Source organism: Oncorhynchus masou, chromosome 28 (genome assembly GCF_036934945.1).
Source record: "Oncorhynchus masou masou isolate Uvic2021 chromosome 28, UVic_Omas_1.1, whole genome shotgun sequence".
Taxonomy (NCBI): domain Eukaryota; kingdom Metazoa; phylum Chordata; class Actinopteri; order Salmoniformes; family Salmonidae; genus Oncorhynchus; species Oncorhynchus masou.
This window is the reverse complement of record NC_088239.1, coordinates 36,385,939-36,458,027: the sequence shown is the minus strand read 5'-3', so window position 1 is coordinate 36,458,027 and position 72,089 is coordinate 36,385,939. Positions and strand designations below refer to the sequence as shown.

Below are 72,089 nucleotides of genomic sequence, written 5' to 3'. Positions count from 1 at the left end.
AAAGAGAGAAAAAGAAAAGTGGGTCCACTCACAGTGAAGGCCTGGTGCAGGGAGACGAACCTCAGGGCGATGTCCTCCACTCTCTTGGTGGTAAGGTAGAGGCTGTGAAAGGGAGGGAATAGAGCATGTCAACCATTAGAGTCAATGGGGGATAACAGCATTATGACCACAATCCTTCAGCATCTGACAAGCCCAGACTACACAGACATTTAGAGGAACTCACTTTAGCAGAGGAACCTCCCTCTCCTCAGGCAGCAGGTTCTCCTCCCAGCCCTACGACAACAAAACAAGCATTCAAAATCAGTGACCAGTGCAATGACATATACAATCGGTCAATGGAAGGATCTTAATGCTCCTAGTCAATTGTATGTGTGTGTAACGTCTGACCTCATAGCAGTTGTGGCCTTCAGGCTCTGGGTCAGTGAACTGCTGAGTGGTGGGTGTTGAGGAGGAGGCAGCCTCCGACCACGCTGAAGAGGAGAGAAGCCCATCCAGCCCCATGTGGAGAGTGGCGTACACCACTGAGACATCAGTCTGCTGCTCAAAACACACACAACACACCTGTTTAACACACACACATGTTATTAGAAAACACACCAAATCTAATGCAAAAATGCCCAGTAATGTCTAGTCTATATACATTGGAAATCGTTTATTTACCTGGTAACAGCCAAGCATCACGTACACAGACGTCTCGTGGCGAAGGTGAGACGCATAGTGGGTCACCCTGCCAGCCACACGTTGACAGAGAGAGAATACATGTTAAGGCCAAATGGAATAAGTGAAGAAAAGCCTAATCTACTACTATTTCAGTAGTATTTACGTCTTACCTGGATCCAAGTGATGGACTGCACTTTGGTGGCACAGTAGAGGATGCCCTCTGGACTAAGCCTGGCTGTCTCCTTGGAGATGGCCCACACCAGTTGAGTCTCCAGGCCTCTCACCTTACTCAGGTGGTGCATCCTCACCACCACCTGCTGTTGAGATAAACAACAAGACAACATCAACAAAACCACTTCAGAAATTGCTGTGACACATTTCCATCAATATCAAATGACTGACCATGTAGATTAGGATTAGCTAGTTACAATGACACATACCTGGGATCCCCCACGCATGTAGGTGATGATGGGGCTGATGAACTGGAAAGTTCTCCAAGCTTTAACCACCGGACCGGCATTGTTCTGCACATTACAATGTGATGTGACTGTGTGCGGGGGACTCTTACCCTGATCACAACAGGCCCACAGTACAGGGGGCTGAACCTAATCGGAATCAACTGCCAATTGCCAGTGGCCTCCTAAAGCAGAAAGCAGACAAGAGATTTGTTTCATGTCAAAGAGACACAACTTGAATATCTGGGATATTTTTCAAACATAAAACCCCAAACTTTCAGAAAATTGTACCTCAAGGATATTCTGCACATCTGGCACATCCTCAAGGATGATGGCATTCTGGACATCAAGGAGGACTGGCAGCTGTGGAACATCTGGCACATCATCCAATGGCACATCCAACTGGACCTCATCCAGGATAGTTGTTTCTAAAAATGAGGAACATTGGAATATAAAATTAAACTATTGTTTGGACATAATACGTAGCAAGATTGCTAATACTAGCTAGCTAGTTAGCAAAAGTCGATTGCTTAGCAACAGTTACTAAAGTTCATGTTAGCTAGCAAGCTAGCTAGTTACAACATCTCTAGCACAAGCATTTTTGCCAAGTCTGAATGATAGAAATATATAACATTTCGCAAATTATATAATGACATTGTTAAATAAGAGTTTTAAACTCCACATACCCTCTTCGAAGTCGCTGTCGCTGTTCACGTGTCGACGATCACAAACCCTGCAAAACAGAAAAAGACAAGAAAAACAAGCCACAAATGAATTTGAACAACCTGTCGACACAGTAGGCCGCCGACGTCAGTCAACTTTCCGGCAGTCAACTTTCTGTGGAGAAACCGTACCCATTTACATTAGGAAAACTGTTGTGATGAACACTTATGAGAATGGCGGACTGAATTTTCTGGACTTTACTACTTTAAATAATACTTTTAAGATCAATTGGATAAAACAATTCCTAAGAAGACCCACTTCTATCTGGAATTGTATTCCTCATCATGTCTTCTCTACTTTTGGTGGCCTTAACTTCATGTTGTTTTGCCATTATAATATTGACAAAGTTCCAGTGAAACTTTCTGCTTTTCATCGGCAGGTTTTCTTGTCACGGTCCATAATTTATAAACACAATTTTTCTCCACACAGATATTATATATGGAATAAATCGGGATATATTGTATAAAAATACGTCTTTGTTTTTAGAATATTGGTTCCGAAATAATATCCTATTGGTGAGCGGACTGGTAAATGCAGAGGGTCTTTTACTCAGTTATAAAGAATTCTTATCACTTTACAAGGTCCCTGTAACACCTAAAGATTTGTTTTAGATGCCATTCCCTCAGGTGTTGCTTTATTATTCAGGAACATGTCAAGACCTGACCCTCAGAGCCTACCTTCTCTTGACCCTGTTGACTCATCAGTAGGAAAGATTTGTTTATCTTTTGGTCCATTCAACAACAGAGCATTTACGAACCTTGTTTCAGCAGGATGTTGTATCTATACCTTATGTCATGCCTTATTGGAATGGATTTATTGATAATATCTGTTGGAAAAAAGTTTGGATGTTTACAAACAGAAAACCACATTTTCGTACCCTACAAAAAGAAATTGAACTGTATTTTAAGATGGTTAAATGCTCTACTAACAAAAAAGCTGTTAGAATTGTAAGTATATGCATGTCCCAGCCCCGCCCCTAGCTCGATTGTCCATTGTTTGTAATCTATGTATGCTTGTGTTCCCTCATGTGCTTTATGTATTGATTTGTTGTTAATTTAAAAAAAATGTTTTAAAGGGTTCCAAGTAGCTCTAGGTAGCTAGCAGGCCTAGCTGGTTAGCATAATGGGCCTTCAGCGGGCGTCGAGCCTGAGGGGCCTGTTGGGCAGATTATGTCGGTATTCCAGTCGTAGGGGATCTGTGGGGTTCCATGCACCGTACCGGCTGTAGAAGGGGTCCGGATATTGTAGCCCAGGAGTATGCTTCGGTGGTAGCACAGGAGCTCTGGCCGGGCTAGCTTCAATCTAAGTGGATGGAAACGCTAGCCAGGAGTAGTCATCCGGGGTTGCGTTTAGCTAGTTGTGCAGCTCCAGATGAAAATGTTCAGTTTGCTGTGGGAATGCAGGGATAAAAATAATAGGTCCGTTATGCTCTGGTTAGAGTTAGCTCTTTGGTCTTGGCCATAGTGGAGTTTGGAGTGTGACTGTTTGAGGTTGTGGACAGGTGTCTTTTATACTGATAACAAGTTCAAACAGGTGCCATTAATACAGGTAACGAGTGGAGGACAGAGGAGCCTCTTAAAGAAGAAGTTACAGGTCTGTGAGAGCCAGAAATCTTGCTTGTTTGTAGGTGACCAAATACTTATTTTCCACCATAATTTGCAAAGAAATAAATTAAAAATCCTACAATGGATTTTTTTTCTCATTTTGTCTGTCATAGTTAAAGTGTAAAAATTACAGGCCTCTCATCTTTTTAAGTGGGAGAACTTGCACAATTGGTGGCTGACTAAATACTTTTTTGCCCCACTGTATTCACTCCTATGGCCTATTTATTACCTACCTCCTCATGCCTTTTGCACACATTGTATATAGATTATTTTTTTTCTACTATGTTATTGACTTGTTTATTGTTTATTCCATGTGTAACTCTGTGTTGTTGTCTGTTCACACTGCTATGCTTTATCTTGGCCAGGCCGCAGTTGCAAATGAGAACTTGTTCTCAACTAGCCCACCTGGTTAAATAAAGGTGAAATAAATTTAAACATTTAAAAAAATCATGTTTCAGTGGGATTATAGCATAGTTGAATTCCATTTAATTTCCAATGAGTATAAGAAATTAATGGAAAGCCATGTACTGATTGTATTTGTATGTTATGAATAGCTACTTGAATATGTACAAAAACAGTTTGTTCATTTAGTGTGTCAGTTTTGTGGAGGTCCAATATGAATGTAAAATCCAGACAGTTGAGGAATGACACGCAGTATGACATGAGCGATACCAAAAACATAGCTACTGCAGTCAGTTTACAACCAGAGTTCTTTTTTTAAATTGTTTATTGCTTAAACACAAATTTTAACACAGCATAAACCAATACTGATCAAATTAGAAATCAAAGCAGTGGTTTTATGGGAAAAACATTCAATCAAATCACATGGTTAGCAGATGTTAATGCGAGTGTAGCAAAATGCTTGAGCTTCTAGTTCCGACCGTGCGGTAATTTCTAACGAGTAATCTAAAAATTTCACAACTACCTTATACACACAAGTGTAAAGGAATGAATAAGAATATGCACATATAAATATATGGATGAGGGATAGCCAAATGGCATAGGCAAGATGCAGTAGATGGTATAGAGTACAGTATATACATATGAGATGAGTAATGTAGGGTATGTAAACATTATATAAAGTGGCATTGTTTAAAGTGACTAGTGATGCATTTAGTACATCCTATTTTTAATTATTAAAGTGGCTAGAGATGAGTCAGTATGTTGGCAACAGCCACTCAATGTTAGTGATGGCTGACCAACAGTCTGATGGCCTTGACAGAAGCTGTTTTTCAGTCTCTCGGTCCCAGCTTTGATGCACCTGTACTGACCTCGCCTTCTGGGTGATAGCAGGGTGAACAGGCAGTGGCTCGGGTGGTTGTTGTCCTTGATGATATTTTTTTCCTTCCTGTGACATCGGGTGGTGTAAGTGGCCTGGAGGGCAGGTAGTTTTCCCCCGGTGATGTGTTGTGCAGTTGCTGTATACAGCCTGACAGGATGCTCTCGATTGTGCATCTGTAAAAGTTTGTCACCCTTTTTGGTGACAAGCCCAATTTCTTCAGAACCTGAGGTTGAAGAGGCGCTGTTGTGCCTTCTACACCATGCGGTCTGTGTGGGTGGACCATTTCAATATGTCCGTGATGTGTACGTCAAGGAACTTAAAACTTTCAACTTCTCCACTACTGTCCTGTTGATGTGAATAGGGAGGATGCTCCCTCTGCTGTTTCCTGAAGTCCACGATCATCTCCTTTGTTTTGTTGACGTTGAGAGTGAGGTTATTTTCCTGACACCACACTCCCGAGAGTGTAGCATAAGAACAGCTTCATTGGCACGATGGACAATAACCTTGCACAATGTTCTAATCTAACATTCTAATCTATATCTGCTTAATTTGTAAATGATGTCAGTGTTGGAGCCCCTGGCTATCCATAAATGAAAAAAAACAAGAATATGATGCCGCCTGGTTTGCTTATTAATATAAGAAATTGGAAATGATTTATAGGTTTATAAATATATTTTATTCAATTACATTTTTGATACTTAAGTATATTTAAAACCAAATATTTTTAAACTATTACTCTAGTATTTTACTGGGTGACTCATTTGCTAAATTGTGATTGCTTCGCTACTATGGCCTATTTATTGCCTTTTTGAAAACATTTTCCCTTCTATTTTGTTATTGACTGTGCGCTTGTTTGTTCCATGTGTAACTCTGTGTTGTTGTTTGTGTTGCACTGCTTTGCTTTATTTTGGCCAGGTCGCAGTTGTGTATGAGAACTCGTTCTTAACTGGCTTACCTGGTTAAATAAAATTGCAAATTAAAAAAAATAAGAAACATTTTGTACTTTCCCAGAAGGGGGGTGTAGCTCAGTGGTAGAGTGCATGCTTTGCATGTATGAGAGCCTGGTTTCAATCCCCAGCTTCTCCATGTTTTTTTTGCAAAGACCCAACTTCTACTTTCCAGATGAAATTCTAAGCAGGAAACAGAGATGTGCTAAATCATTTGGTCTTGTAATCTGAAGAACATGCGTTCAATCCCTGTTAGTACATTTATAGAACAGAAGTGGCATGGTTGACAGCTTTTATGGCATCATTTTCAAAAACTGAAGTTCATGTTTTCGATCCCTCTCCGTACTTAGATAAGGCCTCAACAAGGCCCAACATGGTTGAAAATAACTAATTTCAGTGCCAATGAGTTACACTGAGTGTATAAAACATTAAGAACACCTGCTCTTTCCATATACTGACCAGGTGAATCCAGGTTAACGCTATAATCCCTTATGGATGTCACTGGTTAAATCAATAAAGATAAAGAGGAGGAGAAAGGTTTTAAAAATATATTGTAAGGCTTGAGACAATTGAGACATGGATTGTGTACGTTTGCCATTCAGAGGGTGAATGGGCAAGACAAAATATGTACGTGCCTATAATTTAAGGGTTAATGCCACACGGTCAAGGTTAGACTTACACGGATCGGAAGGACCTTAGGAACGTACCTGAGGTCGAATTGTGCTTCTCACCCTAACGGTTCTATCACTGTCACCCAAAAGCAAATGACGTTGTGGGGCAGGCTTCATTTTGGGCCTAATTTTCTAATGGTCGCTGCGCTTAGACCAAGCAAGCTCCGGTCAAGCGGGATATCTCGTTGAACTCTGCACGGCCTAGGGATTATGGTAATGCCATTGCCTGCTCTCTGTGTCTTTAAGCACCGCACTTTGTCACTCCATCCTTGCTGTGTGTGTGTGAGAGAGCTTTTCTTTGACATCTGTTGGGAGAAATGACTGACTTACAGTTCATGGGGGTTGCCTAATCACACATATGAAGTTTTGAAAAGATCTGACCTTTTTAACCCTTGGAAACAGCCACTGTGACACCATTTAAGGCACTTCCGGTTGGTACAGGAAGCTATAAATGAACTCATATCCTGATTGGGTCATGCCTTTACAGAATCCTGAGTTTTAAGTCTTTACGTTAAGAACTGAGTTATTTACGGTGGGTTTAGTGAGTGTGTGTTATTTCAGAAAATCACAGAAATCTCGCAGAGCTCCGCAGCACACTTTAAAAAGATTTGTATGAACACCCTGCAACTGGATCTGTAACATAAAAGAACCCACCTATCTTTGAACATCACCAATTTGTCATTGTACAATTTCTCTTAAATGACGATAGATAAATGGCTGGTTCTTTTTTTATTGACACCGGAGGCTCCTTGACTTTGACGTGAAGTGGAAAAATTATTTCTCTATTTTCATTTTGGACCTTTAATCCCAGAGAAATGGCCATAACTCAAAAACCGTTGAGGCTAGACGCCATCTTGTTCGGGGCCAACTGCCCATTATGCCAAACCTACGCTCACAAAGTTACGGCTTCAAAATATTTTCCGTTTTGGAGATAAGGCCCCGTCGTTTTGTACAATTGCAATATGATTGCTTATGCCCTCTGGTGGGATTTTCCGGGACAGCGTAAAAATGACGTAGGCCCGACGCCGACCGTGAATTTTAGAAACGTTTTCGGGCGTCTAGTAAGGGACCGTACATTTGCAATATGGACTTTCTCACTAATCATACAGCAAATGTCAAAATGTTCCCTTAAGGTATGTTAGACCATTTTGGGAAGTCCCGGTTCATCGGACACCCCCAGTCCCCTTCGGTAGCGGCCTCTCCACCCGCCCATAGGTGAGTCATGCAACCGTGGCTAATGGGGAAAGGGGATGGAGCCAGTCGGGCACATCCCAGGCAAAGGGGAAGCGGGCTAGGACCGATGACACCCGTGCCGGGAGAGGCAGGAGGCGTGGGCCCCCTACCCGATCCAACCCGCAGCAGAGCTGGATTTTCGGAGCTCAGCCCCATGCCGGTGGCTGGCAACCCGTTAATGATCCTTCCACAGGTTCACCTACGGAAACCTTGTTACGACTTTTACTTCCTCTAGATAGTCAAGTTTGATCGTCTTCTCGGCGCTCCGCTAGGGCCGTGACCGACCTCAGCGGGGCCGATCCGAGGACCTCACTAAACCATCCAATCGGTAGTAGCAACGGGCGGTGTGTACAAAGGGCAGGGACTTAATCAACGCAGGCTTATGACCCGCGCTTACTGGGAATTCCTCGTTCATGGGAAATAATTGCAATCCCCAATCCCAATCACGAGTGGGGTTCATCAGGTTACCCACACCTCTCGGCGAAGGGTAGACACACGCTGATCCGCTCAGTGTGGCGCGCGTGCAGCCCCGGACATCTAAGGGCATCACAGACCTGTTATTGCTCAATATTATATTGATGACCGGCTCCCTCCTAGTCAGGTTATATTAAGGACCGGCTCCCTCCTAGTCAGGTTATATTAAAGACCGGCTCCCTCCTAGTCAGGTTATTTCGATGACCAGCTCCCTCCGAGTCAAGTTATATTGATGAATGGCTCCCTCTAGTCATTTGTGTGTCTTATTCTTTTATTCAAACAGAACGCTTAAAGCATTGGATTTAGCAAACTCTGAAATTATTTTGTCAGGTTATGTCGATGACCGGCTCCCTCCTAGACAGGTTATGTCAATGACCGGCTCCCTCCTAGTCAGGTTGTGTCGATGACAGGCTCCCTACTCGTCAGGTTGTGTCGATGACCGGCTCACTCCTAATCAGTTTGTGTCGATGACCGGCTCCCTCCTAGTCAGGTTGTGTCGATGACCGGCTCCCTCCTAGTCAGGTTATATTGATGACCGGCTCACTCCTAGTCAGGTTAAATTGATGACCGGCTCCCTCCTAGTCAGGTTATATTGATGACTGGCTCCCTCCTAGTCATGTTATATTGATGACTGGCTCCCTCCTAGTCAGGTTAAATTGATGGCCGGCTCCCTCCTAGTGAGGCGATATTGACGACCGGCTCCCTCCTAGTCAGGTTATATTGATGACTGGCTCCCTCCTAGTCAGGTTATATTGATGACCGGCTCCCTCCTAGTCAGGTTATATTGATGACCGGCTCCCTCCTCGTCAGGTTGTGTCGATGACCGGCTCCCTCTAGTCAGGTTATATTGATGACTGGCTCCCTCAAGTCAGGTTATATTGATGACTGGCTTCCTCCTAGTCAGGTTATATTGATGACTGGCTCCCTCCGAGTCAGGTTATATTGATGACCGGCTATGAATACAACACACAGGTAGTTTGCTCCCGGTGATGCGTTGTGCAGACCTCACTATCCTCTGGAGAGCCTTACGGTTGTGGGCGGAGCAGTTGCCGTACCAGGCGGTGATACAGCCCGACAGGATGCTCTCGATTGTGCATTTGTAGAAGTTTGTGAGTGCTTTTGGTGACAAGCCGAATTTCTTCAGCCTCCTGAGGTTGAAGAGGCGCTGCTGCGCCTTCTTCACAATGCTGTCTGTGTGGGTAGACCAATTCAGTTTGTCTGTGATGCGTACGCCGAGGAACTTAAAACTTACTACCCTCTCCACTACTGTTCCATCGATGTGGATAGGGGGGTGTTCCCTCTGCTGTTTCCTGAAGTCCACAATCATCTCCTTAGTTTTGTTGACATTGAGTGTGAGGTTATTTTCCTGACACCACACTCCGAGGGCCCTCACCTCCTCCCTGTAGGCCGTCTCGTCGTTGTTGGTAATCAAGCCTACCACTGATGTGTCGTCCGCAAACTTGATGATTGAGTTGGAGGCGTGCGTGGCCACGCAGTCGTGGGGGAACAGAGAGAGGGCTCAGAACGCACCCTTGTGGGGCCACTAGTGTTGTGGATCTGTGGGGTGGAGAAGTTGTTGCCTACCCTCACCACCTGGGGGCGGCCCGTCAAGTAGTCCAGTACCCAGTTGCACAGGGCGGGGTCGAGATCCAGGGTCTCGAGCTTGATGACGAGCTTGGAGGGCACTATGGTGTTAAATGCCGAGCTGTAGTCGATGAACAGCATTCTCACATAGGTATTCCTCTTGTCCAGATGGGTTAGGGCATTGTGCAGTGTGGTTGAGATTGCATCGTCTGTGGACCTATTTGGGCGGTAAGCAAATTGGAGTGGGTCTAGGGTGTCAAGTAGGGTGGAGGTGACATGGTCCTTGACTAGTCTCTCAAAGCACTTCATGATGACGGAAGTGAGTGCTAAGTGTAGTCGTTTAGCTCAGTTCCCTTAGCTTTCTTGGGAACAGGAACAATGGTGGCCCTCTTGAAGCATGTGGGAACAACAGACTGGGATAAGGATTGATTGAATATGTCCGTAAACACACCAGCCAGCTGGTCTGCGCATGCTCTGAGGGCGCGGCTGGGGATTCCGTCTGGGCCTGCAGCCTTGCGAGGGTTAACACATTTAAATGTTTTCCTCACGTCGGCTGCAGTGAAGGAGAGTCCGCATGTTTTGGTTGCGGACCGTGTCAGTGGCACTGTATTGTCCTCAAAGCGGGCAAAAAAGTTATTTAGTCTGCCTGGGAGCAAGACATCCTGGTCCGTGACGGGGCTGGTTTTCTTTTTGTAATCCGTGATTGACTGTAGACCCTGCCACATACCTCTTGTGTCTGAGCCGTTGAATTGAGATTCTACTTTGTCTCTATACTGACGCTTTTCTTGTTTGATTGCCTTGTGGAGGGAATAGCTGCACTGTTTGTATTCGGTCATGTTTCCGGTCACCTTGCCCTGATTAAAAACAGTGGTTCGTGCTTTCAGTTTCACGCGAATGCTGGCATCAATCCACGGTTTCTGGTTTGGGAATGTTTTAATCGTTGCTATGGGAACGACATCTTCAACGCACGTTCTAATGAACTCGCTCACCGAATCAGCGTATTCGTCAATGTTGTTGTTTGATGCAATACGAAACATATCCCAGTCCACGTGATGGAAGCAGTCTTGGAGTGTGGAATCAGATTGGTCGGACCAGTGTTGAAAAGACCTCAGTGCGGGAGCTTCTTGTTTTAGTTTCTGTCTGTAGGCAGGGATCAACAAAATGGAGTCGTGGTCAGCTTTTCCGAAAGGAGAGCGGGGCAGGGCCTTATATGTGTCACGGAAGATAGAATAGCAATGATCCAAGGTTTTTCCAGCCCTGGTTGCGCAATCAATATGCTGATACAATTTAGGGAGTCTTGTTTTCAGATTAGCCTTGTTAAAATCCCCAGCTACAATGAATGCAGCCTCAGGATATATGGATTCCAGTTTGCAAAAAAAACAAAAAACTGCAAAGTTTCCTGGGAACGCGAAGCGGTCATCTCTGTCGGCGCCGGAGGTGTGTGCCTGTTTTTAAACAGTACTAACTAGTGTTCATCAGGGAACGGTTTCTCAAAACCATCTTATGGCTAAATTCATCGTTAGAACCATCGGATGCCTTAAGATGCGTTTGGGAAACCGGGCCCAGATATCCAGGTTCCTGCTCTTCTTCCTCCTCCTCTTTTTTCGATGTAACAGTCATCTCTCCCTCCTCTTTCAATCCATAAACTGCATCCTCCTCACCTTTTACTGTAACATCCTCCTCCTCTTTCACTCTGAACGTGTCTTTTTCTTCTTTCACAGTAACGGCCTCACCGTCTACTTCTTGTTTTACTGTGATATCCTGCTCTTCTTTAGCAGGGGAGTAGATTAGTGACCGCATGGTCGGAGATGTTAGCTTGCTAGGATAATGCTAACTTAACCAGCCCGCTAACTGACTAATAACAACAACACCCTAAATATGAAATTAAAGCGGATAACTAACTACGACAGAAGTGGGTGTAAAACACAGTGGCTAATATGCACTAAAGCGTCTAAAGAGCTATATTGGTTCGGCTATTTTGTCTAGCAAGCTACCGAGGTGGCTGACTAACTGTTGTTGCTGCTGTTGAAAAAAGAGTTCCGTCCACTAGATTAAATGTCACACCAGCAGCATCGCCTTAAAGTCCCAGACCGCCATCTGCTGACTGGAGTGGGTAATGCAGTTGAGTAAAAAGTATATTTAATTTTCAGACAACAAGTTAAAGTGTAGGAAGCATGACTTTTGAAAATCATACCTGCTTGCTCCTTTTTGTTTTGTCAACTTTTCGGTAGGTATGTTACGTTTGATACCGGAGCTAAGAGGCATGCGTCCAAATCACTAAACAGTAAACTTCAAAGCCGTGCCGATGCCTGTATCACTTGATCAGCAGCACGTCATCAATGACGTCTGAAGATTAATTTCATCGAACAACCAACTGATTGGTTTGGTATTGGGCTGGTTCGACACTGCAGGCGACTGATTGATCTACAAATCACCTTGCATCATAAATAACTACTCATTATCATTTATAAATCAGTCAGCCAGTCACCATTTACCCACAATGCAGCATGGATTTGATGCTCTCGAACACGGCCAGTGGTTTAGTAAATTACATAAAGGCCATGCTGCTACGGTGTGTGATGTCATCTATAATAATGACATAAAGGCTATGCTCCTACGGTGTGTGATGTCATCTATAATAATGACATAAAGGCTATGCTGCTACAGTGTGTGATGTCATGTATAATAATGACATAAAGGCTATGCTGCTACGGTGTGGGATGTCATCTATAATAATGCTATTAAGGCTATGCTGCTACGGTGTGGGATGTCATCTATAGTAATGACATTAAGGCTATGCTGCTATGGTGTGTGATGTCATCTATAATAATGCTATTAAGGCTATGCTGCTACGTGCTACAGTGTGGGATGTCATCTATAATAATGACATAAAGGCTATGCTGCTACGGTGTGTGATGTCATGTATAATAATGACATAAAGGCTATGCTGCTACGGTGTGTGATGTCATGTATAATAATGACATTAAGGCTATGCTGCTACGTGCTACGGTGTGTGATGTCATGTATAATAATGACATTAAGGCTATGCTGCTACGGTGTGGGATGTCATCTATAATAATCACATTAAGGCTATGCTGCTACGGTGTGGGATGTCATCTATAATAATCACATTAAGGCTATGCTGCTACGGTGTGGGATGTCATCTATAATAATCACATTAAGGCTATGCTGCTACGGTGTGGGATGTCATCTATAATAATGTGGCTGTTCTAAATTCTGTGTTGTTCAAAGCCTTGAGTAATGAACCTATTTTTGAGACAATTGGCTGGAAAGCGTCAATAATTCAGGAAGCTTTGTTTCCCCATCATGGAATCTATCTATTTTTGATGTTGGGGATTTTCCCTGCCATCATTCTGTATGTCTCTGCTCTTCTGATCTGCAGTCATGTTTTAGTTGGGTTTTGTTAGTTGGGTTCTAACTGGTCTCCATTAGTTGGGCTCCAGCTTGCTAACCATAGTGTCACGAACCGGCTCGAAGACCGTGACAAAAAGTGAGACAACGTGGAGATAAAGAATAACAAAATATATTTATTAACTGAAGTAAAGTAAATACAATTTACACGGGTGTGTATTTAGTCAGTAGTGTAAGTGATTGGTCGTGTGTATACATGTGATAATGAGGGGTGTTGAACACTGCCAACGCAAACAACCAAAATTGCCACAAAAAATGGCACAACCAAAATCTGTCTGTGTCTGCATGGAGAGAGTCTCCTCAATGAATAGGGAAGAGGTGCATTTATCCTGGGACACAGTTAGGTTTGTATGCCGTCTGATGATATACCAGGGACTGGGGATGCAGTTAGGTTTGTATGCAGTCTGATGATATACCAGGGACTGGGGATGCAGTTAGGTTTGTATGCAGTCTGATGATATACCAGGGACTGGGGATGCAGTTAGGTTTGTATGCAGTCTGGTGATATACCAGGGCCTGGGGATGCACAGTTAGCTTTGACAGATAATTTGCTCCCAGCTGCTTTCATAGAACATAGATCACTGTTAAACTAGGCTGCAGAGCGTTCCTAGTTTGACAGATAATTCAACCAGTGTGACCAGTGGGTTTCTTTTAAATGAATGAATATGAAACTGCCTTAAATACAGATGTGAAGGACAATATGTTTTAAATTCTCACTCAAAATATGCACTGCTCTATTTGAACGTCTCAATATAATTTTATTATTTAATGAAAGAAATAAAAAATAAACAAACGTATCTTAACTGTGTTTCCCCTCCAGTCAGCAGACGGCGATGTACGTCTTTCAGGTGATGCTGCCAACGTGACGCATAATCTAGTGGACGGAACACTGCGACATCAACAACGAGTCTGCCACCTTGGTAGCCAACAGCCGAAACATTTAGACTGTTTCTGTGCATATTTGCCTCTGTGTTTTAAAATATATTATATTTATATATTTGCCTATTTACCTCTGTGTTTTAGAATTTGGCAGACAGAGTGTATGCAGTCTGGTGATAGACCAGGGACTGGGGATGCAAAGTTAGGTTTGTATGCAGTCTGGTGATATACCAGGGACTGGGGATGCAGTTATGTTTGTATGCAGTCTGGTGATAGACCAGGGACTGGGGATGCACAGTTATCTTTGTTTTCCTCTAGCTACTTTCCAGTTTGCTCCCAGCAGCTTTCATAGAATGTAGATCACTGTTAAATTAGGCTGCAGAGCGTTCCTTGTTTGACAGATAATTCAACCAGTGTGACCAGTGGGTTTCTTTCAATGAATTAATATGAAACTGCCTTAAATACAGACGTGAAGGACAGTATGTTTTAAATTCTCACTCAAAATATGCACTGCTCTATTTAAACGTCTCAATATAATATTATTATTTAATGAAAGAAATGAAAAATAAACAAACGTGTTTTAACTGTGTTTCCCCTCCAGTCAGCAGACGGCGATGTGCGTCTTTCAGGTGATGCTGCCAGCGTGACGTATAATCTAGTGGACGGAACACTGCAACATCAACAACAATGAGTCTGTAACCTTGGTAGCCAACAGCCGAAACATTTAGACTGCATCTGTGCATATTTTCCTCTTTGTTTTAAATATAGTTCTGACATCTAGTTAATTGTCCCCATTTAAATGTTATACGTACATTGTTAGTCAACTAGCTGGTTTTATAAGTTAGCCTAGCGCTAAACGAGTCGCTCATGCTAACAACTAGCTAGCTAACATCTCCGACCATGAGCTCACTAAGCTACTCTCCTGCTAAAGAAGAGGGGGACTGCTGGACGGAGAAAGAAGCTCTGGGCTGAACGTTGTTGTGAAAGAGGAGAATGAAGAGGGGGATGTTACAGTAAAACAAGAAGGAGAGGGTGAGGCTGTTACAGTGAAAGAAGAAGAGGAAGGGAAAGAGGAGGATGCCGTTTTTTAAGTGAATGAGGTGAAAGAGGGAGAGGGAACTGGTTTTGACAGGAGTCAGGAGATCTGTTTACCACCGGTAAGTACTGTCTTAAAAAAGGGCACTAACTCTCCAAAGTTTTTGAACGAATGTAGCAGCATGCTACTGAAATTCTATATTTAAATGTTCTGTACTATAGGAATTTATGTTATAATATAATGTTAAAGCTACGTTTTAAAATGGGTGGTTAAAACCCTGAATGCTGTTTGGCTGGCAGCCGTGGTATGAGGCTGTATACCATAGGTATGACAAAACATGTATTTTTACTGTTCTGATTACGTTGGCAACCAGTTTATGATTGCAATAAGCCACCTCGGGTTTGTGATATATGGCCAATATACCACGGCTAAGGGCTGTATCCAGGCACTCTGCGTTGCGTTGTGCATAAGGACAGTATTTAACCATGCTATATTTGTCACTATCGTCGTAAGGAGTAGACAAAAGCGCAGCGTGGTGTGAATCCATTATTTTATTGAATGATGAAAAACACGAAGAACACTTAAACAAAACGAACGTGACGCTATGACAACGAGTGCAGACACAGGCAACTACACATAGAAAATAACTCACGAAATACCCAAAGAAGATGGCTGCCTAAATGTGGTTCCCAATCAGAGACAACGATAAACAGCTGTCTCTAATTGAGAACCAATCTAGGCAACCATAGACATACATAAACACCTAGAATGTAAACAACCCCATAAACCTACAAAAAATCCTAGACAGTACAAAAAACACATACATCACCCATGTCACACCCTGATCCAACCAAAATATATAAAGAAAACAAAGAATACTCAGGTAAGGGCATGACAATATTGGCCATATACCACACTTCCTCGGGTCTTATTGCTTAACTGTAACATGGGTATACCATCAGAGTCCCCCCCCACCACCACAAAATCACAACTTAATTGTCTCACAGAATGGCAAAGTTATGAATGAAACGTTTGACGCATGTCTATTGTAGACCTTGCATGGAGTGTGTATACACGCAAAAAGCAGATTTCTAAATAATGTTGGAGAAATACAGAAAATAACAAACATTATTGACCTGAAAAGGACACATGTTTTGGGGACACTAAACATATTAGCAAAAGGACAAGCGTTTTGGACAAACTGAACATATTAGCAAACGGACAAGCGTTTTGGGGAGACTGAACATATTAGCAAAAGGACAAGCGTTTTGGGGAGACTGAACATATTAGAAAACGGACAAGCGTTTTGGGGAGACTGAACATATTAGAAAACGGACAAGCGTTTTGGGGAGACTGAACATATTAGAAAACGGACAAGCGTTTTGGGGAGACTGAACATATTAGAAAACAGACAAGCGTTTTGGAGAGACTGAACATATTAGCAAAAGGACAAGCGTTTTGGGGAGACTGAACATATTAGCAAACGGACAAGCCTTTTGGGGAGACTGAACATATTAGCAAAAGGACAAGCGTTTTGGACAGACTGAACATATTAGCAAAAGGATAAGCGTTTTGGACAGACTGAACATATTAGCAAAAGGACAAGCGTTTTGGGGAGACTTAACATATTAGCAAAAGGACACACGTTTTGGGGAGACTGAACATTTACATTTAAGTCATTTAGCAGACGCTCTTATCCAGAGCGACTTACAAATTGGTGAATTCACCTTCTGACATCAGTGGAACAGCCACTTTACAATAGTGCATCTAAATCATTTAAGGGGGGGTGAGAAGGATTACTTTATCCTATCCTAGGTATTCCTTGAAGAGGTGGGGTTTCAGGTGTCTCCGGAAGGTGGTGATTGACTCCGCTGTCCTGGCGTCGTGAGGGAGATTGTTCCACCATTGGGGGCCAGAGCAGCGAACAGTTTTGACTGGGCTGAGCGGGAACTGTACTTCCTCAGTGGTAGGGAGGCGAGCAGGCCAGAGGTGGATGAACGCAGTGCCCTTGTTTGGGTGTAGGGCCTGATCAGAGCCTGGAGGTACTGCGGTGCCGTTCCCCTCACAGCTCCGTAGGCAAGCACCATGGTCTTGTAGCGGATGCGAGCTTCAACTGGAAGCCAGTGGAGAGAGCGGAGGAGCGGGGTGACGTGAGAGAACTTGGGAAGGTTGAACACCAGACGGGCTGCGGCGTTCTGGATGAGTTGTAGGGGTTTAATGGCACAGGCAGGGAGCCCAGCCAACAGCGAGTTGCAGTAATCCAGACGGGAGATGACAAGTGCCTGGATTAGGACCTGCGCCGCTTCCTGTGTGAGGCAGGGTCGTACTCTGCGGATGTTGTAGAGCATGAACCTACAGGAACGGGCCACCGCCTTGATGTTAGTTGAGAACAACAGGGTGTTGTCCAGGATCACGCCAAGGTTCTTAGCGCTCTGGGAGGAGGACACAATGGAGTTGTCAACCGTGATGGCGAGATCATGGAACGGGCAGTCCTTCCCCGGGAGGAAGAGCAGCTCCGTCTTGCCGAGGTTCAGCTTGAGGTGGTGATCCGTCATCCACACTGATATGTCTGCCAGACATGCAGAGATGCGATTCGCCACCTGGTCATCAGAAGGGGGAAAGGAGAAGATTAATTGTGTGTCGTCTGCATAGCAATGATAGGAGAGACCATGTGAGGTTATGACAGAGCCAAGTGACTTGGTGTATAGCGAGAATAGGAGAGGGCCTAGAACAGAGCCCTGGGGGACACCAGTGGTGAGAGCGCGTGGCGAGGAGACAGATTCTCGCCACGCCACCTGGTAGGAGCGACCTGTCAGGTAGGACGCAATCCAAGCGTGGGCCGCACCGGAGATGCCCAACTCGGAGAGGGTGGAGAGGAGGATCTGATGGTTCACAGTGTCGAAGGCAGCCGATAGGTCTAGAAGGATGAGAGCAGAGGAGAGAGAGTTAGCTTTAGCAGTGCGGAGCGCCTCCGTGATACAGAGAAGAGCAGTCTCAGTTGAATGACTAGTCTTGAAACCTGACTGATTTGGATCAAGAAGGTCATTCTGAGAGAGATAGCGGGAGAGCTGGCCAAGGACGGCACGTTCAAGAGTTTTGGAGAGAAAAGAAAGAAGGGATACTGGTCTGTAGTTGTTGACATCGGAGGGATCGAGTGTAGGTTTTTTCAGAAGGGGTGCAACTCTCGCTCTCTTGAAGACGGAAGGGACGTAGCCAGCGGTCAGGGATGAGTTGATGAGCGAGGTGAGGTAAGGGAGAAGGTCTCCGGAAATGGTCTGGAGAAGAGAGGAGGGGATAGGGTCAAGCGGGCAGGTTGTTGGGCGGCCGGCCGTCACAAGAAGCGAGATTTCATCTGGAGAGAGAGGGGAGAAAGAGGTCAGAGCACAGGGTAGGGCAGTGTGAGCAGAACCAGCGGTGTCGTTTGACTTAGCAAACGAGGATCGGATGTCGTCGACCTTCTTTTCAAAATGGTTGACGAAGTCATCTGCAGAGAGGGAGGAGGGGGGAGGGGGAGGAGGATTCAGGAGGGAGGAGAAGGTGGCAAAGAGCTTCCTAGGGTTAGAGGCAGATGCTTGGAATTTAGAGTGGAAGAAAGTGGCTTTAGCAGCAGAGACAGAGGAGGAAAATGTAGAGAGGAGGGAGTGAAAGGATGCCAGGTCCGCAGGGAGGCGAGTTTTCCTCCATTTCCGCTCGGCTGCCCGGAGCACTGTTCTGTGAGCTCGCAATGAGTCGTCGAGCCACGGAGCGGGAGGGGAGGACCGAGCCGGCCTGGAGGATAGGGGACATAGAGAGTCAAAGGATGCAGAAAGGGAAGAGAGGAGGGTTGAGGAGGCAGAATCAGGAGATAGGTTGGAGAAGGTATGAGCAGAGGGAAGAGATGATAGGATGGAAGAGGAGAGGGTAGCGGGGGAGAGAGAGCGAAGGTTGGGACGGCGCGATACCATCCGAGTAGGGGCAGTGTGGGAAGTGTTGGATGAGAGCGAGAGGGAAAAGAATACAAGTTAGTGGTCGGAGACTTGGAGGGGAGTTGCAATGAGGTTAGTGGAAGAACAGCATCTAGTAAAGATGAGGTCGAGCGTATTGCCTGCCTTGTGAGTAGGGGGGGAAGGTGAGAGGGTGAGGTCAAAAGAGGAGAGGAGTGGAAAGAAGGAGGCAGAGAGGAATGAGTCAAAGGTAGACGTGGGGAGGTTAAAGTCGCCCAGGACTGTGAGAGGTGAGCCGTCCTCAGGAAAGGAGCTTATCAAGGCATCAAGCTCATTGATGAACTCTCCGAGGGAACCTGGAGGGCGATAAATGATAAGGATGTTAAGCTTGAAAGGGCTGGTAACTGTGACAGCATGGAATTCAAAGGAGGCGATAGACAGATGGGTAAGGGGAGAAAGAGAGAATGACCACTTGGGAGAGATGAGGATCCCGGTGCCACCACCCCGCTGACCAGAAGCTCTCGGGTGTGCGAGAACACGTGGGCGGACGAAGAGAGAGCAGTAGGAGTAGCAGTGTTGTCTGTGGTGATCCATGTTTCCGTCAGTGCCAAGAAGTCGAGGGACTGGAGGGAGGCATAGGCTGAGATGAACTCTGCCTTGTTGGCCGCAGAACGGCAGTTCCAGAGGCTACCGGAGACCTGGAACTCCACGTGGGTCGTGCGCGCTGGGACCACCAGATTAGGGTGGCCGCGGCCACGCGGTGTGGAGCGTTTGTATGGTCTGTGCAGAGAGGAGAGAACAGGGATAGATAGACACATAGTTGACAGGCTACAGAAGAGGCTACGCTAATGCAAAGGAGATTGGAATGACAAGTGGACTACACTTATCGAATGTTCAGAAAGTTAAGCTTACGTAGCAAGAATCTTATTGACTAAAATGATTGAAATGATACAGTACTGCTGGAGTAGGCTAGCTGGCAGTGGCTACGTTGTTGACTTTGTAGGCTAGCTGGCAGTGGCTGCGTTGTTGACACTACACTAATCAAGTCGTTCCGTCGAGTGTAATAGTTTCTACAGTGCTGCTATTCGGGGGCTAGCTGGCTAGCTAGCAGTGTTGATTACGTAACGTTACGTTAAAAGAACGACAATAGCTGGCTAGCTAACCTAGAAAATCGCTCCAGACTACACAATTGTCTTAGATACAAAGACGGCTATGTAGCTAGCTAGCTACGATCAAACAAATCAAACCGTTGTACTGTAATGAAGTGAAATGAAAATGTGATACTACCTGTGGAGCGAGGCGGAATGTTGACCGGGTTGTTGAAGTTCAATTCGGAAGACGTTGGCTAGCTGTTGGCTAGCTAGCTAGCAGTATCTCCTACGTTAAGGACGACAAATAGCTGGCTAGCTAACCTCGGTAAATTAAGATAATCACTCTAAGTCTACACACTCTAAACTACACAATTACCTTGGATACGAAGACAGCAAAGACAACTATGTAGCTAGCTAACACTACACTAATCGAGTCGTTGAGTGTAATAGTTTCTACAGTGCTAGTGGACGTTAGCTAGCTGCTGTGCTAGTGGACGTTAGCTAGCTGCTGGGCAGATAGCAGTGTAGACTACGTTAGGACGACGAAATACGATAATTACGCAATTATCTTTGATACAAAGACGGCTATGTAGCTAGCTAAGAAGAAATTGCTAAGATTAGACAAATCAAACCGTTGTACTATAATGAAATGTAATGAAAAGTTATACTACCTGCGGACCGAAGTGTAGATGCGACCGCTCGCTCCAACCCGGAACCGGGTTGGGGAGACTGAACATATTAGCAAAAGGACAGGCGTTTTGGGGAGACTGAACATATTAGTAAACGTTTGTTAGTTGACAAAAAAACATGGGCAAAATAGCCATTTGAAGGAAAGGCTGAACTACAGAATGATCATTTAGAAAAGATAGTCATTATTACTTTAGAGATGAAGTGGGACACCAATAAAATGTTATTGACATTGGATCAAATGCAGCCTGAAATAGTACTATATATTATTATAGAGCTCTGATCAGCCTATAAACATGCCATTATCTATTATTATAGAGCTGTTCGGCCTATAAACATGACAATATACATTATAGAGCTCTGCTCAGCTTAAACATGACATTATCTATTATTATAGAGCTCTGCTCAGCCTAAAGACATTACATTATCTATTATTATAGAGCTCTGCTCAGCTTAAACATGACATTATCTATTATTATAGAGCTCTGCTCAGCCTAAAATATCACATTCCCTGAGAAATTAGATTTGGAGCTCTAAATCATTTGTTTTTAAATTTCACCGTCACCAAGTTGATTTTTAATGATGTAATGTTGTGAAAACTAACCTCGGGTTATTGAGGGATCTAGTCTAGATTAAACCTCATAGGAAGACAATTTTATTTAATGCATGTTTCATTCAGGTCTCTCTGTTTTACTAAATAATCTGTTTGTCTTTTGGCAGGAGAGAGACCAGACTCTGACAGAGGGAAGAGTTCCTCAGAGGAAACAGACCTGGAGACGCCTAACCAACACCACTGCTCCCACTGTGGAAAGAGTTTTAGGTGGTTAGGAAGCCTGAAAATGCATGAGAGAATACAAACAGGAGAAAAGCCCTACCACTGTTCCCACTGTGGAAAGAATTTTACTCAGTTAGGGGCCCTGGTTGGGCATGAGAGAACACACACGGGAGAGAAGCCTTACCACTGTTCTCACTGTGGAAACAGTTTAGGTGGTTAGTGAGCCTGAAAACGCATGAGAGAATACACACACAGGAGAAAAGCCTTTCCAATGTTCCCAGTGTATAAAGGGTTTTAGGTGGTCAGGGAGTCTGAAAAAGCAGGTGAGAAAACACAGGAGAAAAGCCTTTCCAACATACTAATACACAGGAGGAGAAGACATACCTCTGCCCTCATTGTGAAAATACATTTACCCAGTCAGAGGACCTGAAATCACATGAGAGAATCGTTCTGACTTGTGTTTTTGACTGAGAATTTGTGGTTTTGTTTGGACTGTCAGACTTGAGTTTACTTTTTGTAAAGTTAATTAATCGATTAATCGATTGTTTGAAAGGGTTAAAAATACACTGAAAACATCCAAAATACGTTCTGTATTCCACTACAATCTACAATGCCATGTAAAACAAGATGACATGGAGGTTAAATAAAGTGTGCTTTATCAATGTAACATATTGTGACCTGTCCACTGTGGGGCTCTGTAGAGTTATAATATCCATAACAACTACAGGTCAAACAGGGAAATGGTTCACATCGTTGTCTGTATACCGCTGCAATCTACAACGCCATGTAATGGTGAATGTGCACTAGATAAATAGCGATAAATTGCTGTGTGCCGCTTAGGCCGCCCGTTGTGACTCCGTCAAGAATTCAGCAGAGCAAGTTTGTATGAAGGTCTGGTTATTAAATGGGTACATAGTTCAATAGTAATATCCTCTAAAACACTCTGGTGACAAACTTTTCTGCCCTGTTTCCAATTGCCCACATGGCTGGAAGAACCTATTCAAGTAAGTAAGTAAATAGATTTTGAAAATGTAAAAAAAAAGCGATGTATTATTAGTTAACTAGCTACAGTCCCTGCTAACTCAAATGAGCTGCTAAATGAGCTATCTAACCAACTTCAAATACTGTATAGATAGATAGCTGTCATGCCCTGACCTTAGTATTCTTTGTTTTATTTATTGTTTTGGTTAGGTCAGGGTGTGACATGGGTGATGTATGTGTTTTTGTACTGTCTAGTGGTTTTGTAGGTTTATGGGGTTGTTTACTATCTAGGCGTTTATCTATGTCTATGGTTGCCTAGATTGGTTCTCAGTTAGAGGCAGCTGTTTATCGTTGTCTCTGATTGGGAACCATATTTAGGCAGCCATCTTTGGGTATTTCGTGGGTTATTGTCTATGTGCCTGTACTAGTTTTATATAGCTCCACTTTCGGTTTGTTGTTTTTGTATAGTTTGTTAAGTGTTCTTCGTCTTCATTGAAAAGTATTTAATCACACTGCGCTTTGGTCTCCTCTTTACATCGAGCGTGACAGAATAACCCACCATAAAAGGACCAAGCAGCGTGATAAGGAGGAACAGCGCTTTGTGGAATAGAGGACTAGGGACGAAATACTGGACGGTAAAACATCCTGAACCTGGGAGGAGGTAATGGCAGGGGACAAGACCCTGCCATGGAAGCAGGTGGAGAGAGCACAGGAGGAACTGCGACGGTATATGGGTACAAGGCTAGCACGGAAGCCTGAGAGGCAGCCCCAATAAAAAAAATTGGGGGGGGGCACACGAGGAGTCTGGCTAAGTCAGGTAGGAGACCTGAGCCAACTCCTCATGCTTACCGTGGCGGGCGTCGTACTGGTCAGACACCGTGTTATGCGGTGGAGCGCACGGTGTCCACAGTACGCATGCTTAGCCCGGTGCGCTACATCCCAGCTCCCCGCATCTGCTGGGCTAGGCTGAGGATCCAGCCAGGGCAGATGGTGCCAGCCCTGCTCTCCAGACAGCCAGTGTGTCTCCTCGGGCCAGGATATCCTACGCCGGCATTGCGCACGGTGTCTCCCCTATGTCTGCACAGCCCAGTGTGGCCTGCGCCCCGCACGTATCGGGCTAGAGTCACCATCCAGCAAGGACGGGTTGTGCATGCCATTAGCTTGAGACCTCCAGTGCGTCTTCACGGTCCGGTCTATCTAGTACCACCAGTGCCAACACCATGCACCAGGCCTCCACAGCCCAGTACATCCTGTTCCTCCTCCCTGCACTCGCCCTGAGGTGCGTGTCTCCAGCCCGGTACCACCAGTGCCGGCACCACGCACCAGGCCTATAGTGCGCCATGATCCGCCAGAGTCTCCCTCCAGTCCGGATCCGCCAGAGTCTCCCTCCAGTCCGGATCCGCCAGAGTCTCCCTCCAGTCCGGATCCGCCAGAGTCTCCCAGTCCGGATCCGTCTCCCTCCAGTCCGGATCCGCCAGAGTCTCCCTCCAGTCCGGATCCGCCAGAGTCTCCCTCCAGTCCGGATCCGCCAGAGTCTCCCTCCAGTCCGGATCCGCCAGAGTCTCCCTCCAGTCCGGAGGCGCCACTCACTCCAGACTCCACCATCAGTCCAGTGGCGTCCTCTAGTCCGTGGTTGGCGGTGAGGGTTCCTGCTCCAGAGACATTAAGTAAGAGTGAAGTGGAGTGGGGTCCGTTTAGGTGTGCGGCCGGGGAGTCCACATCTTTGGGGGGGAGTACTGTCACGCCGTGACCTTAGTAGTCTTTGTTTTCTTTATTGTTTTGGTTAGGTCAGGGTGTGACATGGGTGACGTATGTGTTTTTGTACTGTCTAGGGATTTTGTAGGTTTATGGGGTTGTGTACTATCTAGGTGTTTATGTATGTCTATGGTTGCCTAGCTTGGTTTTCAATTAGAGGCAGCTATTTATCGTTGTCTCTGATTGGGAACCATGTTTAGGCAGCCATCTTCTTTGGGTATTTCGTGGTTATTTATGTCTCGTTGCCTGTGTCTGCAGTAGTTTTATATAGCTTCACGTTTGGTTTGTTGTATAGTTTAAGTGTTCATCGTCTTCATTTAAAAAGTATGTATTCTAATCACGCTGCGCTTTGGTCTCCTCTTTACGACGAGCATGACAGATAGCTATCTAAGTGAATTAAATATCACCAGCTACTTAACTTCATTTTAGTTAGCTATCTATTTATCACTGTAAAAAACTAACTCTAAATGAATTTGATGGTAGCTAGCTAACAGCCATGGAGGAGGGAGAAATGATAGCAGCCTCAACTGTCAGTGAGAGAGAGGAGGCTATTCTGGATAGGGCAGGTACTTTTGTGTTGTTCCTGTCCCTAGAAGTAAGGACGGAGATAATAGTAACATAATATTCAGTGTGGTGTAATTTGACTATAATGAAGTCTGTTTCCTGTGAGGTTCTCTCCCCTTCTCCCTATATCCTCTAGGTTATATCAGCTGTTTAGGTCAACCCCTCCTGCATCTGAACTGGCTACATAGAGGGCACAGCATGATCAGATGTGAGAGGTCACTTGGTCAGGTCAACAGGAAGTATTATTAAAGAGATGCCTTACATTGAAATACAGATAGATGCAGTAGTCCCAGTTAATGATCCAAGGTCAGTTTTGTATTTCACCTCCTGATTGATGACTAACAATGTTAGAATAAAAAATAAAAACACAAGGCTTTAACGTGCTCTCTCTCTATCTGTCTCTCGTCTGCAGATATGTTTTGATGTGAGAGGATGCCAACCACCAGTCCCATCATCGCCACCTCACCTGCTTTTAAGATAACCTTTGGGCCAACTAGAGACACTATTATGTAATTGTGATGAACTGAGAGAATATTTAGCTGCCTTCCCTGCTCCTATGCACATTTATTTGCCAAGGTAGAGTACATTATCAGTGAATATATTAAATGTACAGGCTACAATGTGGGGCTCTCAAGAATGGTAATAACTACATGTATATATGACTTGCATCCTTGGCACAACATTATATTCTACTCAATCCATAGGCTTCATAAATGTCATTCAGGCTGTTTTGAAGTTGATACAACTGGCTATGATAGCTGAGGTTCAGAGCTCGGTTCTGAACTAATATGTATACCAAACGTTTGGGTCCATACACAGATGGGCTAGATAGCTAGCTACACATCCATGGGCATAGAGGGATTTTAATCATCCACTGCACAATAAGCAATAACATAGCATTGGGACTTTTTCTGTACATATGTGGCAATTATTTATTTCAGAAGGAGCCAGCAAAACTAGTGCTCTCTGTGCTCTAGGTCATTGGACACCATTAGATGTGGTTATTCCTGTTGAGTGCAATGGTTTGTTGCTATGGTCCTACATGCATGAAACTATGTGTGAGACGACAGGTTCCATGTCCTAATATGAAGGCAATATGATGACGGTGGCTAAATGCCAGAGGTGATGACCCAATAAGAGGAGTTACTGTGAGTGTGACGTAAGAATGACAAATGTATAAAACGTGTGTGCTGGAAGGCAGTTGTCCGGCTCGGCTTTTATTATGAAGTAATAAAAAGTCAATTGGAACTCACATGCTCCGGTATTTGTGATTTGTGAATGAACTTTATGATTAAAAAAATGCATAATCGTTTGTCTCTACATTAACTAAGATGCGGTGGAACGGTTGACGAAAAATGAAACCACAGAAAAAATATATTGACTGAGCGTTACCCTCTCGTCAGAATATGACGATGTGCGACTTTAAGGAAATGCTGCTTATGTGACGTATAATCTAGTGGACGGAACGCTTCTTTCAGAAGCAGCAACAGTTAATCAGCCACCTCCGTAGCTTGCTTGACAAAATAGGCGAACCAATAAAGCTCTTTAGACGCGTTCGTGTGTATTAGACACTGTGTTTTAAACCCACCTCTGTCGTCTAGTTAGTTATCCGGTTTAATTTCATATTTACGTTGTTATTATTCAGCTAGCGGGCTGGTTAAGTTAACATTAGCCTAGCTAGCTAATATCCCCGACCATGTGGTCACTAAGCTACTCTCCACCTACTAAAGAAGAGGTGGGTATCACAGTAAAACAAGAAGTAGAGGGTGGGGCCGTTGATGTGAAAGAAGAAAAAGACGCGTTCAGAGTGAAAGAGGAGGAGGATGTTACAGTAAAAAGAGAGGAGGATGCAGTTTATGGATTGAAAGAGGAAGAGGGGGAGATGACTGTTACATCGAAGGAGGAGGAGGAGGAAACTGGATATCTGGGCCCGGTTTCCCAAACGCATCTTAAGGCGTCCGACCGTTCTAACGCTGAATTTAGCCATAAGATGGTTTTGAGAAACCGTTCCCTGATTAACACGAGTAAGTACTGTCTTAAAAACAGAGGCACAAACTCTGCAGTTGTTGAACTGATGTTTGGTGTTAAAGCGAAAATGTGCAATGGCTACATCCATATTGTGACTTTAATTATTTATTTATAGCCATTGATTCTTGAAGAATATAACACATGCCTCATGAGCTTAGTTCAACTGTTGTACCTCATCAGATCCCCAAATATTTATTTTTTTACTCTTAATGTTTAGAAACAATGTAAATCAACACTGTATAGCCTCAACATGATTAAAACTATAATGTTGATATCATGGATGATAGAAACAATGTAACAACTGCAGTTTGCCTGGTTGTGTGGGTTTTTTAAACAACAACAAAATGGCTGCCCAGAGGCTTGGTTTGGTAAACAGCTGAGGAAGGAGAAGTGTAACCACTCTCACATTCATAGAGAAAGCAGCTATTGGAGCAACTGTAACCCAACACCTAGCGACCTCGTCAAGAAGTCCCGACATCTTGGCATAACAGTTATACAGTGTTGGCTTGACAGTCACCGGACCCAGGTTTGAGTTCAGCTCAGGGCTACCTCCTGAATTCACTACACTATGAATACAAAGACTGGCCATCCATGACGTCAAAATTATTGTTTTAAACAGATTGAGGCTATATACTGTAGTATATTCTATAATTGCCAGTGAAGATTTCCTGTGGGGGGAAATTATTAGAGCTGTTGATAAGTCACTATAATATTCAGCCAATTTTTGTTCATGCCATTACATTAAAGGCAAGACATACCTAGATTCAATTACATTCATGAATTTGTTTGAAACCTTTGTTTTAAACCCTCCTCAAAGTTGGTGCCTTGGCGGATTTGTAAGAAATGGTTTGTCATGAAACACACTTATTTAAATTTACTTAAATGTAACCTTTATTTAACTAGGCAAGTCAGTTAAGAACAAAATCTTATTTACAATGACTGCCTACCCCGGACGACGCTGGGCCAATTGTGCGCCACCCTATGGGACTCCCAATCACAATCGGTTGTGATACAGCCTCGATTTGATCCAGGGTGTCTGTAGTGACACCTCAAGCCCTGAGATGCAGTGTCCGCTGTGCCACTCGGGAGCCCCAAAATCATGTTCTAGTGTTGTCCCCAACTAAATACATCTTGGTTAACCAAGAGTCATCTGTAATTTCTACCAATCACCCCATGTGTTTTTATAAAATCTATATGTACTGAACGTAATGATGCTTTTAAGCACGCTGTTTGATTAAATAAATAAGACACAAATGACTAGAGGGAGCCGGTTATCAATGTAACCTGACTAGGTGGAGCCGGTCATCAATATAACCTGACTAGGTGGAGCCGGTCGTCAATATAACCTGACTAGGTGGAGCCGGTCCTCAATATAACCTGACTAGGTGGAGCCGGTCATCAATATAACCTGACTAGGTGGGGCCGGTCATCAATATAACCTGACTAGGTGGGGCCGGTCATCAATATAACCTGACTAGGTGGGGCCGGTCATCAATATAACCTGACTAGGTGGGGCCGGTCATCAATATAACCTGACTAAGAGGGAGCCGGTCATCAATATAACCTGACTAGGAGGGAGCCGGTCATCGACATAACCTTTTTTATTTTTTTATTTTTATTTTACTCAGCTAGTCAGTTAAGAACACATTCTTATTTTCAATGACGGCTTAGGAACAGTCGGTTAACTGCCATGTTCAGGGGCAGAATGACAGATTTGTACCTTGTCAGCTCTGGGATCCGATCTTTCGGTTGCAAGAAGCCTCCTCCTTCACTCACGCTGCCAAACATACCCTCGTAAAACTGACTATCCTACCGATCCTTGACTTCGGTGATGTCATTTTCAAAATAGCCTTCAACACTCTACACAGCAAACTGGATGAAGTCTATCACAGTGCCATCCGTTTTGTCACCAAAGCCCCATATACCACCCACCACTGCGACCTGTATGCTCTCGTCGGCTGGCCCTCGCTACATATTCGTCTCAAAGTCCTCTATAAGTCTTTGCTAGGCCGCCTTAACTCAGCTCACTTGTCACCATAGCAACACCCACCCATATCACGTGCTCCAGGAAGTATATCTCACTGGTCATCCCCAAAGCCAACACCCACTTTGGCCGCCTTTCCTTCCAGTTCTCTGCTGCCAATGACTGGAACAAATTGCAAAAATCACTGAAGCTGGAGACTCTCCCTCACTAACTTTAAGCATCAGCTATCTGAGCAGTTTACCGATCGCTGCAGCTGTACACAGCCCATCTGTAAATAGCCCATCCAACTGCCTACCTCATCCCCGTGTTTTTATTTACTTTTTTTGCTCTTTTGCACACCAGTATTTCTACTTGCACATCATCTGCACATCCATCACTCCAGTGTTAATTTGTAATTACTTTGCTACTATGGCCTATTTATTGCCTTACCTCCTTACTCTATTTGCACACACTGTATATAGACTTTCTATTGTGTTATTGACTGTACCTTTGTTTATCTCAAGTGTATGTAACTGTTGTTTTGTCTCACTGCACTGCTTTATCTTGGCCAAGTCGCAGTTGTAAATGAGAACTTGTTCTCGACTGGCCTACCTGGTTATATAAAGATGAAATACAAAAAGAAACGTAACTTTGTTACTAGCAACACCCAAATGGATACTGTCTAACACGGTTCTTCAATAATTACACAATTCTTAATACTGTAGCAAACATTATATTAAGCAGGGCATTCAAATGAGCCTTACAATTATAATCCAAAGTAGTGTGAAATGTACTCATAAGCATTCTGGAAATGGAGGTTCCTCCCCTGAGTTTTCCCCCATTCACATTCAGAATACATTGTGAAAAACAAAAAATTCTGCTCACCATTTTTTGCTCCAGGCAGATATACTACATCCATAACTAGCGGTTTCTTCATTAGCAGGGAGGTGTTTCTGCAATCAAATTGTTTGTGCATCGCCCTTGTGCCGCAATTTTATTAAACACATAAAGGGGCCTATATTGGAGACCAAAAGTCGTCTGGCACACTGCTTAGAGTTTCAACAACATGAGTAACTTATTTCTAGTCTACAATCATCAATTTTTAAAAAAAATGTTGTTTTTTTAAATTTTACCTTTATTTAAACAGGCAAGTCAGTTAAGAACAAATTCTTATTTTCAGTGACGGCCTAGGAACAGTGGTTTAACTGCCTGTTCAGGGGCAGAACGACAGATTTGTACCTTGTCAGCTCGGGGGTTTGAACTCGCAACCTTCCGGTTACTAGTCCAACGCTCTAACCACTAGGCTACCCTGCCACCCCAATGTTACTACTAATGTGAAAACAAGGCAAAATATGACTCTTCTTGCTCATTTTAAGACAATTAATTTTAGCATTCATTACAGATGTCAATTGTTGTACAACATCATGGCTACTCTGTTGGCCTCACCTTTCTTTTACAGTGGTTTTCCGCTGTTGTGGGCCTTTAATCATCTGACTTTGTTGCTCACACAGGAGAGAGATGGTACTATCGTGGATCCTCTGGGGAGCCTCAACAACATCATGATGCTGAAGAGGCAGAGAAGAGTCTCTCCAGATCTCTTCCCACAGGGAAGAGAACTCACTGCTGCTCTGACATTGGGAAGAGATTCACCTCATCAGGCATTAAAATTAATCAGAGAATCCACACAAGAGAGAAACCTTATAGCTGTGGTCAATGTGGGAAGAGTTGTGGTCAATCTGGAGAGCTGACAGTGCACCAGAGAATACACACAGGAGAGAAATCGTATAGCTGTGGTCAATGTGGGAAGAGATTTGCTACATCTAACCATCTGACAGTGCACCAGAGAATACACACAGGAGAGAAACCTTTTAGCTGTGATCAATGTGGGAAGAGATTTGCTACATGTGGCTCTCTGACAGTGCACCAGAGAATCCACACAGGAGAGAAACCTTATAGCTGTGATCAATGTGGGAAGAGATTTGCTTCATGTGGCTCTCTGACAGTGCACCAGAGAATCCACACAGGAGAGAAACCTTATAGCTGTGATCAATGTGGGAAGAGTTTTGGTCAATCTAGAGAGCTGACAGTGCACCAGAGAATCCACACAGGAGAGAAACCTTATAGCTGTGATCAATGTGGGAAGGGTTTTCCTAGATCTGACCATCTGACAGTGCACCAGAGAACACACACAGGAGAGAAACCTTATAGCTGTGGTCAATGTGGGAAGGGTTTTCCTAGATCTGACCATCTGACAGTGCACCAGAGAACACACACAGGAGAGAAACCTTATAGCTGTGATCAATGTGGGAAGAGTTTTGCTACATCTAACCATCTGACAGTGCACCAGAGAACACACACAGGAGAGAAACCTTATAGCTGTGATCAATGTAGGAAGAGTTTTGGTCAATCTGGAGAGCTGACAGTGCACCAGAGAACCCACACAGGAGAGAAACCTTATAGCTGTGGTCAATGTGGGAAGAGTTTTGCTACATCTAACTATCTGACAGTGCACCAGAGAACACACACAGGAGAGAAACCTTATAGCTGTGGTCAATGTGGGAAGAGTTTTGCTACATCTAACCGTCTGACAGTACACCAGAGAATACACACAGGAGAGAAACCTTATAGCTGTGGTCAATGTGGGAAGAGTTTTGCTACATCTAACCATCTGACAGTGCACCAGAGAATACACACAGGCGAGAAACCTTAGCTGTGATCAATGTGGGAAGAGTTTTAGTCAATCTGGATATCTGACACTACACCAGAGAAATCTCATAGCTGTGACCAGAGATCATCTGATAAAGGATCTCTGATTGAATATTAGAAAATATATACATGAAGGAGTTGTTTCATGATTTCAATTAATTAATGTCACAATGTAGAATGTTTTAACATTGTAGTAAGAGTATTTTAATGATGTCACAATGTAGAAGCCTAAACGTTTGCCCCCTTATGAATTGATTTCAACATGATATGGATATTAGCCTTGGAGGAAATCCTCTGTTTGTTGTACTAAATATTTTTGTTTATTTTCATTTTGTTTTTTTCCTGTGAAGCCATTGTGTTGCATCCATGTCTGAAATGTGCTGTATAAATAAAGCTTGATTTGATTTCAACAAATGAACCCAACGACTGACCAATCAAGACTCTTGGTCCCTCTTAGTATGAAAAACAGTATCAATCCCACTTTTCCAGCCTGCTGAAGGTGTGGTGGAGTGGTAAACACCACCCCCAGCTCTACCAGGGGATTGAGGTGGTCTCCCACAGCTCTGCTTATGTCATGCTCTGTGGCCTTGCCGTTCCATTTCTTGACTGCAACACAGAAATAAACATATTTAGTCATATTATATAAAACATAAGTAATGGATATGGAGCGTCTATGGCCTCAGTTACACCTGGCACCTAAATGTGACTTCTGTCATCTGATCACTCCAAACTGCATTAGGTTCAGATCTACCAGGATGGGCCTTTGACAGTCTGGACGCAGTCAGGCCACTGAATATAAATAAGCAATGTAAAGAGGTGGGGTGAATGAGTGGGGAAAAGTACATTCTACACAAATGACCTTCATAATAGCAAAGAACAAATGTGTGTGCCTGAGGGGAAATTAATTTTCATACAGCCAAAAGGGGAGAGAAATTACACCAATATCAGTGGACAATTTGCACTAATGTAAATAAACATAGATCATGGAACATACTCCCTTATGTTGACGTGATGAACCACTAAGGGGACATAAATATTTACCATCTAAACCATGTGTGACCTCTCACCTCTCTGGCTATAGAAGTGTTCTTCCTAACCAGTCCCTCAACAGCTCTCTGACTGAGCTCCACCCTCACTGGGTCTTCAGAGGAGAGGAGGGATGGAAGGATGAATGGATCAGTTAGTCAATAAAGTGTCAAGCTGCTGTCTGACGAAATCACTATTTAGTAGTTCATTAAAGTAAATAAGGCTTTATGACTGCTGAATATGAACTCTCAATCACTTAGATTGTGTATTTTCAGGTAGCTATACATCCCTGGGACTTCCCTAGCCCATTGAAGTTGACATTTAAAATGGTTACGTTAGGGGTTAGGGTTTAGGTAGGGATGTCCCAAGAATCCCAGATAGCATTGACCATTGTGCATTTCTATCGAATGTGAAATGGCTAGCTAGTTAGCGGGTTGTGCGCTAATAGCGATGGTAATGATGTTTCGTGGGAGGCAGTTGTTGATGTGTGCGTGAGTCCCTGGTTTGAGCCCAGGTAGGGGCGAGGAGAGGGACGGAAGCTATGCTGTTACACATGTAACAGGGTTATATTGGTGATTCCCCTTGCCACTTTATTGTTAAGTGTTATTGTCTGCCTCGATCAGAGAGTCTTCAAGAATCTGACCGAGACTGTAACAGTGTAGTGAGTGAGCTAATTGACCAATCTGCTTACGATATCCGTACTGACCTACCAAACGCGGACCATTCCTTACCTGATCAGTTACGTACTGACTGTGTTGACGGACACACTATTGCTACAGTACACAACACTGTTACCCCTTATGCAGTTGAAGGTAGTCGGGGTCATATTAGGTCAAGGGCAGGAAGGCTATTTAAACCAGTGTCAAGACTGATTTAGATTATGAATCAGCAGAAAGTTAGCTCTTGAAGGTTAAATATGTGAATAGAGGGTCAATGGTATTGACATCTTTTATTTGTTTTGCTTTTACATTATTGTGACCATGATTAGAGGTTGCAGGATGGTAATGTGACATATGATAAAGTCTCTTATGGTGGTTTATTTTATTACTTGGATGTTTTAAAGTCACAGAGTGTACTTAACATGTGACAGGCATGTTTACCAATGAGGGCTAAGGGGATTGATCAACCGCTTTTCACTCTAATTCTCAAGGAGAATAGTCTAATGACTGGAATATTTAGTGACTGATTTAAAGCAGGGTCTGCATCCTTGATATACACAGCTTTACCTTTTAGGTTTCTCTTTTAGGTAGTATATATTTTTTTTTCTCTGGATTATTCTGTACATATGTTGAGTGTCTTCTGTATCTGGTATGTTTGCACAGTGCCGTTTTGTATTTTGTTATTTTTCTTGGCAAGTGGAATTCAGTAGGGGGGAGTGTAACAGGGTTATATTGGTGATTCCCCTTGCCACTTTATTGTTAAGCCAATGGGTTTTTGGTTTGAGTTTGTCATGCCTTCACCTACTCAACATGGCATCTTATTGGCTGGTTTGCGTGGCTTGCTTACGAGGGGGGATGTTCCAGTTAGAATCGCCCCAGTGAATAAGCACCAAACCAGCGTGCGTGAGTGAAGAGTTGGATGGTGAGATGTGCATTGCATGACGTGCAATTTTGTGCCGTTCCTATCAGAATAAATCTACATGACTGGTGCTACATGTTGGAGTTCCGTGTTGATGACTGATTGTACACAACGCAAGAAGAGTACTGTTACACACATTCTTCGGTCTCTTTTACGTAGCAGGTGTAAAAGAAACACAGACAAGACAAGTAGGCGCTCAGATTATTACGGTCATTGTAGTTAAAATAAATGGCATCTAATTATGCGTAACTGTATGTGGGGTTGTTAGAGAAGAATGTGATTGTCAGCCCTAACAATCTATTCTAGCACCTCATCAGGTTCTGAAAAAGTCTTCATTGATGACGTGTTCCTTCTATTCCAGGGCACAGCAGAGGAACTTCATCGATTCTACTGCTTCATCAATACAAGCAGTGAACATCTGAAATTCACCCTCACCTTTCATACGCATGAAACAAGTTACCCGATGGTTGGATGCTACTTTTCTCGTCAATCATTTTAAATACTATACTTAAAAACTGGAAATCACCCAATCCTCCATTGTTAACGCAATAGAAAGGTCAAATGCTTTATTATCTAAACATGTAAAGTGCTGGGCGACGGTGAGAAATAAAATGGTGCAGTTTGAGGCCATGTGGCGGACAGTGATGCAGGTGCTGGAGATGGAGGTGTGTTCTAGTGGGTCTGGGCAGGTGTGGTGTAGTTAATGGAGAAGGAGGTGTGTTCTAGTGGGTCTGGGCTGGTGTGATGTAGTTAATGGAGAAGGAGGTGTGTTCTAGTGGGTCTTGGTAGGTGTGATGTAGTTAATGGAGATGGAGGTGTGTTCTAGTGGGTCTGGGCAGGTGTGATGTAGTTAATGGAGATGGAGGTGTGTTCTAGTGGGTCTGTGCAGGGGTGATGTGTTAACATTTACATTACATTTAAGTCATTTGGCAGACGCTCTTATCCAGAGCGACTTACAAATTGGTGAATTCACCTTATGACATCCAGTGGAACAGCCACTTTACAATAGTGCATCTAAATCATTTAAGGGGGGGTGAGAAGGATTACTTTATCCTATCCTAGGTATTCCTTAAAGAGGTGGGGTTTCAGGTGTCTCCGGAAGGTGGTGATTGACTCCGCTGTCCTGGCATCGTGAGGGAGTTTGTTCCACCATTGGGGGCCAGAGCAGCGAACAGTTTTGACTGGGCTGAGCGGGAACTGTACTTCCTCAGTGGTAGGGAGGCGAGCAGGCCAGAGGTGGATGAACGCAGTGCCCTTGTTTGGGTGTAGGGCCTGATCAGAGCCTGGAGGTACTGCGGTGCTGTTCCCCTCACAGCACCGTAGGCAAGCACCATGGTCTTGTAGCGGATGCGAGCTTCAACTGGAAGCCAGTGGAGAGAGCGGAGGAGCGGGGTGACGTGAGAGAACTTGGGAAGGTTGAACACCAGACGGGCTGCGGCGTTCTGGATGAGTTGTAGGGGTTTAATGGCACAGGCAGGGAGCCCAGCCAACAGCGAGTTGCAGTAATCCAGACGGGAGATGACAAGTGCCTGGATTAGGACCTGCGCCGCTTCCTGTGTGAGGCAGGGTCGTACTCTGCGGATGTTGTAGAGCATGAACCTACAGGAACGGGCCACCGCCTTGATGTTAGTTGAGAACAACAGGGTGTTGTCCAGGATCACGCCAAGGTTCTTAGCGCTCTGGGAGGAGGACACAATGGAGTTGTCAACCGTGATGGCGAGATCATGGAACGGGCAGTCCTTCCCCGGGAGGAAGAGCAGCTCCGTCTTGCCGAGGTTCAGCTTGAGGTGGTGATCCGTCATCCACACTGATATGTCTGCCAGACATGCAGAGATGCGATTCGCCACCTGGTCATCAGAAGGGGGAAAGGAGAAGATTAATTGTGTGTCGTCTGCATAGCAATGATAGGAGAGACCATGTGAGGTTATGACAGAGCCAAGTGACTTGGTGTATAGCGAGAATAGGAGAGGGCCTAGAACAGAGCCCTGGGGGACACCAGTGGTGAGAGCGTGGTGAGGAGACAGATTCTCGCCACGCCACCTGGTAGGAGCGACCTGTCAGGTAGGACGCAATCCAAGCGTGGGCCGCGCCGGAGATGCCCAACTCGGAGAGGGTGGAGAGGAGGATCTGATGGTTCACAGTATCGAAGGCAGCCGATAGGTCTAGAAGGATGAGAGCAGAGGAGAGAGAGTTAGCTTTAGCAGTGCAGAGCGCCTCCGTGATACAGAGAAGAGCAGCTTCAGTTGAATGACTAGTCTTGAAACCTGACTGATTTGGATCAAGAAGGTCATTCTGAGAGAGATAGTGGGAGAGCTGAACAAGGACGGCACGTTCAAGAGTTTTGGAGAGAAAAGAAAGAAGGGATACTGGTCTGTAGTTGTTGACATCGGAGGGATCGAGTGTAGGTTTTTTCAGAAGGGGTGCAACTCTCGCTCTCTTGAAGATGGAAGGGACGTAGCCAGCGGTCAGGGATGAGTTGATGAGCGAGGTGAGGTAAGGGAGAAGGTCTCCGGAAATGGTCTGGAGAAGAGAGGAGGGGATAGGGTCAAGCGGGCAGGTTGTCGGGCGGCCGGCCGTCACAAGAAGCGAGATTTCATCTGGAGAGAGAGGGAGAAAGAGGTCAGAGCACAGGGTAGGGCAGTGTGAGCAGAACCAGCGGTGTCGTTTGACTTAGCAAACGAGAATCGGATGTCGTCGACCTTCTTTTCAAAATGGTTGACGAAGTCATCTGCAGAGAGGGAGGGGGGAGGAGGATTCAGGAGGGAGGAGAAGGTGGCAAAGAGCTTCCTAGGGTTAGAGGCAGATGCTTGGAATTTAGAGTGGTAGAAAGTGGCTTTAGCAGCAGAGACAGAGGAGGAAAATGTAGAGAGGAGGGAGTGAAAGGATGCCAGGTCCGCAGGGAGGCGAGTTTTCCTCCATTTCCGCTCGGCTGCCCGGAGCCCTGTTCTGTGAGCTCGCAATGAGTCGTCGAGCCACGGAGCGGGCCACGGAGCGGGAGGGGAGGACCGAGCCGGCCTGGAGGATAGGGGACATAGAGAGTCAAAGGATGCAGAAAGGGAAGAGAGGAGGGTTAATGGAGATGGAGGTGTGTTCTAGTGGGTCTGGGCAGGTGTGATGTGTTAATAGAGATGGAGGTGTGTTCTAGTGGGTCTGGGCAGGTGTGATGTAGTTTATGGAGATGGGGTGTGTTCTAGTGGGTCTGAGCAGGTGTGATTTGTTAATGGAGATGGAGGTGTGTTCTAGTGGGTCTGGGCAGGTGTGATGTAGTTAATGTTTGTATGATGTTGCTGTTTGTGTGTGTATGTTTTGTAGTGTTTATAAAATATAAAATAAACTTCAAATTCAACCAATCCTTTGCACTCATGACTTGAGTGATTAAAGTAAACCAAAGTTTTGGAAATACATAACGCCATCTAACTAAAAATCAAAGAATGTTAGCTATATGCAGTTATCTTAGATGGCCAGCGAACATTAGCTATTTAGCGAGATGGAGCCCAACTACCGGAGACCAGTTAGAACCCGATTAACAAAACCCAACTAAAACATGACTGCAGATCAAAAAAGCAGAGACATACAGAATGATTGCTGGGAAAATCCCCAACATCCAAAATTAAAAGATTACAGATGTCAGTTAGCTAGTGCGTTAGCAGTAAGCCAAGATTGTAAAAGTTACAAAACTCCCGTAGTCTACTTCACAGAGAACATGCTGAAAAGTGGTGATGGGGAAACAAAGCTTCCTGAAGCATTGGCTCTTTCCAGCCAATTGTGTCAAAAAATAGGTTCATTTCTCAAGGCTTTGAGCGACAGAATTTAGAACAGACACATTATTATAGATGACGTCCCACACACCGTAGCGCTTGCGCAGTGTAGCCTTTATACCATACCACTGGCCATGTTCGAGAGCATCAAATCCATGCTGCATTGTGGGTAAACTGTGACTGGCTGACTGATTTATTAATAATAAGTAGCTATTTATGATGCAAGGTGATTTGTAAATTAGTCAGTCAGCAGTCAGCAGCCATCTGCACTGTCGGCTGCAATGTCGAACGAGCCCAATACCAAACCAATCAGGTGTTCAACGAAATTATTCTTCAGACGTCATTGATCACGTGCTGCTGATAAAGTGACACTGCTTTGAATTATACCGCTTAGCGACTTCAGTACATGCCTCATAGCTCCAGTCTCAAACTTAACCCCGTTCCTGCTGAAGAAGAGGTCTGCTGGATGGAGAAAGAAGCTCTCATGAAAGAGGAGGAGGAAGAGGAGGCTGTTACAATACTAAAACAAGTAGAGGGTGAGGCTGTTACAGTGAAAGAAGAGAAAGACGTTTCAGTTAAAGATGAGGAAGACGCATTCAGAGTTAAAGAAGAGGACGACGACGTTTCAGTGAAAGAAGAGATGACTGTCACATCGAAAAATTATGAAGAAGAAGAGGGAAGTGGATATCTGGGCCCGGTTTCCCAAGGGCATCTTACGGCATCCAATGGTTTTAACGATGAATGGGCCCTGATTAACACTAGGAAGTACTGTCTTAAAAACAGAAGCACAAACTCTGCGGTTGTTGAACTGATGTGTGGTGTTAAAGGGGAAATTTCCAATTGCTACATCCATATTTTGACTTTTAAATGATTTATTTATAGGCATTGATTCTTGAAGAATATAACACATGCCTCATGAGCTTAGTTCAACTGTTGTACCCCATCAGAACCACAAATAAGCTTTTTTACGCCAATGTTTAGAAACAATGTAAACCAACACTGTATAGCCTCAACATGGTTAAAACTATAATGCTGATATTATGGATGGTCAGTCCTTGCATCCATAGGTCTGTTTATGCATTTGAGAGTAGTTACATTTCTCAAGCCCCATCCATCATCTTATTACCAAAACAGTGGTGGAATTACAGCTTTGTTATTGGTTGAACTGCAGATTGGTTGGTTGATTGATTGTTGTGTGGCTTTTTTAAAGGGGCAACCTAGTTTTTAAACAAACAAAATGGCTGCCCAGAGTCCTGAGCTGTGTTAGAATACTCATACTAACCGTACTATTTGTGATGTTAATTGAGTATATAGTATGCTTATTGGTCATAGTATGATGTAGTTAGTATGCCAAAAGTTCCCGGATGTCGTACTAAATTCGCCAAAATATGACGTATACACGCAGTACTTTAGGGCCCATAATGCAATTCTTCAGGAAATGCGCATGGCTACACAGCGTTTTCAGATTTGAAGAAAATGGAGGAAAATATGCAGCCAAAGTCCAACGAGAGCCGATACAAATTCATTGCTTTAACTGATTATGACAAATGTTAAGAAAATGTTGAGCAATGTAATAAAGTAATGACTTTTCAAATAAGTTACGTTACACGTTATGTTAGCTCCACTATCCTTACAAAACGCATAGCACAGCAGTATGTATCGGTATGTTAACTAGCCACCTAATGTTGGTTACTTATACATCAAACTTGTCAGTATAGTAACTACATCTATCTATAACTATATTCTAACTAACTACCCAATGTTTATTGACTTGATTAGAGCTCAGAATAATTGATGAATTTAATAACGCTCAACACCCGTTGAATATGGCCGGTGTCAGTAAACATCTGCATGTAAATAGTAAATTGTTGCCAGCAGCACAGTTAGTCACCAACGTTCTGGATGACATGAAAACAGCCAAACCAGCTCTGCTAGGGCAAGTACAATGGTAAGAGTGAGGTTCTCTCTGATTTGTGTTTAGCAAGCTATCCAACGTTAGCCAGTTAGCTTGGGTGCTTTACTGTCATTGTGAGGTCAGAATGCTTGGATCGACCCTACTCCTCAGCCATATAGTATTAGTTTACAAACAGTGGCGTTATACGAGCTTATGTTTTGGGTTCTGGTGGGGTAATACGGTTGAAACATTTGAGGCATTTATAAGTTCTATTGTTCAATAATCAATGGTTATATAGTAAATGGGTCTTTCTCTAACTTTTTTTTCACCTTTATTTAGTTCTCATTTGCAACTGCGACCTGGCCAAGATAAAGCATAGCAGTGTGAACAGACAACACAGAGTTACACATGGAGTAAACAATTAACAAGTCAATAACACAGTAGAAAAAAAGAGAGTCTATATACATTGTGTGCAAAAGGCATAAGAAGGTAGGTGAATAATTACAATTTTGCAGATTAACACTGGAGTGATAAATGATCAGATGGTCATGTACAGGTAGAGATATTGGTGTGGAAAGCAGAAAAGAAACAAACCGGATGGCACTGTGATAAACTGCATCCAGTTTGCTGAGTAGAGTATAGGAAGCTATTTTGTAGATGACGTCGCCAAAGTCGAGGATCGGTAGGATAGTCAGTTTTACTTGGGTAAGTTTGGCGGTGTGAGTGAAGGAGGCTTTGTTGCGGAATAGAAAGCCGATTCTAGATTTGATTTTAGATTGGAGATGTTTGATATGAGTCTGGAAGGAGAGTTTACAGTCTAGCCAGACACCTAGGTACTTATAGATGTCCACATATTCTAGGTCGGAACCATCCAGGATGATGATGCTAGTCGGGTGTGCGGGTGCAGGCAGCGAACGGTTGAAAAGCATGCATTTGGTTTTACTAGCGTTTAAGAGCAGTTGGAGGCCACGGAAGGAGTGTTGTATGGCATTGAAGCTCGTTTGGAGGTTAGACAGCACAGTGTCCAAGGACGGGCTGGAAGTATACAGAATGGTGTCGTTTGCGTAGAGGTGGATCAGGGAATCGCCCGCAGCAAGAGCAACATCATTGATATATACAGAGAAAAGAGTCGGCCCGAGAACTGAACCCTGTGGCACCCCCATAGAGACTGCCAGAGGACCGGACAGCATGCCCTCCGATTTGACACACTGAACTCTGTCTGCAAGTAGTTGGTGAACCAGGCAAGGCAGTCGTCAGAAAAACCAAGGCTACTGAGTCTGCCGATACGAATATGGTGACTGCCAGTCGAAAGCCTTGGCAAGGTCGATGAAGACGGCTGCACAGTACTGTCTTTCATCGATGGCGGTTATGATATCGTTTAGTACCTTGAGCGTGGCTAGAGTGCACCCGTGACCGGCTTGCACAGCGGAGAAGGTACGGTGGGATTTGAGATGGTCAGTGACCTGTTTGTTGACTTGGCTTTCGAAGACCTTAGATAGGCAGGGCAGGATGGATATAGGTCTGTAACAGTTTGGGTCCAGGGTGTCTCCCCCTTTGAAGAGGCTTTCCAATCCTTGGGGATCTCAGACGATATGAAAGAGAGGTTGAACAGGCAGGTAATAGGGGTTGCGACAATGGCGGCGGATAGTTTCAGAAATAGAGGGTCCAGATTGTCAAGCCCAGCTGATTTGTACGGGTCCAGGTTTTGCAGCTCTTTCAGAACATCTGCTATCTGGATTTGGGTAAAGGAGAACCTGGAGAGGCTTGGGCGAGTAGCTGCGGGGGGGCAGAGCTGTTGGCCGAGGTTGGAGTAGCCAGGAGGAAGGCATGGCCTGCCGTTGAGAAATGCTTGTTGAAGTTTTCGATAATCATGGATTTATCGGTGGTGACCGTGTTACCTAGCCTCAGTGCAGTGGGCAGCTGAGAGGAGGTGCTCTTGTTCTCCATGGACTTCACAGTGTCCCAGAACTTTTTGGAGTTAGAGCTACAGGATGCAAATGTTCTGCCTGAAGAAGCTGGACTTTGCTTTCCTGACTGACTGCGTGTATTGGTTCCTGACTTCCCTGAACAGTTGCATATCGCGGGGACTATTTGATGCTATTGCAGTCCGCCACAGGATGTTTTTGTGCTGGCCGAGGACAGTCAGGTCTGGAGTGAACCAAGGGCTATATCTGTTCTTTGTTCTGCATTTTTTGAACGGAGCATGCTTATCTAAAATGGTGAGGAAGTTACTTTTAAAGAATGACCAGGCATCCTCAACTGATGGGATGAGGTCAATATCCTTCCAGGATACCCGGGCCAGGTCGATTAGAAAGGCCTGCTCACAGAAGTGTGTTAGGGAGCGTTTGACAGTGATGAGGGGTGGTCGTTTGACTGCGGATCCGTAGCGGATACAGGCAATGAGACAGTGATCGCTGAAGTCCTGGTTGAAGACAGCGGAGGTGTATTTGGAGGGCCAGTTGGTCAGGATGACGTCTATAAGGGTGCCCTTGTTTACAGATTTAGGGTTGTACCTGGTGGGTTCCTTGATGATTTGTGTGAGATTGAGGGCATCTAGCTTAGATTGTAGGACTGCAGGGGTGTTAAGCATATCCCAGTTTAGGTCACCTAACAGAACAAACTCTGAAGCTAGATGGGGGGCGATCAATTCACAAATGGTGTCCAGGGCACAGCTGGGAGCTGAGGGGGGTCGGTAGCAGGCGGCAACAGTGAGAGACTTATTTCCGGAGAGAGTCATTTTTAAAATTAGTAGTTCGAACTGTTTGGGTATGGACCTGGAAAGTATGACATTACTTTGCTGGCTATCTCTGCAGTAGACTGCAACTCCTCCCCCTTTGGCAGTTCTATCTTGATGGAAAATGTTATAGTTGGGTATGGAAATCTCAGCATTTTTGGTGGCCTTCCTGAGCCAGGATTCGGACACGGCAAGGACATCAGGGTTAGCAGAGTGTGCTAAAGCAGTAAGTAAAACAGACTTAGGGAGGAGGCTTCTGATGTTGACATGCATGAAACCAAGGCTTTTTTGATCACAGAAGTCAACAAATGAGGGTGCCTGGGGACATGCAGGGCCTGGGTTTACCTCCACATCACCCGCGGAACAGAGGAGGAGTAGTATGAGGGTGCGGCTAAAGGCTATCAAAACTGGTCGTCTAGAGCGTTGGGGACAAAGAATAAAAGGAGCAGATTTCTGGGCATGGTAGAATATATTCAGGGCATAATGCGCAGACAGGGGTATGGTGGGGTGCGGGTACAGCGGAGGTAAGCCCAGGCACTGGGTGATGATAAGAGAGGTTGCATCTCTGGACATGCTGGTTGTAATGGGTGAGGTCACCACATGTGTGGCAGGTGGGACAAAGGAGGTATCAGGGGTATGAAGAGTGGAACTAGGGGCTCCATTGTAAACTAAAACAGTGATAACTAACCTAAACAACAGTATACAAGGCATATTGACATTTGAGAGAGACATACAGCGAGGCATACAGTAATCACAGGTGTTGAATGGGAGAGCTAGCTAAAACAGTAGGTGAGACAACAACAGCTAATCAGCTAGCACAACAACAGCAGGTAAAATGGCGTTGACTAGGCAGAGAGGGTCGGATTAACTACACACAGAGCCTGAGTGCGGCTGACAGATAAAACATAAACAAACAGAATGAAGTACCGTGATCAATGGACAGACGTGCAGGCATCAGCTATGTAGCCAAGTGATCAGTGTCCAGGGGGCAGCGGTGGATGGGACAGGGAAGCTAGACTGGCGAGTATTATCCAGGCTAAAAAAAATATTTAAAAAACTAGCTGGCTGTGCAGAAGGTAAAAGCCGCTAGCAGTGGCTAACAATGACTAAATAGCTTGTAGCTAGTTAGCTGGTTAGCTTCTGGAGGTTCTTGAATGTGTTCTAAAAATAAAAAATACTAGCGATTCCGTATCACATTGAGTGAGGCAGGTTACCGGAAGGTATAATCGAATTAAAAATCGAAAAGAGATGGAAAGTAAATATGGGTCCAGTGAGTGGTTGGGCTGGCTGGCAGTGTAGATTTCCTGTAGGAGGCAATTTGTTACAGCTGTTGATAAATCATTGTGTAATATTCTGGTATTTATTTTCATGGCATTACATTTAAGGCGAAAGATTGTATATATATTGTCTTAGCAAGGTGTTGCTCAAATAATGGTAGCTGCTAATCGCTAGTTAGCGGGCTAGCTAGCTTGATAAATGTATTAAGAGTCAGAGCAAACATAGCTAGCTTATACTGCCTGGTACCAGTGCGATTGTAGGCCTAGATAAGCATGTTTGTGCAGCGGTATCTTATCAGAGAGGAGTAAGCGAAGTATGAATATGTTGGCTAGCTCGCAGGCTACATGAAGTAAGAAAACAACATCTAATTAGGGTCAACTGGAAACACTGACCAACACTTCAGTTCCTACCATGTCTTCTTCTCTGAGGTTTATAGTCAGACTACATTCATCAGGTGTATTGCTGCCACCTACTGTAAGGGGTTGTAAAAAATAACCAAAACGCAAAAGAATTGGGATTAACAAATCATACTAATTATGTAAAATAAAAAATAAACGGACCAAATTCACTCCACTACCCTGATTTTCAAACAAACATGGTACTATTCAGATCCCTACACAGGTTCAGGAACCTGGGAGGGGGGGGGGACATCTTCATTCAGTACTCCCTGTAACATTTCGTCTGTGAAGTCCTGGAGATCCAGAAATCTATTTGCCGCCTTCACAATGATGTCTAGCTTCTTAATGTTTAATTAGTTTATTATTAATGCAATTTATCACTGTGGCAGTGAGGGCAATGCAAACTCAATTTTGTTGAAACTCCTCCATGCTAATGCGGAAACTGCTAGTTTTGGACAAAGGTGACTAATAATTTATTAATGCAATTTATCACTTGCTCTATAAACACAAAGTCCACCTCTTTCACTATTTGTCTGTTGGGATCCTTCTCCTGCATGGCTTCACTGCAGACTGTGGGACATGAACTACCTTCTCCTCTCTACTCCTTTGGCTATTTTCACTGCCTCCACATAGGACACCTGCTGGATGGGCCTGATCATCCTAGCTACTACGACCTCCTTCATCCGTACAGGGCACTCCGGGAACGTGATTCCCATCACAAACACAACATGCTTCATCTGACTATGACATATTTATTCCTTCGACAAACACTTGCCACATGTCCAAACATTTTTACAATTGTAACACTGCAGCAGCTTCTGAATATCTCACTTACCCAGGTTTTACATACGATGGGAGAACCACTTCACCAAACCACAGTAAAACCTTCCGTCTATCATTCATTTTAATCAACGTGCATCTACCTGAAATGTTTAACCTAAACCACACAAAGCTTTCTCCTTTTACGCTGTTGACACACAATCGGCATCATACCACTCCTGGTCACTCAAACCGATTCCACTTTACACAATTCATCCTTCACCATCTTTGAGACCGTTAAGAACACCTTCTCTTTCCGTGACATAGACTAATCAGGTGAAAGCTATAATCCCTTATTGATGTTAATTGTTAAATCTTCTTCTCAGTGTAGATGAAGGGGAGGAGACAGGTGAAAGATAGATTTTTAGACAATTGAGACATGGATTGTGTATGTGTGTCATTCAGAGGGTGAATGGGCAAGACCAAAGATTTAAGTCCCTTTGAACAGAGTATGATAGTAGGTGCCAGGCGCACAGGTTTGTGTCAAGAACTGCCATGCTGTTGGATTTTTCACGCTCAACAATTTTCCTGAGTATCAACAATGGTCCACCACCAAGGGGGGGGGGGGGGGGGCATGCTCACTGACTGAACATTTAAAATTACCATGGCAATTATTGACGCATTCACATGCCATCGGAAACTTGGAACCTCAGAGTTAAAATGAATGTGTAGAGCTTCCTACTGGTTGATTCTGATACCTCACAAGTGGGAAACTTGAAATCATCATTCCATAACGAGTTAGTGAGTCAGAAATGTCAAAATGTCCTAGTTCAACTTGAAGGGCCTTCTATGATGTAGGGCAGGTCAGTAACCAAATGATTTTACTGTGCCCAGTCGCACACAGACTTTTATGGTCACACAAGTTGCTACCGGTGGATTCACGATGAGTTGCCTAACAATTATTTACATGGCCCCAGGTACATTTGCAACCAAATTATTTTTCTGTGAGAAATCAATACTAGCTGCACACATTGGGTAACAGTCAGCAATTGACAGTGAGCAAGAAAAGCATCTGTAGCCGATGTGAAATGGCTAGGTCGTTAGCGGTGGTGCGCGCTGGTGGCGTTTCAATCGGTGACATCACTTGCTCTGAGACCTTGAAGTAGTGGTTCCCCTTCCTCTGCAAGGGCAGCGGCTTTTGTGGAGCGGTGGGTAACGATGCTTCGAGGGTGACTGTTGATGTGTGCAGAGGGTCCCTGGTTCGCGCCCAAGTCGGAGCGAGGGGAACTGTTACACATATGTTGACAATAGCTTATTATTAGTGTAAATAAATTGTATTTCTATGGTTGCAGGCCTCAAAGATTGAATTGCATTGAATAGAGTTAATCAGATCCAATGATTTACCGCCCGTATAGGGTGGGGTACCGCTAGTCATCATTATCATAATCATTATCACCATACCATCATAGACTTATTCTTCTGTATCTGAGACTCATCTGACACTACCTTAGACATGGCAGTCTGCAACTCAATACACTGCCCCTGCATGGTGTTCAGCGTCCCCTGCATGTGGTTAATCGAATGCTTAACATCGTTCAGCAGGATCTGAATCTCAAGCCTGCAAGAAATCAGGTGGTTCAACATACTGAGATGGCGAGAGGCTTCAGACCATGCCCATTGGACCATCTTTAGGATTCTTTCTCACTTAACACCAATCTTATTAGGAATGTACCTTTGTGCAGAAGATGTTACTATAGTGTTATTTAGAAGAAGAAAAAGTGTACTTTGTCAGGCGCCAAAAGGATGACGGCATGTCTCCCTGCTCCAGGGAGCTCTGCTGGCAGGTCTTGTTCACTGTTGGAGGAACAGGAGCCAAATTAGAGGAAAAATATCTATGGTTGTTCAGCAATGAAACGTTCATGGCATAATGGGGATTGTCCTTCCCTGTAAAAAGAATAACAGCTGGGGTTTACTTTCTCACTTTTAGATAATGTAATACAATCTTTAAACCCATCAGAAGTGTAGTGCTTAACTCCATGAAAATATTGTACATGAGACAGTGCTTCCAGATATTGAGGTATCTTCCTTCTGAGGTATGTAAAAAAATTCTGGTGTGTGAGTACTCACATGAAAGGTATCCATGATTCTAGATTAAGCCAATCATGTATGTGATTACCATCCTATGGGTCAGCAATGGAATGATTGCTACACAGCTTTCAGGCGACTTTATGTCTTGGGCCTGGATGAATCATTGAAATACAAGTAATATTGTGAATTTGTGATGAATAATTGCCATTGTAATTTGGAATATTCCATCAAAGTCATTTGTTTTGACAGTCAAAACAACTAACTCTTACGATTAATCACCTGACTTGAGTAACTTGAGTTGACGGAAGTAACAACTTTATATTCTGACCTAGACACGGACTTGTGCAATGCCTACTGCATCATCTATGCATGTTATTGGCTCATCTATAGGAAATAGCCAAGGGTCTCAAAAACAGCATTGGCCTTTGGACTGCTCAGTCAAAACAACTCACTCTTACGATTAATCACTTGACTGGAGTAACTTGAGTTCGGAAGTAAAACATTAAAAGTAGGCTATAGTTTGATGCATGTCCTAACCTTGGACAAGCCTATCCAGTCGTGCTTGATGATACCTTCACGGGGTTGTTTACTAGTCTAGGTGTTTGTATGTCTATGGTTGCCTGGATTGGTTCTCACTTAGAGACAGCTGTTTATCGTTGTCTCTGATTGGGAACCATATTTAGGCAGCCATATTCCTTGGGTCATTCGTGGATGATTGTCTATGTGATGTTGCATGTTTGCGCTCAGTGTTGATAGCGGTCACGTTATTTTGTTTGTTTTGTGTTCATTCGTCTTACATTAAAAGTATGTATTCAATTCACGCTGCGCTTTGGTCTCCTCACTACGATGCAAGGATGAAAACAAAGGAGTGAATTGAACTTTAACCCCATTGAGAAAACAAAGAAGAAATTGAACCTCTCGTTGATGAGAGATATTTAGTTATACGGTCGGGTTTTATTATCCAAAGCTGAGGGGTTATCCAGGTCGGTTTATGTCTCGTTATCACTTGACTTACCCCCTAAAATTGTAAAGGACTTAGATAAGATTATTTATAGATTTATTTGATATCCACAAAAATGAGTTGGATAGATTGAAGCAACATCTCAATACATCAGTCAGGAAGTTAAAGCTTGGTCGCTCCCTTACCTCACCTCGCTCATCAACTCATCCCTGACCGCTGGCTACGTCCCTTCTGTCTTCAAGAGAGCGAGAGTTGCACCCCTTCTGAAAAAACCTACACTCGATCCCTCCGATGTCAACAACTACAGACCAGTATCCCTTCTTTCTTTTCTCTCCAAAACTCTTGAACGTGCCATCCTTGGCCAGCTCTCCCGCTATCTCTCTCAGAATGACCTTCTTGATCCAAATCAGTCAGGTTTCAAGACTAGTCATTCAACTGAGACTGCTCTTCTCTGTATCACGGAGGCGCTCCGCACTGCTAAAGCTAACTCTCTCTCCTCTGCTCTCATCCTTCTAGACCTATCGGCTGCCTTCGACACTGTGAACCATCAGATCCTCCTCTCCACCCTCTCCGAGTTGGGCATCTCCGGCGCGGCCCACGCTTGGATTGCGTCCTACCTGACAGGTCGCTCCTACCAGGTGGCGTGGCGAGAATCTGTCTCCTCACCACGCGCTCTCACCACTGGTGTCCCCCAGGGCTCTGTTCTAGGCCCTCTCCTATTCTCGCTATACACCAAGTCACTTGGCTCTGTCATAACCTCACATGGTCTCTCCTATCATTGCTATGCAGACGACACACAATTAATCTTCTCCTTTCCCCCTTCTGATGACCAGGTGGCGAATCGCATCTCTGCATGTCTGGCAGACATATCAGTGTGGATGACGGATCACCACCTCAAGCTGAACCTCGGCAAGACGGAGCTGCTCTTCCTCCCGGGGAAGGACTGCCCGTTCCATGATCTCGCCATCACGGTTGACAACTTCATTGTGTCCTCCTCCCAGAGCGCTAAGAACCTTGGCGTGATCCTGGACAACACCCTGTCGTTCTCAACTAACATCAAGGCGGTGGCCCGTTCCTGTAGGTTCATGCTCTACAACATCCGCAGAGTACGACCCTGCCTCACACAGGAAGCGGCGCAGGTCCTAATCCAGGCACTTGTCATCTCCCGTCTGGATTACTGCAACTCGCTGTTGGCTGGGCTCCCTGCCTGTGCCATTAAACCCCTACAACTCATCCAGAACGCCGCAGCCCGTCTGGTGTTCAACCTTCCCAAGTTCTCTCACGTCACCCCGCTCCTCCGCTCTCTCCACTGGCTTCCAGTTGAAGCTCGCATCCGCTACAAGACAATGGTGCTTGCCTACGGAGCTGTGAGGGGAACGGCACCGCAGTACCTCCAGGCTCTGATCAGGCCCTACACCCAAACAAGGGCACTGCGTTCATCCACCTCTGGCCTGCTCGCCTCCCTACCACTGAGGAAGTACAGTTCCCGCTCAGCCCAGTCAAAACTGTTCGCTGCTCTGGCCCCCAATGGTGGAACAAACTCCCTCACGATGCCAGGACAGCAGAGTCAATCACCACCTTCCGGAGACACCTGAAACCCCACCTCTTCAAGGAATACCTAGGATAGGATAAAGTAATCCTTCTCACCCCCCTTAAATGATTTAGATGCACTATTGTAAAGTGGCTGTTCCACTGGATGTCATAAGGTGAATTCACCAATTTGTAAGTCGCTCTGGATAAGAGCGTCTGCCAAATGACTTAAATGTAAATGTAAAAATGTAAGTGGGTATTCCAAATGGACAATAACCCCAAGCAAACTTCCAAAGTTGTGGCAAAATGACTTAAGGACAACAAAGTCAAGGTATTGGAGTGGCCATCACAAAGCCCTGACCTCAATCCTATAGAAAATGTGTGGGCAGAACTGAAAAGGTGTGTGCGAGCAAGGAGAAATACAAACCTGACTCAGTTACACAAGCTCTGTCAGGAGGAATGGGCCATAATTCAGTCAACTTATTGTGGGAAGCTTGTGGAAGGCCACCTGAAACGTTTGACCCAAGTTAAAGGCAATGCTACCAAATACTAATTGAGTGTATGTATAAACTTCTGACCCACTGGGAATGTGATGAAAGAAATAGAAGCTGAAATATATCTCTGAAATATATTTCACTTTCTTAAAATAATTGATGATTCTAACTGACCTAATAGGGACTTTTTACTAGGATTAAATGTCAGGAATTGTGAAAAACTGAGTTTAAATGTATCTGGCTAAGGTGTATGTGTAACGGCTTTCTTTATGTGAAGGAGAGTTGGACCAAAATGTGACGTGGCTATTTAGATTCATGTTTTAATGAAAAAAAGGAACACGAATCAATACAAAAACAGAACAGAACCAATCAGAGACAATCACTCACACCTGTCTCTGTTTGAGAACCATATCAGGCCAAACATAGAACTAGACAAACTAGACATGAAACATAGAATGCCCACTCATATCACACCCTGACCAAACAAAACACAGAAACATACAAAGCAAACTATGGTCAGGGTGTGACAGTACGTAAACATCAGACTTCAACTGTACCTAGAAGTGCACACTATTCTTATTTTTTTTAATGTATCTTAAAAGTAAAAGTAATATAGTCAACTATACAACTTCTACTACACTTTATATCATCCAATAATATATAATGAAAAACAACAGGAAGAATTAATGCAATTATGTTAATTTCAAATATTTATTTTGAAATATAGATTAGGTGCTCTTCTTTATATAGCACGAAGTAAAGGGACTGGACAAGGCTTTGCCTATAGCTGAAAACATCCTGGAAATGAGCGAACGCTTCCTTGGTTTCTTCTTGGTGGAGCATACACTCTCTGTTTGACAGGATTCTTGATCATTGACAATTGCTGGAAAAAAAATGTAAACATAACATTTTATTTAACTGACCCTAGTTAGTGTGAAGAATTAGTATGGCATTATTATTATTTAAATTGTAATATTCTACATAATTTCCAAATGTAGGGCGGCAGGTAGCCTAGCAGTCTCAATCCGCCTATTTAACACAGAAGTGTTACATAGGCCCCCCCAGGGCTTAGACTGTTTAGTGCCAAAAATAAGGGGATAAAAACATGAAAAATATATATATAAATATAAATACATATATTTGTCAACTTAAATCTCTCAGATTTAAGACAGACACTTCAGTTCCATGTAGTGAATCTGTTATTCAATGTGTTTGTATGGGCAAATAGCAGTAAGGCCGATACAAACCCCTCAGCCTAGACAGGGCTTAGACTCTTGTGGGTTAAAAAGCATGATCATTACAAAGGTGCAACTCGTGCTGGAGACAATAAAAGGCCATGCTAAAATGTGCAGTTTTGTCACATCACACAATGCCACAGATGTCTCAGAGACAGAGACTGAGAAAAATAGGAGCAAGGAAAAACGCTGGTTGACTAGTTTTGAGGGAGCGTGCAATTGGCATGCTGACTGCAGGAATGTCCACCAGAGCTGTGGCCAGAGAATTTAATGTTTATTTCTTTCCCATAAACCGCCATCAATGTCGTTTTAGAGAATTTGGCAGTATGTCCAACCAGCCTCACAACCACAGACCACGTATATGGCGTTGTGTTGGCAGTATGGTTATGGTGTGGGCAGGCATAAGCTACGGACAACGAACACAATTGCATTTTATCAATGGCAATTTGAATGCACAGAGATACCGTCACAAGATCCTTAGGCCCATTGTCGTTCCATTCATCCGCCGCCATCACCTCATGTGCATGGTAATGCATGTCGAAAGGCCTGCATACTCTCCAGACTTGTCATCCATTTAGCATGTTTGTGATGCTCTGGATTGACGTGTACAACAGCGTGTTCCAGTTCCCACCAATATTCAACAACTTCGCACAGCTATTGAAGAGGAGTGGGACAACATTCCATAGGCCACAATCAACAGCCTGATCAACTCTATGTGAAGGAGAAGTGTCATGCTGCATGAGGCAAATGGTGATCAGACCAGACACTGACTGGTTTTCTGATCCACGCCCCCACCTTTTTTGAAGTTATCTGTGACGAACAGATGCATATCTGTATTCCCAGTCATGTGAAATCCATAGATAAGGGCCTAATGAACGTATTTCAATTGACTGATTTACTTATATGAACTGTAACTCAATACAATCTTTGAAATTGTTGCATGTTGCGTTTATATTTTTGTTTAGTACACATTTGAGTGTATTGACTTACCTGTTTCACTGACGGCAGGGGTCTGGTTCTGGGAAGGTGTTGGAGTGCAGTGGTTCTTCTTTGGGTTGAGTCCACAGAGAGAGCTGAATCTTCCTCTCTTCTTCTCCTTTCTACCAGTTGTTGGAAGCCCAGAATTACCTACCACGTCACTGCCAAGTGCATTGTGTGATGACAACTGGGTCATGGAGGGAGGTGAAGAGCTAGCCTCATTGCATTTAGTTAGTAGTTCCCTCGTTAATGATTTGACCAGGGCATCATCAAATGCATAATCCGTTGACTTCATTGCAACCTGGAGCATCTTCTCTGACCCAAATTCTTGAAGAAGCCCCTTGTAGACAGCCTTGAAAATCTTTTTGATTTTCAGATTCTGGGGGTAGGCTTGAGTTGGTTCAAGGCCTGAGCTGCCACAGAACTCAGACAGAATCCTCTTTGTGAGAACTCTTGATGTTTCACCAATGTCAGAGGATTCCAGTAATGTGATAGGGGTGATCATTGACAGCAATCTAACAATCAGTAAAAGTACCAAAGAGGTGTAGTCATTGCTTGTGGAGTCAAATGATGCATGTGTATCAGAGTCCATGGCTGATGGAGTTGATGGATGCACAAAGACACTAGACATCTCCAGATCTTTGTTGTCCATCTTGGATTCCACCTCTCCTAAAACTTGAAAATCCACAGTTCCACCGTTGTGTGTGCTGCTGCCAGACAGAGAGGGTCTAGGCAATGATTTGGCGCTAGACTGACGGCTAGTGGTCATAAGAACTGGTCTGTCCGAGTCAAGTGTTCCAGCATCAGTTGGGGACAACCCATTGATTATGTTCATCAACTCTGATAATTCTTCTGATGACTTGGAGGCCACAGAACAGGTATCCATGACCTGATTGACCATTATATTGGTTAAAATGCTCTTTGTGTCACAGTAAACCTGTGAGGAACTAATGGAGATGGCAGAAGAGCTCGGGATAAGCCGACTTGTGTCCTGCAGAGAAACATCAGAAATTATAGTTTGGCAGAAATTGGATCAATGTGATGGTGGAGGAAGCCAGAAGACAATCTGCTGTAGCAGACGTTTTATTGACTCCGTAGCTTCCTCAGAAGCATTCAATCCTGTCTTCAGCTTCAAAAGAATAGAGTCAGACACGCTCTTGCCAGCTGGCACAAAAAGAGCCTGGGGGGTGTTGTGACTTTTTATGAGCTCATAACCTTTGTCAGTGAGCTCATGTGAGAAGTTCTGAAGACCGTCCCTGGGGCTGAGTCTCTCAAGTCTTCTTGTAAAAGAAGTGACATCATCTGCAGTGGCTATGTGTTCCGTATCTTCTCTTGGAATGACCTCAATAACAGTGTCAGCTATGGCAGAGATGGTTTGCCTTGTGTAATTTGTTGACCCTTGTGAATGAGTTGAGGAGTCACTCATATCAATGACCAAACTCCTAATGATAGGACAATAGATTTCAACAGGCCACTCATTGGGGACTGGAGTGCCTGGAAGAGAATTTGTACAATCACTCTGAGACCCTCTGGTCATGGCAGAGGTGATGGACAGGGAGGACTTTGAGGAGGATGGCCGGTGTATCTCGTGTCCATCAGTTCTCACCATGTCAACATCCTCCAACATGGAGCCCACGATGGAACGAGTCAAGAGGCCTTTCTCTGAGGTGCTCATCCTCTCTGACAGACACTCTCCTCTGGATTGTCATCAGAGTCTGACTAATTAAGGCTTTGGAATAATTTACCATGCTGGTCTGGCTGCCTTCATGTTCACTGTAAGTAATTTGTGTAGAAGTAGCTGTTCTGCATATGGATTCGGCATGTTTGGGGTCCTCAACCTCTAGGAGGACCGGTTGTTGCTGGGCAAAAAAATCCTTGACCTTGGTGAACACATTGTTGAACAGGTTAACAGTGCCTGGCCAAATGATCTTTCCTTTCACATTGGCCCCGTTGTGAACACTGACAGGAAGGGTTGAAGCTGACAGGGATCTCTCTAACTGGCCAGACACTGAAGCATCAGACATTTTAGTCATCTGGTTGAAGCTATTAAGGTCTTTAGTGATGCTTATGACGATGTTGGATGCCGCAGAATTGGTGTGCAGAGAAGAGGTGAACAAAGGTGGAGTTACACTCTTCTGAAGGATTTTAACATCTCTATCATCACCTTCACTACTGGACTCTGCACAAATGTCTGCACTTCTGCCATCAAGGCTGGTATTTACAATGCCAATTCACCCTGATTGAAGGATCCCACCAGCCATATGTGAGGCTTTAGTTTGAAACTCCTCAGTACATAGTTTGTCAAAGGCTGTGGATTTAAGACTTCTAGAGGATACCTCCTCTTCATCATTGTTGATCTCACCATGCAAATTGTCCTGTGTATTGACAGCATAGTCATGAACAGATAAATATGATTTGGAGGCGGCAAGGACGTCAATCTGAGAAACAACGGCATCCAAAAGCTTGGACAGAAACAACGGCATCCAAAAGCTTCTGTATCTCCTTTTAGGCTCGAGAGTCATTTCTCGATGGATTCCTAAGAGTGATACACAGTGAGGATTTGACTAATGACCTCCTTGGTACAGGTTTGAAGGTCCGCTTGGATATCAAGAGAATCACTATTACAAGTCACCTGAGAATCTAAACTTTCACTAGGAGCCTGTTTGAGAGTCTCATCATGTACACCATCGATGACCTTTACAGAGTCTTGGCAGGGAGTGAGAAACCGCCTCAGCATTTCTCGAAATCTATGATATATAATACGAGCAGCATGAAGGGTGCTCACTTTTGAAATTCTGAGAATTTCAGATTCATGTTTCTGCATGGACTGAACAATAGTCTCCACATCTGTTACAAAAGTGTCCAGTAATTTAGATGCTTCAGAGTCTCCCAGTAAGCTTTTTGTAAAGGGGTTGACAGATCTCAGAGCTTCACTCACTGCCTTTCTAGCCTTTGTCTGGAAAGACACACTGGAGAGTTTCTTCATATTTATAACTGGAAGACTCTGGGTAGATTCACTGTTGGTGGTGCTGTCCTGCAGACCAAGTGGAAAAGTGAGATGGGAGAGACATTGTTCACTGTCGAATAACTCAGATGGTGAGGCGGAAGAAGAACTGGTGAAATCATTCAAGTCAGACATGATGCCATCCACAAATAGAATGGCCTCTAGAGACTCTTCAGAATCACACTCTCCAACAGAAGATGAGAACTTCTCCATCACCTCAGTCTTATACAAGACTAGAACATGGCTGGCAATCGCTTTTGTGGTGTCAAGGAGGACTTGATCTTGCAAATACGTTTTGAGAGCCAAGAGAGGGTTTGGGGTCTCACTTTGTCCTTTTTGTTCATTCATAGATGGGGGGGTTATTAAAAGTGGTTTACAAGAAATGGAGTCCGATGTGTCAGCCTCACCATTACTGGAATGACCGATGTCCGAGAATCTTTTGTGCTCTTCACAAATGTACTCGTGAGATCCCCTTTTTCTGGACAGGTAAGAATCCTCTTCAGCGTATTTTTCATGTCGTAGTAACAGCCAACCGTGTAAGACCAGATCTTACTCTGATGATTTTCAAGAAGGATCTGCTCACTCTGTGCAGGAGAGCAGGATGCCCTGATAGACTGGGTAAGATTGTCCATGTCTTAAACAAAGGTACTTACCAACTCAGAGGCCTCAAGGTCAATCATAAGGTCTCTGATCTCACCTATCCTAGGAGTTGGACTAGATGATGTAGTGCCAGAACAACATGATGTACAACCCTTGAATCTTTTAACGATCTCCCGGATCGATTCAGTGGCCTTGGTCTGAATTTCCTCAGCGAGTAGTCTGTCCATACTTTGTGTTGAAAGACAAAGACTAGATTTGGCACCTTTGATATTGAGTTTGCTCTCTCCTTGTTTTAGCATCTCCTCAGGACTTTCGCAAGCTTCAAGCATCTTCATATGGTCAGAAACAACACAAAGCAGTTCCCTCTTGTCGGGTTCATTTTCCTCCTTATTGCTGAAGTTCAAAACAGTGTCACTGAGGGCTGTCATGACCTGTCCTGTTAAATGTGTCATGTCCACCTCAACACCATCCTCTCTGAGAACAACACTCTGCTCAACACTCTTCCCATTAATATATATCTGAAGTATGTTGGAAACGCCAGACACCATCTCCTCAACCACCTTGGTGCTGGAGACACCACCACTGGCAAAAATGACATGGGACATTTGCCCAGAGATGGGAGTTTGGATGGCCACAGAGATTATGGAATTGACCTTCTTTGACACTTCTCCAACAATAAATTAGACTTTGAGTGTCTACCTGGCCCTCTCTTTGGATACAGAGGACATTGATCAACGACTCTTTGAAGGAATCCTGGACACTAGTGAGGAGACTGTCCTCGGTGATCCCAAAAAAGTCACTGAGTGGCTCAGATGATATAGACTCACCATCTCCCTGAGTATTTGGCAACACTGTCTGAGACCTTTGAGAATACAAAGCAAACAATACAGCATTCCATATTCAATAGTAGACACTGTAGTCACATGAATACATCATTCAGTAATCAATAAAATTGATCATTAAGAGTAAACTTTTACACAGATAACAAAACATATTTTCACAAAATGGGTTATGAATAGTTAGGTGAAACCGGTTTCTTTAGGAATGACTGAACATACCCATTACGAGAGGAGCTTGATTTGGCCGTGCAAGACCTTGAGGATTTGCTGCTGCCTCTCTTGCGAACCTTCAGGTTTGTGCTAGAAGATCTCTCTGAGACTTTCCGGATACTGGAGACACATAGCTGTATATCCGTACAAAACGGAAAATTGCAGGGATGATGACCTCCAGGATGGCCTCAGATACAAACCGCACAATCTCCAGGCACATCTCTACAAGCAGTGCCCTCATCACCTGTAGGACCGAAACAGTGTAGGTAGATTACTCATAGCCGGGCTCTGAAACCAAACTCCACGAAGAGATACCAACAATCTCACATATGTTCATGAGAATCATGAAAGTGGCATACATTGGAAAGCATGAAAAGCAGTAGGCTACGAAAAAGCTCTTTGAATGTAACTGTTTGTGATAATGTGGATGATACTGTTTCCTTGAAACATCTATTAATATATCTATGAATCATTTTCAAGGTTAAGGGACTTACTGGGTCCATCCTGCCAATGCTTAACTGCCTCCATTGCCTATAGGAGATAATTTTATGTTTTTAGCACCAAAAAGCACACCAACACACATACAATTTATAAAATCCTCCAGATGACATTGCATTCAAATACTACAATAAAAGTTTGGACATACTCCTCAGTAAGTTTTTTCAGAAACCGGATGATAATCGGGTTGAAAGCATCCGGATTGATTGGCGGGAGGTCAAGAGCCCTGGTCTGACAGGCCCTGGAGACACACTCATTTAGGGTCTTTTCATTAGATTGTCCCTGGTGAGATGTCCCCTGAACTGTCATCCCAGACAATTCCACAGATGTAGAGGGACCTGTGTCCAAAGCAGCATTCACCAAGGTAACGAAGTCAGAAAACATGTAACCTTCTGAGGCAAGTGTGTATTAGCCAATTTTGTGTACTTTGTGAAGTTAAGTACCCAAGAAAGGATAACATGTGCACTCGGCTATTAGTCTTCTGCTCAATAGATGTCCATACTAAATCACATTTACATGAAAAAGGATTACATTCAGTGAAATTAGAGTTTAATTTATGACCTGCATCTGTATCGGTGACCTGCTCCACTTGGTTTCTCTTGGTCCTCTTGGTCTAAAAAGACAATAGTCAATGATATACACGTAGATACTGTATTAAGCCGTTCCAATACAGCCCTTTGAGTAGAGCAAGGGTAAGACTGATTGTAGGGCTGTCCCCGACAAAAATAAATTTTTGTAGACCGAGAGTCATCCTGTTCTAATGTTAAAATGTATTTTTCCATATCAGACACACCCTATGTGTTTGAATACAATCACCTACATAGGCACTGAGCTTGTCTGATGCTTTAAGCACACTGTTTGATTAAATAATTAAGACACACAAATTACTCAAGAAAGAGCCCAATGGTGACTGTATTATTACAGCATAGCAAAGATTAAAAACAGCCGAATCTGTGAAATTGCTTAATTCAACATTTTGCCGGGCCATGAGGCTTGGTGCTCACAGAATCAGTAGTCTATTAAACAAATACACAAACAGGCAACAGAAGCTATATCTGTCTTACTTCTGTATATATGTATACAGTACCAGTCAAAAGTTTGGACACACCTACTCATTCAAGGCTTTTCTTTATTTGTACTATTTTCTACATTGTAGAATAGTAGTGAAGACATCAAAACGATGAAATAACACATATGGAATCATGTAGGTACCAAAAAGTGTTAAACAAATCAAAATATATTTTATATTTGAGATTTTCAAATCAAATTTATTTATATAGCCCTTCGTACATCAGCTGATATCTCAAAGTGCTGAACAGAAACCCAGCCTAAAAGCCCAAACAGCAAGCAATGCAGGTGTAGAAGCACGGTGGTTAGGAAAAACTCCCTAGAAAGGCCAAAACCTAGGAAGAAACCTAGAGAGGAACCAGGCTATGTGAGGAACCAGGCTATCCGATGCCATTAAAATGTAATTTACCACCTTCACAAGTGCCGTCTCAGTGCTATGATGGGGTCTAAAACCAGACTGAAGCATTTCGTATACATTGTTTGTCTTCAGGAAGGCAGTGAGTTGCTGCGCAACAGCCTTTTCTAAAATTTTTGAGAGGAATGGAAGATTCGATATAGGCCGATAGTTTTTTATATTTTCTGGGTCAAGGTTTGGCTTTTTCATGAGAGGCTTTATTACTGCCACTTTTAGTGAGTTTGGTACACATCCGGTGGATAGAGAGCCGTTTATTATGTTCAACATAGGAGGGCCAAGCACAGGAAGCAGCTCTTTCAGTAGTTTAGTTGGAATAGGGTCCAGTATGCAGCTTGAAGGTTTAGAGGCCATGATTATTTTCATCATTGTGTCAAGAGATATAGTACTAAAACACTTGAGCGTCTCTCTTGATCCTAGGTCCTGGCAGAGTTGTGTAGACTCGGGACAACTGAGCTTTGAAGGAATACACAGATTTAAAGAGGAGTCTGTAATTTGCTTTCTAATAATCATAATTTTTTCCTCAAAGAAGTTCATGAATTTATCACTGCTAAAGTGAAAGTCATCCTCTCTTGGGGAATGCTGCTTTTTAGTTAGTTTTGCGACAGTATCAAAAAGGAATTTCGGATTGTTCTTATTTTCCTCAATTAAGTTAGAAAAATAGGATGATCGAGCAGCAGTAAGGGCTCTTCGGTACTGCACGGTACTGTCTTTCCAAGCGAGTCGGAAGACTTCCAGTTTGGTGTGGCGCCATTTTCGTTCCAATTTTCTGGAAGCTTGCTTCAGAGCTCGGGTATTTTCTGTGTACCAGGGAGCTAGTTTCTTATGAGAAATGTTTTTAGTTTTTAGGGGTGCAACTGCATCTAGGGTATTGCGCAAGGTTAAATTGAGTTCCTCAGTTAGGTGGTAAACTGATTTTTGTCCTCTGGCGTCATTGGGTAGACAGAGGGAATCTGGAAGGACATCAAGGAATCTTTGTGTTGTCTGTGAATTTACAGCACGACTTTTGATGTTCCTTGGTTGGGGTCTGAGCAGATTATTTGTTGCAATTGCAAACGTAATAAAATGGTGGTCCGATAGTCCAGGATTATGAGGAAAAACATTAAGGTCCACAACATTTATTCCATGGGACAAAACTAGGTCCAGCGTATGACTGTGACAGTGAGTGGGTCCAGAGACATGTTGGACAAAACCCACTGAGTCGATGATGGCTCCGAAAGCCTTTTGGAGTGGGTCTGTGGACTTTTCCATGTGAATATTAAAGTCACCAAAGATTCTTCAAAGTAGCCATCCTTTGCCTTGATGGCAGCTTTGCAAACTCTTGGCATTCTCTCAACCAGCTTCACCTGGAATGCTTTTCCAACAGTCTTGAAGGAGTTCCCACATATGCTAAGAACTTATTGGCTGCTTTTCCTTCACTCTTGTCAGGACCCGGTTACGAACCTGGGTCTCCGGAGTGAGAAACAGTCACTTAACCAACTGAGCCACGAATAGTCAGCAGAACCCAGAAGATGAGGCAGACACAGCAGTACTTAAGACGGTGTATTTAATAAAGTAAAACGGAGAAGTCCTTCAATACAAAAATGGCAAATCCAAAAGGTGGTAGGAATAGCACAAAAAAGCCTCAAGAGATACTCAAAAACAAAAACAGAATTCCACAAGAGCATCCACCGGAATCGACAAGAATACACAGAACACTAGGGCTGGGTGCTAACATACAAACACAGAGCACAGAACTGAGGGAAACTAAGGGTTTAAATACAATCAGGGGAAACGAGGCACAGGTGCAAATAATAATGGGGAACAAGAGAAAAAACATAAGGTCATAAAGCACAATGGGGGCATCTAGTGACCAAAACCCGGAACAACCCTGGCCAAATCCTGACAGAATCCCCCTAGGAACGGCTCCTGACGTTCCTACCAGCTCTCTCAGGGTGGAGGGCCCTGCACTGACGAATGAGGTCAGGGTCCAGGAGGTCTTTGGCAGGACCCCAGGAGCGCTCCTCGGGACCGTAGCCTTCCCAGTCCACCAGATACTGCCAGGACCGCTGCACCCGGCGGGAATCCAGTATCCGATGGACGGTATAAGCCGGCTGGCCTCCAATGACACGAGGCGGAGGGGAGGTCTGTCTGCCGGGACAAGGGGAGAAAAAACAACAGGTTTTAACAATGAAATGTGAAATGTGGGATTAATCTTAAGGGATCTGGGTAAGTGTAGGCGATAAGAAACTGGGTTAACTCTCCTGGCAACCTTGAAGGGACCGATGTATTTTTGGGACAGCTTGCGAGACTCCACCCGTAGAGGTAAGTCTCTTGTGGAGAGCCAGACTCTCTGGCCGGGGCGCAGGGTAGGCCCGGGACGGCGACGTCTGTTGGCTTGTTGTTGGTACCTCTGTGAGGAACGCATAAGATTAAGACGGGTCTTCCTCCACATAAGCCGACAGCGTCTGACGAACTTCAAGGCTGAAGGCACTCTGACTTCTGCCTCCTGGTCCGGGAACAATGGAGGAGCATAGCCAAACTGACACTCGTGCGGGGACATACCAGTGGAGGAGGAGCGCAAGGTGTTGTGCGCGTATTCGGCCCAAACAATAAAGGATGACCATGTGGACGGGTTGTCACGAGTCATACATCGGAGGGTGGTTTCCAGCTCTTGATTCATCCTCTCTGTTTGGCCGTTGGACTCCGGATGGTACCCTGAAGATAGACTGGCAGAAGCCCCCATGAGTTGGCAGAAGGCCTTCCAAAATCTTGAGGTGAACTGGGGACCTCTGTCAGAAACCACATCTTGAGGAATGCCGAAGACTCGGAACACATGATTAATTACCAACTCAGCCGTTTCCTTGGCAGAAGGTAACTTAGTCAGAGGGACGAACCTGGCCGCCTTTGAAAACCTGTCGATTATGACTAGGATAGTAGTATTGCCATGGGATGGAGGAAGTCCAGTAATAAAGTCCAATGAGATATGGGACCAGGGTCTGTGGGGAACAGGTAAAGGGTGAAGGAGTCCTTGAGGGCGGAGGTGAGAAGATTTGCCCTGGCAGCACACGGGACAGGCATTGACGAAAGTGGCAACGTCTTCTCTTATGGTAGGCCACCAGAACTTACGCTGGATGAACTCCAAGGTGCGACCTACGCCCGGATGACAGGTGAGGCGAGAGGAGTGCCCCCACAGAAGGACCTGAGTCCTCACTGCCTTGGGGACAAACAACCGATTGGCAGGACCTCCTTTCGGGTCCGGTTCGCTAGCTTGAGCACGTCTCACGGTATCCTCAACTTGCCACGAGATCGGAGCCACAATCTTAGCAGCAGGAAGGACAGGCATGTCCGTGTCATCTCGAATGGCAGGAGCGTAGACTCGGGACAGGGCATCCGGTTTGAGATTCTTCGACCCGGGCCGATAGGTGAGGATAAACTGGAATCGATTGAAGAAAGGAGACCATCTAGCTTGTCTAGAGTTCAACCGCTTCGCCTGCTGGATATACTCCAGATTTTTGTGGTCCGTAAGCACTTGAAACGGGTGAGAAGCCCCCTCGAGCCAGTGTCTCCATTCCTTCAATGCCATCTTAACCGCTAGGAGTTCACGATCCCCCACATCGTAGTTCCTCTCAGTCGGGGTAAGCCGGTGTGAGAAGAAAGCGCACGGATGAAGCTTCTTGTCTTCACCCCTCTGAGACAGGACAGCTCCAACACCAACCTCTGATGCGTCTACCTCCACCACAAATGGTTCATCCGTAGTCGGTAGTATCAGGATGGGAGCAGAGAGAACGCGCTGCTTGAGTCCTTGGAAGGCCGTCTCAGCTTCTCTTCCCCACAAAAACCTTGCATTGCCACCCTTGGTTAAAGCTGAGAGAGGGGCTGCCACCAAGCTGAAGTTCTTGATGAACTTGCGGTAAAAGTTTGTGAAGCCCAGGAAACGCTGAACTTCCTTAACGGATTTGGGGGTGGGTCAATCCGCTACCGCCCCTACCTTCCTGGGGTCCATTTGGACTCGACCGGGTTCCACTACAAATCCCAGGAATTGTACTCGGGATGAATGGAATTCACATTTTTCCGGCTTAACGTACAGATGGCTGTCCAGGAGGCGTTTGAGTACTTGTCTGACATGCTTAGTGTGTTCTTGAAGGGAGCTCGAAAAGATGAGGATGTCATCCAAGTAAACGAACACAAATATGTTAAGCATATCCCTAAGCACATCGTTTATGAGCGCTTGGAACACCGCTGGGGCGTTGGTCAGGCCGAAGGGCATCACCAAGTATTCATAGTGACCAGTAGGCGTGTTGAAAGCGGTCTTCCACTCGTCACCAGGTCTGATCCGCACAAGATGGTATGCGTTCCGCAGGTCAAGCTTAGTGAAAACAACTGCTTCCTGGAGCAGCTCGAAGGCTGTGGCCATAAGGGGTAGCGGGTAACGGTTACGGACGGTTATGGCATTGAGTCCCCGGTAGTCGATGCAAGGACGTAATCCACCGTCTTTCTTGGCCACAAAGAAAAACCCTGCTCCCGCCGGGGAGGTGGATGGACGCATGAGGCCTGCTTCCAGAGCGTCCTTGATGTAGGTATCCATAGCAGCTCGTTCGGGTGGAGATAGGGAAAAGATCCGACCCCTGGGGGGCAAGTGCCCGGAAACAGGTCGATGGGGCAATCGTAAGGTCTATGGGGTGGTAGCATGGTGGCCCTCTGTTTGCTAAACACCAGTTTGAGGTCATGGTAACACTCGGGAACTCGGGTCAGGTCGATGGATTCTAAAGACTCGGGAGTAGAACTCGGGGAATTCTGGAAAATACAAGTAGCTTGGCACGTAGGACCCCACTGCTTGATAGTGCCCATAGACCAGTCGATGTGAGGGTTATGGCTGTGAAGCCAGGGGTATCCAAGGACGAGAGGGAACTCGGAACAGGAGATCAAATGAAAGTTCATCAATTCCTGGTGTTGTGAAACTGAAAGTCGCAAGGAGGTAGTGACATGAGTGACAAGTCCAGATCCCAAAGGGCTTCCATCCAATGTAGTGACCCTCATGGGTTCACTTAGAGGTTCAGAGGGAACGCCATTCTCCTTCGCCCAGACACCATCCATGAAGTTACCTGCGGCTCCAGAGTCTACCAAGGCTTGAAGGTGAAGCTTGTGGTTGTCCCAGGAGAGGGTGACTGGAATGAGCAGACGGGAGTTGGACGGATGGGAGGAGGTTATGTTTCCCGTTACTGTTCCCCCCGGTCTGTACGGGACAGAGCGTTTCCCTGGAGCCCGGGACACGTGGAACGGAAATGGCCCGGTTTGCCGCAATATAGACAGCGTCGCTCCCTCATCCGGCGGTCTCTCTCAGCCTGGGAGATGCGTCCAATCTGCATGGGTTCCGATGGAGCCAGCGAGGATAAAGGTGGGGACTCGGAGCTGGGACTGATAGGGGCTAGAGGTCTACGGTTCAGTTCTCTCTCTCTCAGACGCTGGTCAATGCGTGAGGCCAACTTGATCAGGGACTCGAGATTGTCCGGTGGTTCCCGAGTGGCCAGTTCATCTTGGATAGTGTCGGAAAGGCCTTTCAGAAAGCACACCGTGAGCGCCTCGTTGTTCCAGCCACTTGCTGCTGCCACCGTGCGGAACTGGATGGCATAGTCCGTCACGCTGCGCCAACCTTGGTGGAGAGTCAGGAGCTGTTTGGCTGAGTCAGAACCACTGCTTGGGCCTTGAAACACTCGTTTGAATTCCTCAGCAAAGGCAGAGTAGCTGGCACAGCAGGAACTATGGGCATCCCACACAGCAGTAGCCCAGGCCAGGGCTTTTTCCGACAGCAGGGTGATGATATAAGCGATCTTAGACCGGTCGGTGGGAAACGACGAGGGTTGTAGCTCAAAGGAGAGAGAACATTGGGTGAGAAACCCTTTACAAGCACTTGGATCACCTGAGAACCGTTGGGGAGGTGGAAGACGAGGTTTAGCCAGGGGGTTAACTGCCATGGGGACGTGAATCTGAGGTACTGGGACGGGAACTGTTGCCGGGGTAAGACGATCAGATATTTGCTTAATGGAAGTCAGCATCTCCGACAGAAGATGAGAATGTCTAGCCATTAAGGCCTCTTGCTGAACCAGGGCGGCTTCGTGGCGTTGGACAGTCTCCTGGTGGTGGGACAGCATGGCAAAAAGGTCCTAGGAACTGGCTGCCTCTGGGTTCATTTTTGGCTCTGTGTTTCTGTCAGGACCCGGTTACGAACCTGGGTTGCCGGAGTGAGAAACAGTCACTTAACCAACTGAGCCACGAATAGTCAGCAGAAACCAGAAGATGAGGCAGACACAGCAGTACTTAAGACGGTGTATTTAATAAAGTAAAAAGGAGAAGTCCTTCAATACAAAAATGGCAAATCCAAAAGGTGGTAGGAATAGCACAAAAAAGCCTCAAGAGATACTCAAAAACAAAAACAGAATTCCACAAGAGCATCCACCGGAATCGACAAGAATACACAGAACACTAGGGCTGGGTGCTAACATACAAACACAGAGCACAGAACTGAGGGAAACTAAGGGTTTAAATACAATCAGGGGAAACAAGGCACAGATGCAAATAATAATGGGGAACAAGGGAAAAAACATAAGGTCAAAAAGCACAATGGGGGCATCTAGTGACCAAAACCCGGAACAACCCTGGCCAAATCCTGACAACTCTGTGGTCCAATTCATCCCAAAACATCTCAATTGGGTTGAGGTTGGGTGATTGTGGATGTCAGGTCATCTGATGCAGCCCTCCATCACTCTCCTTCTTGGTCAAATAGCCCTTACACAGCCTGGAGATGTGTTGGGTAATTGTCCTGTTGAAAAACAAATGATAGTCCCACTAAACGCAAACCTGATGGGATGGCGTATCACTGCAGAATACTATGGTAGCCATGCTGGTTAAGTGTGCCTTGAATTCTAAATCAATCACAGACAGTGTCACCAGCAAAGCACCCCCACACCATCACACCTCCTCCATGCTTCATGGTGGGAACCACACATGCGGAGATCATCTTTACACCTACTCTCACGAAGACATTTTTGGAATTTGGACTCATCAGACCAAAGGACAGATTTCCACCAGTCTAATGTCCATTGCTCGTGTTTCTTGGCCCAAGCAAGTCTCTTCTTCTTATTGGTGTCCTTTAGTAGTGCTTTCTTCGCAGCAATTTGACCATGAAGGCCTGATTCACAGTCTCCTCTGAACAGTTCACGTTGAGATGTGTCTGTGACTTGAACTCTGTGAAGCATTTATTTGGGCTGCAATGTAAGGTGCAGTTAACTATAATGAACTTATCCTCTGCAGCCGAGTTAACTCTGGGTCTTCCTTTCCTGTGGCAGTCCTCATGAGAGCCAGTTTCATCATAGCGCTTGATGGTTTTTGCACTTGATGAAACGTTCAAAGTTCTTTAAATTTTCCGGATTGACTGACCATGTCTTAAAGTAATGACGGACTGTTGTTTCTCTTTGCTTATTTGAGCTGTTCTTGCCATAATATGGACTTGGTCTTTTACCAAATAGGGCTATCTTCTGTCTACCAATCCTACCTTGTCCCAACACAACTGATTGGCTCAAATTTATTAAGAAGGAAAGAAATTCCTTTACCTAATTTTTTAACAAGGCACACATGTTAATTTATGAAATTCATTCCAGGTGACTACCTCATGAAGCTGGTTGAGAGAATGCCAAGAGTGTGCAAAGCTATCATTAAGGCAAAGGGTGACTACTTTGAAGAATCTCAAATATAAAAAAGATTTTGATTTGGTTAACACTTTTTTGATATAGTTTTGATGTCTTCACTATTACTCTACAATGTAGAAAATAGTAAAAAATAAAGAAAAACCCTTTTGACTGGTAATATATATATGGATGATTTACAAAGCCAGGCACATTTAACAATTAGGCTATTGATTATAGACCTAATTCAGTTGGGGTTTCCTCTCTCCTCAATTTTCTTAGTCAATTAGGCTAAGGCAAGGGCTGTTTCCCCATCTCTGCTGCTGCTGCTGCCTCTGCAACATTGTTCTCAATCCCAATATTATGGTTAACTTTGCTATTATGCACATAGCAACATAGGAAAGGGCGGCAATTCTACGGAGCACTGAAGATTATGTTTCAGAACCACGGACAGCGACCGTATCCAATGCAGGAGAAAGCGCATTTGTTATAAAATAATATTTGATTTATTAGTGTTGCACCATTATTTTTACATAATATAACCATATACAATTTCAGTATCACGTCTTAGCGTGATGGACTGTGCCATCCCTGTGGCCTCGGCAATGGATTAGTCAACTGAGACAGGCGTGAATCAGACAGGTGTCCATGTGCACCATGAAGAAAAAAAAACTTTTGCGACTGCTCGACTTAAGAAATCCCAGTCAACCAACAGCCTATTGACCAAATGGGGTCAGCCCTGGATGTACTATTAGGAGATAAAAGGGTATTGCTTGGGCAATTTACCTTCCTCAGAACAACATGCTGTAGGGGCAGGTGATAGATATGAAAGATATCACAAATATCCACATCTCTGCTCAATCTAATCCCTTACCTTGACTTTATTTCTCTTCACAGCATCCTGCTCCATCTGAGGCAGGGGATACTTCTTCACCTCATCTTCATCATTCTGATTATCAACAAAATCTCTCTCAGCTGCATCAGGATCAGTGCTCTGTTCAACTGTGGACCTGTTGGCACTGGTCCTCCTCTTGGTCTAAAAAGACAATACAGTCAATGACATACTGTATGTTGCCGTTGCTATACAGGCCTTTGAGAAGAGCTACAGTAAACAATTGGTGATTGAATATTAAGAGATGGAAGTCTGTTGTAAGGACAATTTACCCTCCAACCTCACAACAACACGTTATAGGGCATATTGGACAGGTTTAAAGTGTGGACAGGTAAGACCCCAGATTTCCCTTTCTCTCCTCAGCCTGGTTCACCAACTACTTCTCTGATAGAGTTCAGTGTGTCAAATCGGAGGGTCTGCTGTCCGGTCCTCTGGCAGTCTCTATGGGGGTGCCACAGGGTTCAATTCTTGGACCGACTCTCTTCTCTGTATACATCAATGAGGTCGCTCTTGCTGCTGGTGAGTCTCTGATCCACCTCTACGCAGACGACACCATTCTGTATACTTCTGGCCCTTCTTTGGACACTGTGTTAACAACCCTCCAGGCAAGCTTCAATGCCATACAACTCTCCTTCCGTGGCCTTCAATTGCTCTTAAATACAAGTAAAACTAAATGCATGCTCTTCAACCGATCGCTACCCGCACCTACCCGCCTGTCCATCATCACTACTCTGGACGGCTCTGATTTAGAATACGTGGACAACTACAAATACTTAGGTGTCTGGTTAGACTGTAAACTCTCCTTCCAGACCCATATCAAATATCTCCAATCCAAAGTTAAATCTAGAATTGGCTTCCTATTTCGCAACAAAGCATCCTTCACTCATGCTGCCAAACATACCCTTGTAAAACTGACCATCCTACCAATCCTCGACTTTGGCGATGTCATTTACAAAATAGCCTCCAATACCCTACTCAACAAATTGGATGCAGTCTATCACAGTGCAATTCGTTTTGTCACCAAAGCCCCATATACTACTCACCATTGCAACCTGTACGCTCTCGTTGGCTGGCCCTCGCTTCATACTCGTCGCCAAACCCACTGGCTCCATGTCATCTACAAGACCCTGCTAGGTAAAGTCCCCCCTTATCTCAGCTCGCTGGTCACCATAGCATCTCCCACCTGTAGCACACGCTCCAGCAGGTATATCTCTAGTCACCCCCAAACCCAATTCTTTCTTTGGCCGCCTCTCCTTCCAGTTCTCTGCTGCCAATGACTGGAACGAACTACAAAAAGCACTGAAACTGGAAACACTTATCTCCCTCACTAGCTTTAAGCACCAACTGTCAGAGCAGCTCACAGATTACTGCACCTGTACATAGCCCACCTATATTTTAGCCCAAACAACTACCTCTTTCCCTACTGTATTTAATTTATTTTGCTCCTTTGCACCCCATTATTTTTATTTCTACTTTGCACATTCTTCCATTGCAAATCTACCATTCCAGTGTTTTACTTGCTATATTGTATTTACTTTGCCACCATGGCCTTTTTTTGCCTTTACCTCCCTTATCTCACCTCATTTGCTCATATCGTATATAGACTTGTTTATACTGTATTACTGACTGTATGTTTGTTTTGCTCCATGTGAAACTCTGTGTCGTTGTATGTGTCGAACAGCTTTGCTTTATCTTGGCCAGGTCGCAATTGTAAATGAGAACTTGTTCTCAACTTGCCTACCTGGTTAAATAAAGGTGAAATAAAATAAATAAATAAAAGTAAATTCTCTCACCTTAACTTTTCTCCTTGTCACAGCCTTCAGCTCGATCTGAGGCAGGGGATCCTTCACTTCACTATCTTCTGGATAGTTTAAACCCAGGATATCATTCCTCATTTTCTGGACTTGACCTTCCAAACTTTGATGATCATGTGGATAATCTTTGGTTTAATTTCTTCCAATCAGAGTTTAAACATTCTTTAAATGCTCATGGATATGGACAATATATCACAGCTAAGAGCTGTTCTTACACATGACACTACGCACGGTTATTATAAACTGTTTACCAACTTAATTAGAAAAGTAAAAATAACTGTTTTGTAATACCCGTGGAATACGCTCTGATATACCACAGCTTTCAGCCAATCAGCATTCAGGGCTCAAAACACCCAGTTTATAATGGCCAATATATACATTTTTTTACAGAGCAGGTTTTCACTATAAATACACATAGATCCTATTGCCTGATATCAAGATTTGTAATTCATGCGTTATGGAGTCACCTATTATTATAAAAATTTAGGTAGAATTATGATAAATAGCCTACTGCTCTTATCTTTGCAAGGATCATATTTCAAATCAAATCAATTTATATATCCCTTCCTACATCAGCTGATATCTCCAAGTGCTGTACAGAAACCCAGCCTAAAACCCCAAACAGCAAGCAATGTAGGTATAGAAGCACGGTTTGATGTATAACAAGTCCCATAGGTTATTATAATGCATACATTTTTTTACAATATTAAAAATGATAATATTAGCGCCACATTAACGTTAGCCCACACCGCCACCCAGCTGCCACTACTTGCGGCTCCCCTATCGGCATGTCCTGTAAACCCTGTGGTTCCTGCCGCAGCATAAAAAAAGACGGTGCAGCAGTTCCTGCACCACTGCATGGGGCTTCTCTGTTAGCAATTCATAGGCTGACCTTATTATCCTCCATGGTTAAAGTCTATGGCTGGAGCCTATGTTCCCATCATGTAAAACTTTACCAAGTGATTACCAAAGAGATAAACTACCGCATTGTATACGGTAACTCAGCCAACGTCATAATGTGAATGCACTTTGACGTAATAAAACAACTTCAGGGATGATCTGTCAATCAATGCAATCAGCGATGCAATACTGGATCCCCATACCACTAAAAAGACCACTCGAAACAATAAATACTGGTGTATTAGCTACGTTTCCGTTTTTCTGTACAATAATGTGATGAGACAACAAATTAAATAAGTAAACAACAGCCGAAACCAATGATGAGCAAGACATAACATTGTAAATATGAATGTATTCTTAACTGACTAACCTCGTTAAATAAGGTTATATAATTTAATAAAATTAAAATAACAACTCAAATGCAGTAATTTGAGAAGAACATTTGAGGGCGACTACGGACCAGTTTTGAATAAACGAGGACAGAAGCATGCCATGTGTTGTTGGGTCAGAGGCGAAGGGTCATTACAAATTATTACAAATGACATGAGCTAAACCTGAATTAACTGTATGTCACAAGTATGGCATGGATGCTAACTGTAGCCCTGGCAAGCTACTGTGGCTAGCATGTTAGCTAACATGTTACCGTGTAGCTACAACACATGTATTCTTATCTTGAGAGAAACGTAACGTTGGCTATTGTTGTCTGTGGTCCTGAAGCTTAGTTGGTACAGCATGGCGCGTGCAACGCAAGAATTTTGGGTTTGATTCCCGGGAGCACCCATACGTAAAATGTATACGTGCGTGGCCATTGCTTCGTCCCGCAATGAACTATTGTTGATACAGACGACTCGTTGCAGAAGCTTCCGTACGGAGTCTTGCGTCCTTGATCAACCAACTCAAACGACAGCGGCATATTCAGTTTCTCAAGGAACAATAGTTTGCGGGACGAAGCAAGCATGATCGTAGCTAAGTCGCTTTGGGTAAAAGTTATTACTAAATGGCTTATACACAGAACCAGTGCAGTGGTGGAAAAAGTACCCAATTGTCATACTTGACTGAGTCATTTTCTATTAAGGTATCTTTACTTTGACTCAAGTTAAAGTCACCCAGTAAAATACTAGAGTAATAGTCTAAAATGATTTGGTTTTAAATATACTTAAGTATCAAAAATGTAATTGGGTAAAATATACTAATCAACCTATAAATAATTTCAAATTCCTTATATTAATAAGCAAACCAGACGGCACCATATTCTTGTTTTTTTTCATTTATGGATAGCCAGGGGCTCCAACACTGACATAATTTACAAATTAAGCAGATATAGATTAGAATGTTAGATTAGAACATTGTGCAAGGTTATTGTCCATTGTGCCAATGAAGCTGTTCTTATGCTACACCCTCGGGAGTGTGGTGTCAGAAAAATTACCTCACGCTCAACGTCAACAAAAAAAAGGAGATTATCGTGGACTTCAGGAAACAGCAGAGCACCCACCCTATCCACATTAACAGGACAGTAGTGGAGAAGTTGAAAGATTTAAGTTCCTCGGCGTACACATCACGGACAAATTGAAATGGTCCACCCACACTGACCGCATGGTGAAGAATGCACAACAGCGTCTCTTAAACCTCAGGAGGCTGAAGAAATTTGGCTTGTCACCAAAAATGGTCACAAACTTTTACAGATGCACAATCGAGAGCATCCTGTCAGGCTGTATCACCGCCTGGTACAGCAACTGCACAACGCATCACCGGGGGAAAACTACCTGCACTCCAGGACACTTACACCACCCGATGTCACAGGAAGGCAAAAAAGACCATCGACAACGACCACCCGAGCCACTGCCTGTTCACCCTGCTATCATCCAGAAGGCGAGGTCAGCACAGGTGCATCAAAGCTGGGACCGAGAGACTGAAAAACAGCTTCTCCCCAAAATGCAAAAATGATACAAATTTCAACTCACAGGTACTTTATTAAACCAAACACAAACATCTGTCATCTCGAAATGTACAAAAAATATCTTTAAACAG

The 72,089-nt window shown here is 44.3% G+C and overlaps 1 long non-coding RNA gene and 1 pseudogene across 2 annotated transcripts; both read left to right on the top strand.

The window, feature by feature from the left end:
• Nucleotides 1-13,943: 13,943 nt before the first annotated feature.
• On the top strand, nt 13,944-21,522 carry LOC135517545 (uncharacterized). 2 transcript variants are annotated; one of them, XR_010452045.1, is made up of 3 exons: nt 13,944-14,017; nt 14,545-15,100; nt 21,401-21,522. It is a non-coding gene; the product is annotated as an uncharacterized LOC135517545 (long non-coding RNA). The 2 variants fall into 2 exon arrangements; XR_010452046.1 differs by lacking the exon at nt 13,944-14,017 and adding an exon at nt 14,078-14,149.
• A 4,695-nt stretch (nt 21,523-26,217) lies between these two features.
• LOC135517544 (zinc finger protein ZFP2-like) lies at nt 26,218-31,870 on the top strand (annotated as a pseudogene).
• The last annotated feature ends 40,219 nt before the right edge of the window (nt 31,871-72,089 follow it).